Here is a 72,089-nt window from a genome sequence, read left to right on the forward strand (position 1 = left end):
ACTCCGTCAAAAAAAAAAAAAAAAAAAAAGAGGTTCATGTGACTGTAATTGGAGGCAATTTGCACAGTCCTGCTTTTCTTCAGAATGAATATGAAGTGGAACTAGCTGAAAACGCTCCCCTACATACCCTGGTGATGGAGGTTAAAACTACAGATGAGGGTTCTGGTATTTATGGTCATGTTACTTACCATATTGTAAATGACTTTGGCAAAGACAGATTTTACATAAATGAGAGAGGACAGATATTTACTTTGGAAAAACTTGATTGAGAAACCCCAGCAGAGAAAGTGATCTCAGTTGGTTTAATGGCTAAGGATGCTGGAGGAAAAGTTGCTTTCCGCACCGTTAGTGTCATCCTCACAGATGACAATGATAATGCACCACAATTTCGAGTGACCAAATATGAAGGGAATATCAGATCCAGTGATGCTACAGGGACTTTAGTCATTAAAGTTCTTGCAAGTGATGCTGATGAGGGCTCCAATGCCTATGTCACCTATGCCATTGAAGCACATTCTGAAAATGTAAAAGAAAATTTACACCAAAACAGAAAAGCAGACAGCCAAATCATGAGTGAACTCCTATTCTCAATTGCTAATAAGAGAATAAAATACCTAGGAATACAATTTACAGGGGATGTGAAGGACCTCTTCAAGGAGAGCTACAAACCACTGCTCAAGGAAATAAGAGAGGACACAAACAAATGGAAAAACATTCCATGCTTATGGATAAGAAGAATCAATATTGTGAAAATGGCCATACTGCCCAAAGTAATTTATATATCCAATGCTATCCCCATCAAGCTACCACTAACTTTCTTCACAGAATTGGAAAAAACTACTTTAAACTTCATATGGAACCAAAAAAGAGCCCACATAGTCAAGACAATCCTGGGCAAGAAGAACAAAGCTGGAGGCATCATGCTATCTGACTTCAAACTATACTACAAGTCTCCAGTAACCAAAACAGCATAGTACTGGTACCAAAACAGATATATAGACCAATGGAACAGAATGGAGGCCTCAGAAATAACACCACACATCTACCGCCATCTGATCTTTGACAAACCTGACACACACAAGCAATGGGGAAAAGATTCCCTATTTAATAAATGATGTTGGGAAAACTGGCTAGCCATATGCAGAAAACTGAAACTGAACCCCTTCTTGATACCTTATACAAAAATCAACTCAAGATGGATTAAAGACTTAAACATAATACCTAGGACCATAAAAATCCTAGAAGAAAACCTGGGCAATACCATTCAGGACATAGGCATGGGCAAAGACTTCATGCCTAAAACATCAAAAGCAATGGCAACAAAAGCCCAAAATTGAAAAATGGGATCTAATTAAACTAAAAAGCTTCTGCACAGCAAAATAAACTATCATCAGAATGAATAGGCAACCTACAGAACGGGAGAAAATTTTTGCAATCTATCCATCTGACAAAGAACTAATATCCAGAATCTACAAAGAACTTAAACAAATTTACAAGAAAAAAGCAAACAACCCCATCAAAAAATGGGCAAAGGATATAAACAGACATTTCTCAAAAGAAGACATTTATGCAGCCAAAAGACGTATGAAAAAATCCTTATCATCACTGGTCATTAGAGAAATACAAATTAAAACCACAATGAGATACCATCTCACACCAGTTAGAATGGCGATCATTACAAAGTCAGGAAACAACAAATGCTGGAGAGGTTGTGGAAAAAATAGGAACGCTTTTACACTGTTGGTGGGAGTGTAAATTAGCTCAACCATTTTGGAAGACAGTGTGGTGATTCCTCAAGGATCTAGAACTAGAAATACCATCTGACCCAGCGATCCCATTACTGGGCGTGTACCCAAAGGATTATAAATCATTCTACTAAAAAGACACATGCAAATGTATGTTTATTGCAGCACTGTTCACAACAGCAAAGACTTGGAACCAACCCAAATGCCCATCAATGATAGACTGGATAAAGAAAATGTGGTATATATATGCCATGGAATACTATGCAGTTATAAAAAAGAATGAGTTCATGTCCTTTGCAGGGACATGGATGCAGCTGGAAACCATCATTCTCAGCAAACCATCACAAGATCAGAAAACTAAACACCCCATGTTCTCACTCATAAGTGGGAACTGAACAACGAGAATGCATGGACACAGGGAGGGGAACATCACACACCAGGGCCTGTAAACGGTGCCGGTCAAGGGAAGGGATAACATTAGCAGAAATACCTAATATAGGTGATGGGTTGATGGGTGCAGCAAACCACCATGACACGTGTATACCTATGTAACAAAACTGCACGTTCTGCACATGTAACCCAGACCTTGAAGTGTAATAAAATAAAAACATAATGAAGACTGGTAACTGAATAGTGCTGAGCAACAGTGAAGTGCACTCACAAATGAAGCCTTATGCTGTTTACAAATCTGAAAGCTGCCTTAGCATTCTCTGACTTGCTCAGAGATGCTGTACAAAGTTGATTGACAATCATTTGGCTTTCAATACGCTTCATAAATTGAATCTGACTTTATACGTTGTGGAACTTCCCTGGTTGCTCCTCAGAAATGGAAAAACATGGCAGGTCCAAGAAGCCTTACACTATTCGGGTTCTTTTTGTGTCCCTTTTGCTATGTTTCTCCCACCTTTCAGGGGCTATTTATCTGCTACCTGCTGCACAGCTCACAACTAGGGTGGGACACACATACACAACTGCCTGAGTTTAAGACTGCCTCAAAGCACCATTTTCAATAGGCCAGAGTTTTTTCTGATTTTGAGGATCACTTTAAGCCTGAAAATATGAGTTTCTGTCTCAAAGGAAAATTTTTAAAGGCTTATAAAAATTATCATAAGACTCTTCAGATATCAGCTAGGTCTTCCCAAAGAACGTTGAGTAAATGAATCGGAAATACATGGATTTAAGTTCCCCCTAAATTAAACATGGGTTTCACAGAAGGGCGTGCGGGCAGGGGTCAATATGGGAAAGAATATGACAAAATGATTGTGAATCCTTGATAAATCAAAACTATTTGAAAAAATTCATTTTTAGAAAGAATAAAAATGCTGCTTATATTTCCAGTTCATCCTGGTTTGAGATGTTAAGTTTGCTTCGGTTTAGAGAGCTGTTCTCTGATCTTGATCTTCAATGATGACCTGATAGATCAGACCAAAAACACGGTTTTCCTGGGCCTCTTTTATACAGTTTCAATGGGTTTCATTTGCCAGCTTTGATGGAGGCTGATAGTCTGCAAGTATTATCCTCTTCAGGAATAAAGTCTGGGAAGCACTTTCCCTGATCTCGATCTAGTGCCATTTGCAATCATAGTACCTTCTCCAGTGCACTTGGAGAAGATTAAGGAAAACACATCATTACTTGAGAATGGAGAAACAGATAAGCATTTAAGACTTGTAGTCTCAGTACCCAAAGCAGAATGTTGAACAAAAAAGAGATGGTCTATACTTACTTCTTGACTCATTTTAATAGCAATTACAATACAAACAAAATCCCAATAAAATGACCTTGATAACTCTCCCTGTGTATAACCAAGGTCAAGTCCAACTTACGTTCTTTTCTAAAAATGCTGCTTTGTCACATTGCCAAGGACAAAGGAAGGTTGAGTCCAGCTATATATCTTTTAGAATCTTGGGAATGTTTTGACAAAGAGAAATTTTTCTCATAATTACCATACAAAATGTCTGAAATCAATGCCGGCTATGCTTCTGGAGTTTGAAAACAGTGAGATGTCCTTTAATCCTAAATTTTTCCTTGTTTATTTCATTAATCTGCTTAGCAAACCCTTGTTTTTAATAGACAGTGTTAAGGCAAACCTAAGTCAGGGTCTGACAAATTGCCATCTTCCCCATCTTAATGCAGATCCAAGAACTCATTTCTATAACTGGAATACGAGATGGCCCAACTTCTCACAATATTGGTCTCCTTTGTCCATTATGCCCACCTTTCCACCCTTTTCTTACAACTCTCTCAAGTGCACCACAGGCTTACTAGACCTCATTCTGTTCTTCAGATGCATTAAGCTTTGGCCCATCTTAGGGCTCTGACGATGGCCATTCCCTCTGCCAAAATGTTGCACACTCCCATCCTTGCACAGCTTACTCCTTATCTCTGCTCAAGTGCCCATCCCTGACCATTTAACCAGAAGTGCTTTCATTGGGCCTGCCCCTTGCCCCAGTCATTCCACAACCTATTGAACTGTTTATCTTTTCTCTAAGAAAATTATCAATCTCAAAAGTTACCTTACTGCTATAGTTACCTACTGGTTTATTTCTGTCTTCTCCTACTAACTGTAAGCTTCATGAAAATAAGGCCTTATTCAACTTATTCACCACTCTATCTGAGGAACTTGCACAGACTAGGGATTCAATAAGCATTTGTTAAGTGGGTGAATGAATGAATAAAGCCATGTAACAATTACATGCTCTTAGTGCCCTTTCCAGATCTGTTCACCAGTTCCGTGCATCCTCAGCTGCTGTGTGGTCCATGTGCTCTGAACTCATGCCTGCGACATTCTCTGGAGGATTACTATTGAGCAACTGGAGCCACCTCACCTGCAAGGAGTTTACAATCCCCCTGAGCCATCCCATAGGCAATGAATGACTGGTGCAGGGAGGACAGCCTCTCAGTTCTCAGGTAGAACAAACTGGTGGTGCCATTCACACACCAGCACTCCTTGCAGGATCAGGCTGAAGCTACCCTTTACCCAAAATCTCATCTTTTTTATGCTTCTTCTCATTTCCTGCCCTGTTCCTCTCCTTCCCTCCCTTTCTCCTGAGAGCACTCCCTCAATAAATAACTTTTTCCCAAATCCCTGTCTCAGGCTTCTAGGGAACCCAACCTAAGACAAGCCATAAATAACAGTTCATAAAGTCAGCATTCATCCCACTGATAATTTTAGGCAGTGCCCAGTTAACATTCAATCTGTGTTATAAACAATTGCTACTGTGTATTCTTAATACCACTGGGGACGAAAGGTGCAGCTTTTACAACAGTGATCCAGGAGTCCTTGGAGAGTCCTTGGATTAATTGACAAGGACTCATGGATTGATTTGCACACAAAGCTTTGTCTGTAAACATATATTAATAATATGTTTCAAACAAATATATGCCCATAACAACAAATGCATATGGGCATCATGCTACTAAAATACACTTTATTGTAAAACATTCAATTCAGAGTAAGGCTTGATCATTTGATATTTATTAATTTTAATATTCTTTGGTATGAAAGATTGTTTTACTGTTAAAGAGAGATTCTCATACTCTGAAAAGGGAAGGGGGTGTATTATTGATTTAGAAAATACATTTCCAAAGTAAAATAAAGAAAACACTGTGTTTAGAGAATCAACCCAAGGTTCCAGGGTCACATTCCAAGAAAAAGTTGCTTTATCTGCCTCACAATCTTTTTGTATACTCTTTCCTAAACATTTTCACTCATTTTCTTATCAACTATAATCCCATAAGTTGAAAATTCCGTCAAGCTTATGTGAAGATTAGGGGGCCAGTAACCATTCCCACTTTGATAAGAAATTGCCAAGCCATTGATTCAATAAACATGTTTTGAGAATCCACTCTGTGAAAGGTATTAAGAAAGGACAGGTTCTCCTCTTAATAAACAAGTTTTTTTCTTATCATCTGGCTAAAGTAAACTAAGATAGAACGGTAAAAGAATAAAAGATTGGAATTGAAGGAATTATATGAGGCTGGAAACAGGCAAGTTGGAGGCATGAAACACTTTGGGTTTGGGGAAGTGAGAACCCTGTACAAGTATGAGCCAGTGGTTGGGGGTTGGGGGGAAAAGGGTACCAGGAAATGAGGGTGATGACAAAACAAAATTTGCTCTGGTCAGAAATGTTACCTATGTCATACAACAAGGAACTTTCCTGACCTAAAATGGTGCTCCAACCACTCACAACAGTGAGCTTTCTGGATAGCAAAGCTGTTTTTCAGACCTACTTATTAATATATAATATATATATATATATATATATGGACATATCTTTCAACCTATAGAGTACTAGGTCTTTGTTCACAGGTTTGTGATGATACTATTCATTGAAAATGAGCTATGATTTGGGAAATAGGCCAGCATTTTTCCATATGAAGTAACCTCTGTATTGGCTAATAAAAACTCCCCTGTTCAACACAGCAAGCCTTTGTTACACTATACCTCATTGGTTTTAGATCCTATCTGGAGGTTTGAGGAGAAAGTTAGACATTCATTCAGGAAGGCATGTATTGATCACCTATCAGGCACCAAGAGCAATGCTGTATACTGGGAACCTGAAGACATATTAATGAAACATCTCACTCCGAGAAAAATCTCAATTTGGGATCCTACAGAAGCAACAGTTAATTCTGCCTAGTGGAGTAGGGAAGGCTTTGGAAGGAGCTGATTTTCTGACTGGTCCTTAAAAAATAAGGAGGTGGAAAAGGAGGTAAAGTCACCCCAGGTAGCTTCAAAAATCTGTGCAAAAATACTGAAATAGGAAAGTATGGCTTAATTGGGAGTAGTGAAGAGACTAGTAAAGCTGAAAAATATTGCCTGCACAACTTTTCATGCATTTAAGGACCATTGGCGTTCGGATGGGCTATTTTGTAAAGTACCTATTCAAGTCTCTGACTATTTCACTATTGAGCCATTTGCACTTTTCTTATTGATTAACAGAGCTCTCTCTATATTCAAGAAATGAGTCCTTTCTCCAGATAATATATACTGCAATTATCTTCTATGTGTTGGCTTTTCTCTCTCAACGATGTCTTTTGAAAGGGGAAGGATTTTATTTAACATAGCCAATTTATCAACATTTTCCTTTGTACTTTGCACTTTTGGGGCCTTGTTTAGGAAAATTTTTCATAACCACACTGTTTATCATTCCTAAAAGCTGGATGCAACCCAAATGTCCATCAAGAGTAGAATGGGGCCAGATGCAGTGGCTCATGGCTCATGCCTGTAATCCTAACTCTTTGGGAAGCCAAGGCAGGAGGATCATTTGAGCCCTGGAGTTTGAGACCAGCCTTGGAAACATAGTAAGACACCATATCTACAAAATATTTAAAAATTAGCTGGATAGGGTGTTGCATGCCTGTATTCCCAGCTACTCAGGGGGCTGAGGTGAGGGGAATGCTTAAACCTGGGAGGTTGAGGCTGCACTGAGCCCTGATCATGCCACTATACTCCAACCTGAGCAACAGAGCAAGGCCCTGTGTAAAAAGAAAAAAACAACAACAACAGTAAAATGGGTAAATAAATATCCCTTTAATGGAACATTATACAGCAATAAGCATGAATCAGCTCCAAGTACAGGTACGATGTGGATGAAACCAACATCATGCTGACTGACACAGTAGAATACCTACTGCATGGTTCCATCTATTTAAAGTTCCAAAAGGATAAAACTCATCCATGGGGTTAGAGGTCAAGAGAAGGATTACCCCTGGGGGGATACTGACTAGGAGGGACGTCAAGGGGCTTTTGGGGTGCTGGTTGTATTCTGTTTCATGATCTGGCTGCTGGTTTCATGCACATGCAAATTGTATAAGAATTCATCAACACACACATTTTTTTACACTTATGTTATACTTGTATAAAATATTTACATTTAAAAACGTAAGAAAAGACCACCTAAGGAAGAATGGTAGCCAAGTTTTGTTTCTTAACAAAAATTTCAGAATGTGAAGATCCCTATTAATAAGTCAGAGGTGTATTAGAAAGTTTTCACGTTCTGGGCTTTGGAAAGACTAACTTGCTGTGAGGAGGGGCTGTGTGGATATGATGGGAGGTAAGGAGACCCATTTGGAAATGCTACAACTGTCCAAACGAGAGATGAGGAGGCCTGGTTAGGAGCAGAGCCCATGGCAATGTATAGAGATGACCTTGAGCTTTTTTCACTGAATGTTTCTTTAAAATACATGCATTGGTGTCATAAGACCAGAAGCACCTGCACAAAGTGTGGGGGGCAAAGGCCTACAAGTCTTCAACAGATGTTGAGTTTTCAAACAATGCTAGACCTTGATAAACAAACCTCTCTCCTAGATTTATTAAGTCCAAGCATTTTTGTCTGGCTCTTGTCTTAGACTGTAAGACATGAATGCTGGTACAAATCCACATATGGATTAGTGGAAAGTTATAGAACTGACATAATATTGTTTTGATACATTTTTCCTTTCCTCCTTTTCACCACCCTCCCCTGCACACTATTCAAGTACTCTTGCTGGGTGGTTTTCACTTGTCTCCTTAATTCCCTCCTCTGTTTGCACACTGGTTAGGAGAGTGATTCCTTTTCTGGGAAATGAGGAGAACTGGAAGGCAGCAACTGCATAGGGAACTCAGGTAGGCAGAATGATGTAAGATGGATCATGGCCAGGCCTCCAGGCTCACACAGTGCCACGAAGTCTCCCATAGGCCCAGTGTCAGGACCACACTGGTACCACCTCCAAGAGACAGTAGGGATGGGACAAACTCCTTGCTGTCATCAGTGTTGCTCCATTATGTTCATTGGCAAGTATTTATTGGGTATTTCTGACTGAGCCACCCACTCAATTGCATGCTTCGTGGGAAAGGGCAGGAAGGAAACATGAAATCTATCCCCACTGCTTGAAGTGAAATCATGATCAAAAGAACCAATGTGCACCCCACTCCATTCTGCCTCAGGCCCTGCAAGAGTAGGCTCTGCCTGCCCAAGGTTTTATTTTAAAAAGGAAAAAAAAAAAAAAAAAAAAAAAAAAACAGTACATAAAAACTTTAACACAGTATCTCCAAGAGCAGAGCCATGAGCTGAGAAGACACAATGAATTGCATATCAAGTGATGGGGCCTGGTTTCCTAATCTTTCCAAGGTCTCTCCTTGGACCTGATATTCTCATACCATCTTCTAGATTTTACCATGAGATGGTCTCTCATTTCCAAACTCTCTTCTATGCATTGTATCTTGCCACCTTATGAAAAGGCTGCTCATAATATGGTTCAAAACCAACTCCAAACTACCTTCCTGAGTTTGCTACATGGCCCTCTCCTGGGAAGCTGAGATGTCAGAATAAAAGTCGCTCTGCCCAGAAAAAAGCAGGACTTCTCTACCTGCTTTTTCTGAAGGAGCACCATCTCTGCAACCCACTGTTCAGCCCCGACGACTGCCACTTCTGCTGGACAAAAGTGCCATGGTTTTCTGACATGAGAAGATACAGTCTCACTCACCGAGTTGTGATAATTCCTGAGTCCAAATCGTGTTTACACACTGACAGTTGTAGAGTGGCTGCAACATTAATAGTCATTTAGAATCATGAGAAGGAAGGTTTCTCCCAGGCCATCTTAAGCCTGAAAAGTCCCTGGGACTAAACAGCCTCCAATTTACTCATGAAACAATATAACTCTCTTATTTCCTGGACAACGAATCTTAAAGGCCACCATTTATTTCCTGGGCATCCACTCAATCACTTCTTAGAAGCAAGCTTTGAGTGGCCATGTGCCAGATCTGTCCCCCCATGAGATGTAGCAAATCTATGTCTCCCTGAGGTGACTTCTTCACTGTTTCAAAGAATATGGTGAGCTATATTTTAGCCGATTATGCAGTAGTCACCTAAACTTGAAATACTATTGGCATTTTCAGTCTCAGAATGAAAATGGCACTAGAAGTTTTCCCATCTTTTCTTCTCTCCTGTTGCACATTTATTTTGAAGCCTTGCTTATGTTATCTTCTGAACTGGTGGACATCATCCATAGAAGTGTTTCTCAGACACTTCCACCAAAATTCTCCTCTTAGCATGAGAGAACATTGTACTAAACCAGAGATTTGAGGGGTGAACTCATAACAGTCCATCATAATTGCAATTTTTTCCCTGAAATCTCGCGTTTATCTTTAAAGTTCATGTACTATTTATTTACTCCTCTACATTATTGTGCCCTTTTAAATATAAAACTAGTATTACAAATTACATAACATCATTTTTAGTTGATGCTCAAGAAAACTGCACCCAGTTCTATTCTATAGATAATCTTGCATGGTTTTGAGAAGCAAAGGACAAATTTCATAAGATCCATTAACAGATAGAAATAACTCATTTTAGTAAGTGTTAATTAGTATGTTAAATTGAGCATACAGGAAAATGCTTATAAGATGTCACATATAGATTGAAGTAAAAGAAAAGAGAGAGCGGGAGAGAATGAAAGAAGGATGAGAGCTGATCCCTTGCTCCCTGGCCCCCTTTTTAGTAGAAAGAACACTCTGGGAAGATTCTGTATTGCACTCCTCCATGGAAACATCAGGATGGAATGGGACTTTGAATTTAAGTGGGTGGCTGGTTCTTCTGTACTTACAAGCCCAAGCCTACACCTCCGGGTAATTTTTCTTTAATTTTTTAAATGTTTATAAATTAAGGGAGTGAAAGTGCAGTGGTGTTACTTGGATATATTGCACAGCGGTGAAAACTGGACTTTTCATGTACCCATCACCTGAACAGTGTGCATTGTACCCAATAGGTGGTATTTCATGCCTCACGCTCTCACCCTCCTGCCTTTTGGAGTCTCCAGTGTCTATTATTCCACTCTGCACAGCCATGTGTACCCATTTCTTAGCTTCCACTTATAAGTGAGAACATGTGGTTTTCCAATTTCTGTTTCTGAATCATTTCACTTCAGATAATGGCCTCCAGCTCCATCCACGTTACTGAGAAACATGACTTTATTATTTTTATGGCATCATCAGATAATTTTATCTTCATCTCTTCCTGGAACAAAATTACAGGAATCCTGCCATGGATGACCTGCTCCGTGCTCCAGCCTGGCCAGTGCTTCTTAAGCATACAATTTCATAGCTATCATCCTAATTCATCTCCAAAGTCCTGGGGACAGTCTTCTTTGAATATGGAAGGAAGGCAGTTGTGATAACACAAAGGTGGATTTCCACATAGTCAAAAGATTTGACTATGGAATGGGATTTAGTATGGAGAGTGTCAGGTGTCTTGGGTGCTGGAAGACTCTAAGTCTAGTGGGTACTAAATTTTGTAATGATCACATGGCTCATCAAAACCTACATGTGGGATTTGTATTTTATCACATGCTCAAACTAAGATAACACACGTCTATTTGACACACAGACCTCAGTAGCACAGAGCTCACTATGGCTGACTCATATACAACATTGTCTAAGGCCTTGTGGTCATCTCAACTCCTACTGAACCCCTCCAGCCTTTTCCCCAAACAAAAACTTGAATGGAATCAAAACTATACCTACCAGTGACATTTACCCTGACAGAAAGTCCAATTGCCATGTCTCAAAATCTCTGGAATTTTTCATTGTTCATTTCTCCTTCCTTTCTGTCTTAAGTCAGGGTCTAGAAGCAGAGCCCAAAGTGAGGATTCACTTGGAAGTAATTTACTGATAAAGGAGAAAGGAAAAAAAAAGAGAAGCAAACTAAGGGTGTGGTCTCAGCTGGAGCCTAATCTCAATCTGATCCCACAGGGAGCACTGGAGCATGGATTGCACCACAGAGTTGCCTCCCCTTCTTTGAGGCAAAGGGTCCTTTCGTGCCCCTGCGTCTGTCAGTCATTGGCTGCTGGCCACTCCCAGGGGCAGAGGAGTTGCATAACTTCCCAGGCAATTCCAGGCTAGGCAACTCCCATCTGGCCAAGAGCAATTCTCCAAAGAAAGGGGCAGCTGTAAACCATTAAGAGCCAATGCTAACAGCACGTGGATATGGAAACACCAGTCTGGCCAAGGGGATCTGAGTGGGTCAACAATCGCATTCCCATGCTTACTATCTTACTTCATCTCAAAAGATATTCCTTTGGGCAGTATTTGGGTGCCTAACACTTCCTTTAAACAATTCCAGTGGAGCAGAATATAATAATATACCAATCCATAGTGTTTTATTAAGAATCTACTGTGTACCAGTCACTTTTCTAAATGTATCGTGTTTACACAATAATCTATAAGGCAGCCTTGATTATTACCCATATATTACATATGAGAAAATGGAGGGACAGAGTAACTAAAAAATTAATCAAGTTAGTAAGTGGCAGAGCCATAGTTAGGACCCATTTTCTTAATACTGCATTAAACTTCCTCTTGCTTGTAGCCAAAGAGTAGCAGCAAAAGAGGGAGAAAAATAATCGCAGAGCTAAAGTGGTAAATTTCAACTCTATGAGATAACCACACCCAACTAGGTGAGGAAAAAAGCCCTTTAGAATTATGGATATAAGAGCTTGAGGACGGTTAATACTCTTTTGTGTGTATGTGAATTTCAAAAACATCTTGCAGTTTTATCCACTTGGTTGATGTTCACCATTTGAACTTTCAACATTTAAATCCCATGAAAGTGCTGTTGCATAAGACGTGACTCTATGCCAAAGGAAATAATAGCTAACACTTGTTAAGCAGTTTCTGTGTGCCAGGCACTGTTCTAAGCCATTTACATGGATTATATCATGTAATCCTCAGAACCTTGCCATGAGGGAGCCTCATTTTTAGATAAGGAAACTGAGGCACAGAGGGCATAACTAATTTGTCTAAGGGTATATAGATAGAAAGCATCAGGGCCACATTTCCAAGTGAGCCGTTGGACTTTGGAGCTATGTTTCTACTTTCACTACACTGCTGTCAGAAGAGTCATAAATGGTTGGAGCTAGGAATCATATTGGAGAGTCCAACTTTCCCAATTGAGAGATGGAAAACTGAGGCCCAGAAAGAGTTGGTGGTTTTCACAAGGTAACACAGACCCAAGATGCTTAATTTTCCTAACAGTACTATCTATATTTTGACAAGTTTTGTTAAAGAAAAAATATATAAACCAGAGACAGTGTCATTTAGTTGACTAGAATTCAGGAGTGAGTTTTTCAATGTCTGAAGTCTCTTTTTTTCTTCTCTCCCAGGAAGGAATAACACCAAGATTTGCTGTTTAGGAAGGCAAGGAAGAAACATCAGCATCCCGTCTAGCCTCAGAAAAAAACAACTTCCTGTTTTTACTAATGTTATGAATCCCTCACTCAAGTACACCTTTGTGATGTGACTTCCAAGTTGCTATTCTATTTTCTGGCTGGAATCTGCAAATTCCAATCTGGAAGTATAGCTCTTTAGGGAAAGGGAAGGAAGACCAGAACCAGTGTTTATTAAATACCTACTAAATGTCAAATTTACTATGCATAGCTCTATATATGCTATATGAATTACCCATGAAAAAAATCACTGGCATCACAATGTGTATCAGCTAGCATTTGCTGCATAACAAACCAACCCAAAATGTAGTGGCTTGAAACAACCATGTATTATTGCTGATGAGTGTCTGGATCAGCTAAGTGGTTCTGCTGAGCCATGCCAGGCTTAACTGATTCCAGCTGGATTCACTCATGTGCGTGAAGGTAACTACTGGATTAGCTAGGGACTGGCTGTTATAGGATGCCCTCAGCTGGGGTGGTTCATTTCTGTTCCATATTCTACAAAATGATATTCCATGCATGTTCACATGGCAGTGGTAGAAGAGAGTAAGCAGAAGCCATGAGGCCTCTGAGGCCTAGGCTCAGATTGAACACACCATCCCTTCCACTCCATTCTATTGGCCAAATAGAGTCACAAGGCCGGCCTACATTGAAGGGGCAGGGGGAGGGGAAAGCCAATTCCATCTCCTGATGGAATAAGCTACAAGGTCACATGGTCAATGGCATGAATACAGAGAGTGATAGAAAATTTGAGACTTTTCTGCAATGAACCAACCACAAATATCTTGGAATATTCCAGATCACCTAAGTTGTATGGTTTCCTCCAAAAACATGTTTCTCTTACATATCTAGACTACCTTTGAAGATTTTTGAGTTCCCTTTAGTTTCACTTACGGAAAAATTCAGGAAACACGCTGTAGGGTTTTAAGATGGCATATAGAATTTTCAATTTACCCAAGTGAGACAAATGACCATCTAAATCCAGTAAAAACCTATGTGCTTTTATTCCAAGTAACAACAGTACAGAGCTAATTCTACTTCTCCTCTTTTCATCTACTACGTCACTCACTTCTTGAAAGAAGAATCAACTAGACAGGAAGCTTTCCACTCCTGCCAGTTGGGTTTGGTAAGAGACCAGCCCAACAGCTGAGGCTCTGCCTTAAGAGAAGCCCTGTGGCCTCTACCAAAATGGAAGCACACATTGCCCTGGTGTTTTGTTTTGCAAATAAAAAATAAAAACATGTTATTAAAAGGAAACCCTCTAAATCAGAGATCACGGATAGTTTTTATCCTATATGCCAACTCCAATTGGTTAACAGAAGCTTCCAGGAGTGTTATGTTCGAAACATTAGACTTCAGGCAATTCTAACAAAATTAGTATAGCACAAGAATTTTCCAGCAGTAAAATATGGTCACACAGTGATTCCCACCATTAGATTAAATTTACAGGGTAAACTGATTCTCTTCTCCTGGGTCTCTTTCCCATTATTTCTTTCCCTCTACTTCTACCTGGGCTGTTTTTGAGAAAGGCAAGTAGAGCAGGGTTTTAATCTGCTGTTGGGTTTTATCATAGGCTCTGGAAGATAGACACAACGTGACTTTTTTGGCCTTTTCAAGTGTGTAGATGGTAAAGATCATGGAAGAACAAAGGCAGATCTACGATAAGGACAATCTATTCCAAAGGTCAATATATTGGTTCAGACTAAATCTAACCTCAGGAGGAATTATCTAAAACCCAGAAATAATTCAAGAGTATCACAACAGAGCGCACACCCTTTGTGCTCACTCTAAGCCTACCTTGACATGTGTCTCAAGATAATATCATCTATCTACTGAGTTGAGAGGAGCCTGAAGCTAGATCTGGATGGTCAGGCTCTGCTTTAACTTAAGGAGAAACATCTCAGACCCAGAACAAGGCTTATCAACGATGCCGCAATGCACAGGGTATAGTGAAAAGAACACAAAACACAAGGGTTCAGATTCTGCCTTTGCAAGTCTTAACATTTCTCCCAGAGTCTCAGAAGAGATGTGATACAACCATCTCAGAGTTTATGGTGAGAATAAAATGGGCAAATATGTAAAGCACCCAGACTAATAACTGGATCATATAGTTAGGGAGTCTAGGCTCCCTAACTATAGCTACTATTATTAATTGCAAGGCAATAATAATAATTTATATATAATAATTATATACATTATATATAATAAATACATGTAATATATAATAATATAAATAATAATATAGCCATAGCAATAGCAAAAGCAAAGCAAATCAATTAAGTTTCTATTATGTGCTAGGAACTGGGTTCCAAGCTCTATTAGAGAAAACCAAAATATAAAGACTGTTGTTTGTCTTTGGGAAATAGAGTCTGTTTGGAGACCAGGTGAGTATATATAAAATAAGTAAGAGCTGGAGAACAATATATGAAATACTCAACTAGACTCTGAGGACACTGAGACTCTAGGATCATTGCTTCTACCTCTTGTCAAAACAACAAATTAGTTTCTCAAACTCATTGACATTTCCGTTTTCTTAGGACAGTTATTTGAAGTGACTCAATGATCCAAACCTGTTTCATCTGATCTTTCAATATTTTTATTTGTACTTAGAGGGTCGCCAAATCATTGTGTCCTGACAGATAAAACGAATGGGCCATCCTCAGCTAAAGAGAATGAGGCCACCACTCATCACCCTGTACCCTGTCTTGTACTTTACACATCATCATCACCCTGCAGCTAGTGTATCATGGGCCCTCAATGAGGTAGAATGAAAATGACAACAGGCCAAGGCCTGATGCTTTCAGATTTTTCCGCTAGATGCCAATGCTTTTGAAATATCATCCTTTCTTTCCATTAGTCAGATGTCATTATGCAGGCAAAGCATGTTCTTAGTTGCCCATAGTAGGCTAGAGGCAGGATACATTGTTCAACAGTAATTCATGTCCTATTAAATGTGAAAATTGGACTCACGTGATTCAGTCACTGCCTCACCCAGTTGCAAGGTGGAAAATGTATCTAAGCTAGCTAGCACCTTTGTGAACCATGGCAGGGAGGTGATCCCTGAGCCCCCATCAAAAATCAGGAAACAATGACTGAAACATGAAGATGAAGGCCTTTGTCAGCTCATAAAGCAGAAGTGATTGCAATTAATTGCTGATAAAATATGAAAGAGTCTCTTGTTGCTAGAGATCAGGTGCCAAGACATAGTACAGCTCTTTCCTGAGAGCTTGGGAAAGACATGTCTCTGAACTGTGCTTGTGAGAAGGCCGATGAGTTGATCTGTGTTGTGGGTGTTTGAGGAGGAACAATACCGAGAGCCATAGAGGATGGAGAGAAATCCCAAAAGGTAGGCTCCCTCCCCAGGTTGACATGAACCACCCTGGCTAACATGGCTCTTCTAGCAGAAGGCTGCCTTTGAATGATTTCCCCAACCAAATCGCGACAGGAACGTTGACGGTGAAAGAGCAAATCCCACAGGTGAGGTTTTCACAAGGAGGGGAGAATAGGAGTAAACATTCACAACAAGCCTTTGGAATATAAGTTTTTGGAATATATTTTAGATGCTACTCATTCTAAGACAATATTTGATTAATCCAAATATACACAAAAAGGTAAAAAACAGGTAGTAGTAAATGCATTTCTAGAAAAGGTGTTCAAAGGGTCTTTGAAGTCTAACATATATGATCCCTAACAGTTCAGCCTCAGGTTCAGGATGTGTGTGTTTGTATATTCAGGGTGGGAGGGTCACTTACAGACATGATTTTTCTTCAGTACATCGAACTTCACAGTGGTTTAGAAAGTGATAAGAAATATACAAAGAATCAATATATACTAAGAAAATAACAATCTAAAATAAAGTTTAGAAATCAGATCATCTCACGCCTGTAATCCCAGCACTTTGAGAGGCCGAGGCGGGCAGATCACGAGGTCAGGAGATCGAGACCATCCTGGCGAACACGGTGAAACCCTGTCTCTACTAAAAATACAAAAAAATTAGCCGGGTGTAGTGGCAGGCGCCTGTAGTCCCAGCCACTGGGGAGGCTGAGGCAGGAGAATGGCGTGAACCTGGGAGGCGGAGCTTGCAGTGAACCGAGATTGCGCCACTGCACTCTAGCCTGAGCGACAGAGCAAGACTCCGTCTCAGAAAAAAAAAAAAAAGGGAAATCAGATCATATCAGATCTAATTTCATATTTCCTAAATGACTCAGGCAGTGGTTTCCTAAAATAGGTCATGGACTGAATACATTGAAATTATCAGAGTGTTATCAAAATACTAATTCCAAGGCCTCCATCTACATTAACTAAGTGGGAGCTCTAGGAAAGAGGTTCAGAAGCTTACAGTTAGTTGCAGGGGCAGTGGCTCACTCCTGTAATGCCAGCACTTTGGGAGGCCAAGGCAAGAGGATTGCTTGAAGCCAGGAGTTCAAGACCAGCCTAGGCAACATAGCAAGACCCAGTCTCTACAAAAATGAAATGAAATGAAATAAAATAAAATAAAATTAAATTAAATTAAATTAAAATAAAATAAAATAAAATAAATTAGCTGAGCATGGTGGTACATGCTTATAGCCCCTAGCTGCTAGGGAGGCTGAGGTGGGAGGATTGCTTGAGTTCAGGAGTTCGAGGCTACAGTGAGTTGTAATCATACCACTGCACCCTAGGCGACAAAGTGACACCCTGTCTCCTAAAAAAAAAAAAAAAAAAAAAAATCCCCAAAGTGATTCTGACACAAAGCTTCATGTGTAAGTGACAGTTTTCAGTCTTACAGCAATGAAATTCGTAATTATGCCTTCAGTAGGAAAGAGCACAGGATGTGAGTCAGGGGAACTGGGCCCAGTTCAGCCTCTGCCTCTGAGACGCACTTATCCTACACTCCTGGTCTTTTAAGTGCAGTCTATGGACCAGCAGCATCAGCATCTCCAGGGAGCTTGTTAGAAATGCAGATTCTCACCCCTGCCCCTCACCTACTAAATCAGGGTCTCCAACTTAACAAGCTCTCCCTGTGGTTCCTGGGCACACTGAAGTCTGAGAAGAATTGTATAGACCAAGTTTTTCAACCTCTCAGAGTTTCATTTACAAACAGATGGACTTGAAGCATATCTAAATCCTCCTCCCAGACCTACTGGTGCATGCTGACATCAGAGTGAGGACACAGAGGGAACACAATAGAAAGTTCTGGATAGGATGCCAGAAAAAAGAGTGTGAGATTAGGTACACACACACACAGTTTTATAGAAACCATTTGTCTAGGAAAAATCCAAGTCCCAAGACATACACACCCTCTTATGAGATCCTGAGATTCTGCTCAAGCAGGAGCAGTCCCTTGCTGGGGATGGGAAACTGAGGAAGTGAGAAAGGTTGTGGACAACCCGACGCCCCAGGGCAAGTCCAAGGGAGAGGACAAACTGCAATCCAGGTGTCTGCGCGCCCAGCCCTGGACCACCCTGTCTTGTTATCTCAGCTGCATCAGGAAAAATTAAGAAAATAAGAACAGGACATCATAACAAAGAAAGCAGGTGTTTATAGGGGGCGGTATATGGACATCGCTCCTCAGTCCCATCCTAGAGTCTTATCAGTCTTTGGATTATTATTTCAACCTTATTAAAATTAGCATCATTAAAATTGAGCATTAGGGCCCCCATAGTCTGACAACCATTCTAGCCCTCCCTCCATCTCTTGGCCGGTATAGTTTCACTTTGGAGGAACCAGTGTCAAATAAATACATCCTGCTAGTTTCCAAGAGTCAGATTTCATGAGTCCTGACTGTCACCTTTGCTTTCAAGATTCTAGAGCTCAGTTTCCCATTGTTTACCGTTCTGTGGGCTCTGTAGGTAAGTTAATGTGTGTCCTTATTATGAAATTCACATGTCAGGAACTCAGACATTTACACATGGGGTGATATACCAATGCGGATTCACTTACCCTTTCTAATTGCATAAGAAATTTATGAACATTAATAACATTCAACCCCATAGAAATATACAGCATAAGAGATGACATTCCCTTTCCACACAGGTCCCCATTATGCTGTTACCACTAACAGCACAGCACCAATGTGCCACTCTTTTTAAATTTTTTGTGCAAGACTTTTTAAAAAATGAGCATACCACACATAATATTGTGCAAATTCTTTTCGTTACTGTGTATCTCATGGCCATCTTTTTAAGTCAAGTTATAATGTTCTCTCTTCTTCCTCGTGTCTACATGGCATTTCAACATTTCCCCAAACATGAACCTATCCATGGACCCTTGGATTATTTCCAATTTTTCTCTATTACAAACTACGCTGCACATTTGAACATGTAACACCAGGAGTGCCCACAGGAAGTGGCAAGCTCTTTGATATATTATGTTTGCAGATTGCTGATTTGTCTCCTGGTGCACCTTTCGGTCTTCAGCTGGAATAATGGTGGTGATGGAAGGTCGGATTTATTGGAGATATGAAGGATTTGAAATTATGACCCTTATTGTCTGAAAACCTTGCATGCACTCTGCAGGAGTCCATCTTCGCTACAGAGATCCCTTGCCCATACCACACACCCCTATCCCACACAGCCTCACCACTCATCCCATGGAGCCAGTTCCTTTATCCAACAAGTCTTCAGGTACCAGCAAGACAGACCTAGTCACTGCTCTGAAGGAGTCTATAGTCTAGAAAGGATGTTAGAGAAATAAACAGAAGAATAAGAATTTCAGATGGAAATACATGGTACGGAGAAAATATTACCAGGTCCTGAGATGAATGATGACTAGAAAGGGTAAGGGAGGTAAATTTTCAAAATCTTTTTTCACAGATAAAAATCACTTGGTTAAAAATTCTAAAAGTGTTAACAATAAGTATAAAACCTTATGAAAGTCAATATCCTGCCCTTGGGCCCTAAGAATCTAGTTACCTTACCCTCTGAAAACCCTGACAACCAATGTTTCTTACGTAATCTTTGGAGATAATTTATATGCATGTGTGTGAGAGACAAAATGTGTGCGCAAATGTATAAATATATGTATACATATCTTTTCCTATATTTTTACACAAATGGTAGTTTCCATCTTACCTACTACTCTATCTTGCTTTTTCCACTTAATATATTTCAAATATTATTTCATTTCAATGTAATAAATGAATCATTTTCTATTCTTTTTTATAATTACATGGTATTTCACTGTGAAGATATCCTACAATTATATAGCCAGTCCTTTATTGAGAGACATTTACTGCATCATTCTTTTGCCAATCAATAGAACAATGAATATCTTGAATATATGTCAAATCATGTTTATGTAAGTGTATCTGTAGAAAAAGAAAACATGGATTCAGCAGGTCAAAAAGGATCTGTAATTTTGATAGATATTGCCAACTTGTATGGCAACAGGTAAGGACATTTTTTCTATAGAGGGCATGAAAGTAAATATTTTCAACTTTGCAGGATATAGAGTCTCTATCACAACTACTCAAACCTGCCATTGGAGCACAAAAGCAGCCATAGACACAAATAAAGGAACGAACATGATTTTGTTCCAATAAAACTTAAGTCATGAAATTTGAATTTTACATAATTTTCATGTGTCACAAAATGTTTTATTTTATTGATATATACTTACAGTATACAACATGATTGTTTTGATACACATATGTATAGTGAAATGATTAACATGTTCAAACAAATTAACCTATGCATCACCTTCCATACCTACCTTGTGTGTGTGTGTGTATGTGTGTGTAATCAGAGCATCTAAAATCTACTCTTACCAAATGTTCAATATACAATACAATACAATATTATCTTGATTTTTTTTCAACTACTTAAAAATGGTTCTTAGGTCTTGGGCAGTACAAAAGCAAGCAGCAGGCTGGATTGAGCTCACAAGTCATCGTTTGCTAACTTCTGCCATTTACCTCCGCACCATTTGTATTTGAAAGCCTGTTTGTGCCAATACTGTGGCCAACACCAGGCATTACCAAACTTGAATCTTTGCCAATTTGACAGGTGAAATTGTATCTCAGTTATGCTTTACTTTGCATTTCTCTTTGTAAAGCAATGTAAATGATCTTTCTTTGTGAACTTCCTTTTGTATAAACATGACTATTCTATTCTTTTTCTGCTATTTGTTTGATACTAGTCTTTTTCTTATCAGTTTTTGTGCCTCCTTAAAGAGTAGAGAAATTCGCACTTTGACAGAATTGCAAATATTTTTCCTGGCTTGTCATTTATCTTTGAACTTTGATGTTGGTGTTTTCGCCAGGTGCAAATACTTTATTTTTAATCAATCTTTCATTTTATGACTTATGGCCTTTCCCTCCTCTACAATTATAAAATAATTTTTGCATGTTTTTGTATTTTCAGTATTTCCTTTTTTACATTAAATATTTTCTTCATTTGGAACTTATACTGTAGGGTGTGATGTATTACTTAGTTGTCCTCATTCCCCGAATAATCTTTCTTTACTGATTTTAGATGTAAACTTTGCCTTATATTAAACTATTATATGTATTTAGGTCTATTTCTAAACTTTCAATTCTGTTCCAATGACATCTTTTTATTCTTATGCCTGTACCATGCTGTCTTAATGAATTTTTATAAGATTTAATAATAGACAGGATAGTTACTCCTTGCTACCCTTCTTTTTCAGAATGTTACTAATTATTCTTGATTATATACCTCTCTACATAAACTTAGAATCAGTCTGATTTTTTCAAGTTATCTTTTATGTCTTCATATCTACCCCCCAAATTGTTCATCCATGTCAAAATATTTTTACAAAACAACAGTTTATGACCTTACATGTAGTAAAAGTGTCAGATTACAAAGGGAAAGTGGAAATTACCCAAGGAAAAATGCTAGTCTGAAACACCTAGACATGAACCCTCATCAAGGAAAGATGATATAAATAATCTAATCCACACTAATTCTTAAAATACAAATTGTTCTTCTCCATTTACTGAAAAAGAGAAATTAGCACTTATAGCACTTAACATAAAAGAATTTCCTAATAGTAAGAGGATAGGTGGCTGGGTGAATGGCCAGATGAGTGGGTGAGTGAGTGGGTGGATAGATGAATGGATGGATGGATGGATGGATGGATGGATGGATGGATGGATGGATGGAAATGGATGGATGGATGGACGGATGGATGAATAAATACCAGATTACTTAGGGAGCTTGAATCTCTGCATGTCTTTTGTCCATTCCTCACATAGAATCAATCATTAATTCAATTCAACAACTTCAGGATTCCACTAAGGCATATGGAAAAAAAATATATCAGTTCGTTTTCCTTCTTAATTTATTTTCTTTATTAACAGAACAAAACCCAAAGCAAATCTTTAAAACTAAGATTTATTAAGAAACAATGAATGTTATTCTCCAGTGCTTTCTCTACTGTGGTTTCACCTTAATTGATCTTTCTCCCACTGGACCATAATCCAACTGGCATAAAGTGTTGCTGCGGATGGAGACAGAAAGTAAAAAACTTTATTTAAACCACTGATTAATTTTATATTTCCTAGCTGGCCTGTGCCATGTGTCATGGAGGGCAATGGAAGGGGTGTGTGTGGTGGGGTTGGAGGTGGGTGGATATTGTGTTTGCTGAATTTTAACAAGACCATTTTGGTTTCCCCATGAAAACTGAAACATGAGCCCAGTTCACTGACATATAGTCTCCACTGGAAACCCAGAGCCCAACACAGAATCATTTCTCCAGCTTCTTCAAATTCGAGCCATTATCATATTTGTTAATCTCCCTTGCAGCTGTGTTGGAAACTCCTCGGACTAAAAGTAAATCAGCTCAGGTGGAGTTCTATTATAACCAGAACTCTCCCTGATGCTTCCATTTGCGACCCAAACTCTATAGTCATCCTTCCAGAGTTTGCTCTGCCTCAGAGCAGACCATAGTAATGAATGGCAAGAAATAGGAAGAGGCGAACTTGGCTAAGAAAACCATTTTTCATTGCTCCAGATGACTTGTCCTTCATTAGAGGGTCTGAAGCACATACTCTAACTTCCACCCTAAAGATGTGGACATATTAAGACCAGGATTCTTTACTAAAAACACTTGCAACTTCTCCCTTAGGACATTTTTTCTGGAACAAAAGTGTTAGGAAGTTAATGCCGTCAAAAGCAGCCCCCACCCAATGAGTGATGGCAATTGGTGGATAAATACCCCAACTTCCTCACCTCCCAGATGAGTTCACTCTGAGGCACATTTTATACACTGATTTCTAGAGTTCACCACTGGGATTTTGCTCCATTTGTCCACGTTGATATCTGAATAGCACTTCCCTGACTGCCTTCCTTTACCTCCCTGTCTCACTTTCCTGCCCCTCTGCTAAAGTCTCCTAGAATGATCTCCCTAGCAAACTACTTGCTCTGGACTCTTTCCATCTGTGTCTGCTTCTGGGGAAAATTCAACTAAGACAGGCTCTGTAACCCAGTACAGGGCTCTGAATACAGATTACTCTTTTTAAATTACAAAAAATTGGGTGTGGGTTTGTAATGGAGTTGAGAAGTGAATGCATGATATAAGGGCAGATAACTCTTGTCTGCCCCTTCTGACCCTGTTCCCTCCCATTTTATTGCTCACTCATCATTTGCCCAAAGCCTCCAATCCAATCAGGCTGCTCTGTTTTTGAAGTCTCAGACACATATATGTATTCTCACCGCCGTGCTTTTGTGCATGCCGTTCTCCACATCTGAAAGCCCTGCTACTCCTCTTCAACCTGTCCAGATAGTACTAATCCTTGAAGATCTGTCTCAAGCTTTGCCTCCTCCAAGATGTCTCTTGTGTCATCACTAAGAGAATCACAGCATAGGTAGCCTGTTATTCACAACTCACCACTTAATCATAGGCTTTTGTATAGCTTCTAACTACTGCATATGTGATTGTTCTTGTCTCCCTAATTAAAATGGACTTTCGTTGGGAATAATGATGACATTTTGTACCTCTCTACTCCTCTCAGGGCCTAAAATAGTTTGATAAGCACAAATACTTGTCAATGTATGATTTATGCTTTTAAGTAATAAAACAACATGTATGTGTATGCCCAATAGTAATGAATCATTTTTAATGATCTTCAGAAAGGCCTCTTTCCTCTTATGCAAACTGCCTGGCAGACAGTTATCAGAGCATCCTTCTTGGTGATCCTTTCCAGAAGTTCACAAAAGACAACAGGCCACAGCAACACCTTGGTTTATACACACAACTTCCCTGCACTGCTTTAAAGGCATAATAAAAGATAATGCTTTTCGCTCATAAATAAAAAGTGCTTAAATGTAATTTTGACAAAATGTGTCCCAGGGGTGATTGAAGTCTTTTCCTCTCTGTTGTGATTGTAACTGTTATAAATAGACAACCATAAAAGATTCAAAAGGGGAAACCTTTTAAAGGCTTACTCCAGGGCTTGATACCCTCCCCACTTTATTTTTCTTAGCCCTAATGCTGAAGGAAAACAAACACTTATCAACGTAGTAATGGTGTTTATTTCCCATCTGCCTTGGAAGGGTGGCAATGTGCCAAGCCCTAAGACCGTTCACCACAGCGCCAAGTGAGCTGAAGGCAGCCCCTCCATTCACTGTACCCACGGCTTCCACTTTGGGGGCCATGGAAAGGTTCAGGATCTTGAATTTATTTTCCCACCTGTTTCACACTCTGTACCTTTGCCACACCTAAGCCGATTTTCCCAGGCCTGGTGTAGATCACATCACTTCCATTCTGCTTACAAAGTCACAGCCACCTTCATGCCCCTCTAGAAACAGCCCCATTGAAGTCAGTCGAGGAAACCCGGAAAGGCTCTTTGTTCTTGCTTTGCCCAGAGTCTGATTCTCAACTGCTCATGCCAGAGCTGCCCTAGCAGGGAACAGGAAAGCTGTCAGCCATGAGATGGAGTCACACCCACCTCCTCACCTGTACCACACCATCTCCCCCATGCTGCACCAGCAATGCCTTGGGAGCTGTGAAGAGCACCACTAGTGTTCCACCGCAAAGCTTTTCATCTTCCGGCAAGTCATCCCTCACCAAAGCAAAGTTCAATCGTCCTATTCAGGTGGGAGGTCCCTGAAAGATCCCAAGAGAAGAAGTGAGCATTTCCTGCTATTTTTCTGTCTCTTTTCCAAGCAGCAAAGCATACAGAGGAAGTAGCTCGACTTTCTCCTCTCCTTTCTCCAAGTCTTAGCATTTTTGGCACTGACATGGGAGCCTACGCCCAAAGCAATCATGTCTACAGCAAGATTATACTTCTGTAGTGATATAATTCTTAATGGCACCTCAGTGTATCAGCTGTTCCAGTGCGTCTTATAATCCACTGCATCTGAAACCTCCCAAGTTCTTGACAATGGTCTTCCTCATGATGACTCTAAAAGACAAGCAGTAATTAGGTAACAGAATCTAATATCCTTTTAGACAAAGTTCAACTCATTTGTAAGGGGCTTTCAGTGATTGGGCTGAACATGCAGCCCATCTTTGTTTTTGCTAAAAATCCTCTCAACACACGAGAGTCATAAAAGGATATGGCTGAGAAAGTTTTAGTTGCAATCTTTCATTTCATTTGTTTAGAGCTGCTTTTTTTTTTTTTTTCCAAATCCATTATTTTAGTTGATTTTCAGATGAATAGGCAAGATGGCTTAGTAGTTAGGAATGCTGGTTCCAGATGCCCGAGCTTGAATCCTGGCTCAAAGCCTTACTGGCTTTATGACATTGATCAAGTCACCTACCTCCCACTCCATGTCTCTACTTTCTTATCTATAAAATGTGAATAACTCATAGAGTTGAATTTTTTAAAGCATATATGTATGTATACATTATATATATATAAAGAGAGAGAGAGAACACATACATTTGGAACTATGCCTGGAACACAGCAAGTGCTAAATAATTATTCTAGTTAAGAGCCAAGAAAATAAAAGGTTAGCAGATTCCATGCCTGGCCTAAGCAATTCCTTCAGTGAGGAGGTCAGATATTGCCTTAGCTTGGGCTCCCTCAAAAGCAGACTCTGAGAGCAGCATTTGGGTACAAGTAACTTATATGGGAGCTGAAACCCCAGTAGAGGTAGGGAAGGAAAGGAGGCCATTAAGCTGTGTTTATGAGCAGTTTACTTCTGCAGGAAACTGGACACAATCTTACCTGGCACCCCTTGAAGTGACTGTGCAGAACATACCATGTACCACAGAACTTTCCCTATGAGGCTGAAGGGAGCTAGGGAATGTATCACCAACTCTATCCCCCGTTGTTGAGAGGTATCTCTGGGACTGGAACTTTGCTGCAGTGTCTTCCAGACTGCTCCATGCATAGGTGAAGCATCCTCAGGGCATCATATGCATTCAGGCTTAAGGACGCAGAAAGCCATCAGCACATACTTGGTCTATCTGCAAGTGACTTCCTGGTATGGCCAAAGGAATACAAGCAGGACAATGACAGCAGTGAATACAGGAGTGCAATGCAAGTCTTAAAGTTCCTTGACCATCTTGTGCATTCAGACAGAACCAAAGCCAAAGGAACCCACCCAGGGAGGACCTATCCTAAATTAATTTCTGGAAAAGGATACTGTACCATCTTTCCTGGTAACTCATTCCAAGCTTATCAGACTTTATGACATCTCTATATACCTCAAAATCCCTTGAGATCTTTTCTTCTACATTAATTTCCAACAGAGAGAAAGAGTAAATCTGACAATATATTTTCATTCATAAAATAAAAAGTTTAAAAAAGGACATGACATGGCTTTAGACCCTGCTAGGTATACAGAAAAGAATGTTCTCTGAGCTTAAATGTTAAACTCTAAAAATGTAAAAACCTATTTGAAAATGCCTACCTTCAAATATGTTGACCCCTCTGTACAGGAGTCACTCTAGACATATGCTTCCAGAGTTGTAGTTTTGGAAAAACTAAAGTTTGCACAACTATCTTCAAGTTGATAAGTTTACACTTCAAAGACAGAATGCGCACCTGAGCCCTTGAAGGCAAAAACCAAACAAAAGTCCTTAACTTTTATTAAATACCTTCTCTCTGCTCTTTCCCATTCCTCCAGAGACAGCTTTCATTTTACCTTATCATCTTTCTATCCAAAGGCAAAAAAAAAAATTCCAAAATCAATTCATAAAGGCAAGAACTTGTATCCACCATCCATTTCTAAATAAAGAAGGAAGGAATACCAAAGTAAAACAACCACACCTATTATAACTGCTTTCTTTGACTTCTAGCCAAATCTTCTTAATATGGACAAGATACAGTAAGTGACAAGGAGATCGTAGAGTCTGGCTTTTATTTAGAATGTTGGTTAAGCCCATTTGCAAGTAAGCATCTTTACATCTTTTCATGTGGAGGGCTTATTTTCTCTATATTTGGGCAGAGCCCACTGAAGTAACCAAAAACCACTACCTCTGATGAGGAGCTGTAATGTAGAACAGAGAAAGTCTTAGTTGAGGTAACTGAGGCCAGAGATCCACAATGAAACTGTACTGTATTATTTCATTTTTCAAACTTACACATTCTCCTACACCCCTTTCTTTGGGTATGATTTATGTTCAGTTGATTTTGTTACAGGTCTGGAATGTTTACACAAAGGCTTAATAGACATTTACTTTGGAAGTTACATTGTGAGATAGAATCAAGGAATTGGCCCATTGCCGGAGTCAGAATGAGAGGCCACCTGGAAGTTAATGATCACTTTGCAAAGACCAGAGGCCTGTAACAGAAGGTTCTAGAAAAGTAGAGACTTCATGTAATAACACATTATGCTCACACATCCATCTTCAGAATGACTGAAGAGAAACTCATGTTTCATAGAGACATCTACCGATAGAGACATCCAGGACACAATTATTCAATACCTTCATACTTTAATGTCATATTTTGTGCTCTACTTTATAGTTTATATATGCTTTTATATAACATTTAAAATAATGCTATCCAAAATGATTCCTGTAACCCCATTTATCAGATAATCTGCTTTACATGTTTCATTCATGCTGAATTTACCCTTGAGGCAAATATAAAAGAATTACAACTTTCACTTTACAGATGAGGAAACTGAGACTTAGAAAGGATCAGCAACCTACTTGCTCAAGATTACATCATGCATAAGTGGCAAAAACCACAGTCCCTTTAGTAATTTCGCCACTATTCTACAGTTGTTTTGTTTAAGCTATTCGCTTTTTCTATGATTCAACGGAACCCACAAATACTTATCAAGAAGCATTAACATCACTGGGCTGAGCATAGTCGAGGATAAAAATAAATGTAATCTCCTTCAGATTATAACCTAATTTGGGAGAAAGGCCTATTTCTTGAAGTGGCTTGTTTTTATATTCAGAGATTTCTTTCTAAGAAATTATCTGTAATACAAAGGGCATTGACAACTAAACAAGTCAATATATGTTACATCCTTCCATATGGCATAGTATGAAAAGGAATGCTTTAAACAAAGTGCTCAAAGGAATTCTTTTTTTAATTTTAGTTTTTTCTTTAAGTTCTATTGCAGGATATGCAGGTTTGTTATATAGGTAAACATGTGCCATGGTGGTTTGTTGCACTTATCAACCCATCACTTAGGTATTAAGCCCAGCATGCACTCGCTGTTTTTCCTAATGGTCTCCCTCCCCCACCCTACCTCTCAACAGGCCCCAGTGTATGTTGTTCCCCGCCCTATGTCCATGTGTTCTCATTGTTCAGCTCCCACTTATAAGTGAGAATATGCAGTGTTTGATTTTCTGTTCCTGCGTTAGTTTACTGAGACTAATGACTTCCAACTCCATCCATGTCCCTGCAAAGGACATGATCTTGTTTCAAAGGAATCCTTCATAATAAAATGATATTTGACAGACATCTGAAGAAGGTAAAAGGGCAGGCTATGCACGTATCTGGAGAAACACCAGTTCAGAAAGAGCAAACAGAAAGAACAAATTTCCCGAGGTAGAAATATGTTTGACTTCTTCGCAAACAGCAAGGAGACCAATTTGGCTACAGCAAGACTAGGAAGAGATGGCATAGAGGAGAAATGAAGGAGGCCTGGTCATGTTGGACCTTATGTGCCATAGGAAGGGATTTGACTTTGACTCTAAGTAAGATGAGATGCCCTTGGAGGATTCTGAGTAGATAAGTGACATGGTCTGGCTTTTGTTTTAAAAGGAATCATTCTGGCTTCTTTGTGAAAGAGTATAGAGGGACAAAGGCTGAAACAGAAATACCAGGCTTGAGAGATGGCGATGGACATGGTGAGACATGGTTGGATTCAAGATGCATTTTGAAGATAGTTTCCATGGGATTTTGTGGTGAATGGAATGTTAGGTGGGAGAGACAGAGAGGAGTCAATGATTGCTCCAGGTTTTTTCAGCTTGAGCACCTAGAAGGATGTAGTTGCCACAACTGAGATGGACAAGACATGGAACAGATTATAAAGTTTTAATCAGAAGGTCACTTTCTGTCTCATGAAGTTTGAGCTACCCATTACATGCCTAAGTAGGGGTATTGAAAAGACATTTAAATGTATAAATATGGAGTTTAAATGAGAGATCTGAGATGGAGATATAAATTTAGGCAACATAAGATATTTAAAGCCATGAGACTGAATGAGATCATCCAAAACATGAGTGAGAGTGAAGAGGGTCAAGATCTGAACTGAGGGTGGGACAGCTCAACTTTTAAAGGTTGAGGAGGTCAGGAGAAACCAACAGAGAACAACAAGAAAGGAAAGTCAGTGAAATAGGAAGAGAGTAAAGAGAAAAAAGAGGATATGTCCACAATAAAAGATTTATGCAAGAAAGCTCACAGTGGCTTAATTCATAATACCCCCAGGATGAGAGCAACACAAATATCCATCAGCAGGAAAATAAATAAACAAGTCATGGGATACAAGTCATACAAGGGAATAATACTCAGCAATGCAAAAGAATAAACAAATTGCTACCCACAGCAACACGGATGACTCTCCAGACATAATAAACAAGATACAAAAGAGGACTCACTCTATGATTCCATTGATGTGAAGTTCAAAGAAAGGCAAAACTACTCCATAGGAATAGAGGTGAGAACAGTGGTTTCCTCTGTAGTGGGAGGGGTAGGTATTGACTAGAACTGGTATTCTAGTGAACTTTCTAGAGGAATAGAAATGTTCAATATCTTGATCCAGGTGGTGGTTGGACAGGTAGATCATACACAGAAATGCATCAAGTCATAGCCTCAAAATGTATGCATTTTGCTGTAGCTAAATTATCCCTCAATAATAAACACAAGGGAGGAAAGAAGGAGGGCATGAAAATGGTGTCCTATGCTATAGAATAGCATAAGACTCCTTGTCCCCCAGCCCCCAACAGGCCCAGTGTGATTGTTCCCCTCCCTGTGCCCATATGTTCTCATTGCTCAACTTCCACTTATGAGTGGGAATATGCGGTGTTTGGTTTTCTGTTCCTGTGTTAGTTTGCTGAGAATGATGGTTTCCAGTTTCATCCATGTCCCTGTAAAGGACATGAACTCATTCTTTTTTATGGCTGCATAGTATTCCATGGCATATATATACCACATTTTCTTTATCCAGTCTATCATTGATGAGCATTTGGGTTGGTTCCAAGTTTTTGCTATTGTCAATAGTGCTGCAATAAACATATATGCGCATGTGTATTTATAGTAGAATGATTTATAATCCTTTGGGTATATACCCAGTAATGGGAATGCTAGGTCAAATGGTATTTCTAGTTTTGGATCCTTGAGGAATCGCCACACTGTCTTCCACAATGGTTGAACTAATTTACACTCCCACCAACAGTGTAAAAGCATCCCTTTGGGAGGCTGAGGCAGGCAGATCATGAGGTCAGGGGTTCAAGACCAGCCTGGCCAATATGGTGACACGCCATCTCTACTAAAAATACAAAAATTAGCCGGGTATGGTGGCGCACCTGTAGTCCCAGCTATTCGGGAGGCTTAGGCAGAAGAATCGCTTGAATCCGGGAGGTGGAGGTTGCAGTGAGCCGAGATTTGTGCCACTGCACTCCAGCCTGGTGACAGAGCAAGATTCTGTCTTTTGAGGGGGGAAAAAAAAGACTTCCTTATTTTTCCACAAAATACTGACAGGTTGATGGGTGCAGCAAACCACCATGGCACATGTATACCTACATAACAAACCTGCACATCCTGCACATGTATCCCAGAACTTAAAGTATAATAAAAATAAATAAATAAAAATAAAATATATATTCTACAGTAAAAAAAAAAAATAGCACAAGAATAGTGTAAATTGTCTTTGCCCATGAAGAGCTTACTTATCAGACTGAAAATTGGAAATGCATAGACTTCCTCTTCGGAACAAGAGGACTAAATTATTATCTTTTTACACTCTTTCTACAGAACATCCTCTTGCTCTTCCCCTTAACTATGACCATTTCAACCAATTGTCTCAGCAACCACAGCCCCAGGTCTGCTCTGCTAGGCCACTGGCCCCCAAGTACCTTAGAGGATATAGGAGATAATGTTAAACATGTTGTCTTGGTAACCAATGCTTTTGCCTGGTGGCCCTGGCTCCGTCCTCCTCTATGCCCTGCCCTCAAACTTTCCACTGCACTCCAGGGTTGATGACCTGACCCTTCCAGCCCCTCTCTGCTATGCCCTCCAGTGATTGTGCTGTGCCGCCCGCCAAACAAATTCTCCTCCCTCTCATACACTTCCACCCTACTTCTTATTCTGAACTTGCACAGTTGTTTCCACCTCATGTTTAGCAGGTCTCAAGGGTTCTAATTCATGGTCTTGCTTAAATCTTAAATCCCTGCCACCTCACTGTCACTCGGATGAGGCACCCTGATAGGTTTCCCAGGACAACTACAAAAACTCCTTCATGGATGGAGAATTCTCCCCCAACTCCAAGACCTTTTAAGTTAGTTGGGATTTATCAGGTTGTTAATCACTTAAGTCAAAACTTTATAGTCAGGGTTTAGGATACCCTCCATCAGAAAGCAGAGAACGGAGAGGGGTTTCCACTGAAAACAGGATCACAAATTGGACACATATTTGCTCCTAGTTGGAACATTGCGCCCAGTGGCAAAGTGAGCTCTTTTCTCCCGGTAAGATGTCCCTCACTTGAACAAACTGTTTTGGCTGATAGATTTTTATTTTCAAAGAACCAAGAAGATTAGGCCGGGTGCAGGCCTGTAATCCCAGCACTCTGGGAGGCCAAGAAGATTAGGCTGGACTCACACCTGTAATCCCAGCACGTTGGGAGGCCAAGGTAGGTAGATCACCTGAGGCTGGGAGTTTGAGACCAGCCTGGCCAATATGGTGAGAACCCATCTACTAAAAATACAAAAATTAGCTGGATGTGGTGGCAAGCACCTGTAGTCTCAGCTACTTGGGATGATGAGGCAGAAGAATTGCTTCAACCCAGGAGGCAAGCTGAGATCACGCCACTGAACTCCAGCCTGGGCTACAGAGCGAGATTGTGTCCAAAAACAAACAAACAAAACAAGGAGCCAAGAAGATTATACTTCAGAGGCAGTTCTGAAAGCAGTCACTTCTAGGCAAGAATTAAAAATGCTTCAGAAACTGACATGTGATCCCTTCCTGGAACGGGGCTCCCAGGTTGACCCCTGCCCAAGCTCTATCCGCCACATCACCCCACTCCCAACTCCCTGCCCAGGGTCCCAGGGCAGTCACAGGGCAACAGATCACAACAGTGTTATGTTGGGCTGACTCAGCTTTTCCACAAGGGAAGTTACAGAAGAACCTGGCTCAGGAATTAGACCAAGTAGTGAAAGGGAAGGAATGACGAAAGCTGGTGAGGCTTCTGCAACTTAGGTTACTGCCCTTGGATTGCTTCCAGGACTGACTTTGTGGGTACGAGACTCAAACTGCCACACAGAGCCCCATGCTCAAAGGGGTCCCATGCTTGGTTTAATGCTCTGCTGTCCCTGTCTTGAAATTGTAATAATTTTTTAACAAAGGCCCACATTTTTATTTTGCACTGGGTCCTGCAAATAAATTATGTAGCTGATACTAATTGTTTCAACTCAGTTTTTGGCAAACTAAACATCACTGGTTATTTTTATATACTCTACTTTGAGCCTTCTCTTCAGTAGATTGAAGATGATAAACTGAGAGTGATAGACCCACATTCAAACATCTATGGAAACCACTGTTTTCAATGTGTAATTGGAAGAAGATAGGTCAGTTGGATTTCTAGACTGGGACAGTCTTCCCCAAAACTGGAGAAATAAGGAAATATCTACAAGTTGAAGGTCAAGATGATGAGTAAGAATGTATTGAAAAGTAAGACTTCAAATAAAATTTTCATCCCTGGCTTGAAGATGACATTAAACATAAACTTACTGCTATGAAAATATCAATCAGTCATAATGCCAAATAGTTGAAAAACACACATAACTTAAAAAATCCCCAATCCATCATTTATCAGAGGTAAGTTCTGGTAACACAGCCAGGTTGGGTCACAAACCAAATAATGGCAGTGGCACAATGAAATAAAAAGAGGAATCTGGGTAATCCATTGAATAATAATTGCTTCTCTCAACTCCTCCAAATAACTAAGGTATGTGTTTCCAGAGAGATCTATCTTATCCCTGAGTAATACTCAAATTTTCTGTGTTCTCAGAACTCTAAACTCTCTCCCCCTCAGTAAAGTCTTCTCTGGCTATTTAAAAGTAATTCAGAGTTTTATCTTTCAACTATCTCCTCTTTTCAATAAATCTCTGTGCATTGAAAGGCTCTTCTGGCCTTGTCAGCATCAGAGTCAAAGGGGGCTGGGGCAGAGTAAACACACAAGGTGGACCTTGGTAGCCAGGCTCCGCGCCTGGCTGTAACCCTTTCTTTTTATCATCCACAGTATACTTACTCCTTGTCTTGGAATTCACCACAGCAGCCAGCCTTCTCCTCCAGCTCTGTTTCCTCCCCTGCCTCCTCACTCTCAAAGATGACCTCTCCACCTACTTCCTTGGGAAAATTGAGAACATCTGATGAGAACTCCCACAAGTTTCCTCCCAAACTCCTTAAGTTTTCTTTGGACCATCACCCAAACTTTCTTCCTTCCCGCCCATCTTGGAAGAAACATTCCCTGACACATGGGCAGGTTAACCCCTTCACCTGCCTCCTACCATGCAAGGGCTTCCCTTTGATGATAAGGGTCTCTGTTTTCTCCTTCCACTGGCTACTTGTCCAGTTCCTCAACACGGGCTCAAATCTTCTCATTCAAAAATAAACACACAAACACCAATGACATCCCCTCCTCAGTCACTCTTCACTCTCCTGCCTTCCTTTTTCTACCAGTCCATAGTGTCCACTTCCCTTTCTCTCTCTATGCCTTCAGTAAAACAAAATACTGTCTCATCCAGCACTAAATTTAGAAGGCATCAAATAAATGTGAGACCCATTTCTCGATAGCCTTGAAATACAGTTTGAAACCAAGTAGTGTGATGCCTCCAGGTTTTTTCTTTTTCCTCAAGATTGCCTCGGCTGTTTGGGGTTTTGTGTGGTCCCATATGAATTTTAGGATTTTTTTCCAGTTCTGTGAAAAATGACATCAGGTTTTGATAGGGATTGCAATGAAATCTGTAGATCACTTTAGGTAGTATGGACATTTTAACAATATCAATTCTTCCAATCCGTGGACACGGAATATGTTTCTACTTATTTGTGTCTTCTTCAATTTCTTTCATCAGTGTTTTATACTTTTTAGTGTAGAAATCTAAATCACATTGACCAGTGAAACAGAATAGAAAGCCCAGAAATGAACCTCCACTTTTATAGTCAATTGATTTTCAACAAAGGTGCCAAAAACACACGATAGGAAAAGGACAACCTCTTCACTAAAGAATGCTGGAAAAACTAGATATCCACATGGAGAAGAATGAAATTGAACTCTTGTATTATACCATACACAAAAATCAGCCCAAAATGAAATAGTCTTTTCTAGGGTTAGCCAAATCAAAGGCCCGGGTTTGACACCCATCCTATTTGTAATCCCAGAAGCATTCTTGCTTCTCATGATGAGACCTCTCTTCCTGGTTTCTGTGATGTTAGTTTCCCTCCAACTTTTCCCACTTGCTCATATAAAGTGTCTTTTCCCTATTCTTGTCCATCACTTAATGGAAGTTATTTCCAAAAATACCTCTCTTGGCTTGTTCTCTTGGCTCAGTATAGTGAGCAGAGAACATCTTTATTCCATGAAGGTTCTCATTGGCTCCCATCCTCACTGCATGATTCCCAAAGGTATATTCTTACTTCTGACCTCACTACCAAATCACAGACCACATCTCCAACACTTACTAAACACCCTCAGTCACCTGCCTTACCTCCCTCTAAGTGTGGCCTACCGGTTCCTTAACCTCTAGTTAACTAAAGCAGAATGAATGTGACAGAGGGATCCATCTTGGACAACTTTCAGGGAGTTTCTTATATAATTCTTGCTGTGGAAAGGCACTAGTGTCAGACTGAGGCTCAGCAGGCTTGCAGGTAGAAACAACAGGTGATTTTACCTGGCTGGAGAAACAGTGTGAGACAAGGAACAAAGCCAGATTCTGATCCAAAGCAGCCAAGCTGCACTTCTGTGCTCAGCACTGTATGTTTATCTCTTGATCTTCTTAAAAATTACACTGTTCAAGACATTGATAACAGATAGAGACATCACCCAAAATTAAACCAGCATTGCTTTCACACCTAGAGATAGAAAATTAACTACTTACTTTCCCTGCAAGTCAAGGCACAATGGCGTTGCATTAAGCGGGAAGTGATGGGACGTCTGACTTGGGCACAGTGGATCAAGAAAAGCTGTGACCTCTTTTCCACTTATTGTTCACACTGTAAATGCTTTACTTCCATCAATTAAAAGGCCTATGTGGGCTCTGTCGCTCCAATTATCCATGGTTCCGTTAAGCATCTCTCTCTGATTGAGACGCTTTTCTTAGTGGGAGTGCCTGCATCTGCTTTCCTAATCATGGCATTCCCAAATCCCAAGGAGCTCTGTGAATGATGCTCTCTTGGAAGACACTGGTGCTAACATTTCCCTCCCTGAGTTAGGAAAGTTAAGAAGAGTTAATAAATTTTTGGCTGTGCTCATGTCCCACCCTCCCACTAACAACAACAACAAAAAAGTCCTTATTTTGAACAAAGGAGAATGAAGGAAAGCTCCCTTCCTCCACCCACAGCCTGGGCTCCCCATCCAGGGCCTCCTGCTAATTTCAGACCTCACCCTGAAATCAGGGAGGCCTGTGCCCTTGGGACACTTACCACCCCTCTCGGCATGACCTGCAGCATTCACAGCTTCCGAGTATCCTAATCTATTCCATATTCTGGGAGATTCTCAGAAGGGGAGGGTAACCATTCTCCCACAGTCACTCCACACTTGCTTTCCCACTCACATCCGCTTGGGATTGAGAGCAGCAGGGTAACAGTTCTGCCTTCCCTGGTGCTACGTGACTCCTTGGCTTTTGCTTAATCAAGGCCATTACTGTGGAAGTAAGCCGTGCACAAGGGGGCCTGCCCAAAATAAAGCAGGGAGCTATGGCATTGCCTTCTCCCAGCTTAAATGGAGTATCTAATTGAAACCACACCACCACTGTTAAAGAAATGTAAGGAGCAAAAAGGAGCAAATACACAAAAGTATAAAAAATTATAGGGCAAGCTGAGTGGGGAGGAAGACAATAGAATGATGCCCATTACTTTCCCTTAACTGCCATTTTGTATCACGTTAATTGAAAACTGTATCCGTTTTCACGTTCATCCACCAATGACAAAGTTGGAATTAAGAGTACCCAACCCATGTGAAAAACTTCCAGGGCTTAAGATCAAGTAAGTAGTGACACACTTGTAATCCTGGCACTTTGGGGTGCTGAGGCAGAAGAAGTTCTTGAGCCCAGGAGTTTGAGGTCAGCCTGGGCAACATAGGGAGATCCCAACTCTACAAAAGATTTGTTGTAAGTTCTTAATAGGAAAAAAAAGGTGAAGTAAGTACTGCTCCCACCAAACCTAGCCATTTGCCTGACTTTTAAACCTAGACTCCTTAACTCTGTCATATCCAGTTTGTCAGGAAGCCTTGGCTCTACCTCCAGAATACCTCCCACGTTCTGCTCCTAGCTCACCTCCTTTGCCACTACCTTTTTAATTCAAGATGCTATCATTTCTTGCCTGGAATGTTACAGCTGATAGCCAACTGGGCTCTCTGCCTCACCTTACCCCCATCCCACTCTCCACACTGCAGTTGGTGAGAGTATTTTCACACCCAAATTACCTTCCAAAGATTTCCCACTATCTTTGAGTGGAATCCAAGCTTTTTACACAGCCCACGTAATTTTCCTTAAGCTGTCTCCTTCTCTCATCTTTACCGCGATTCCCTAATACTCTCTCCCTCACTTACTGTGCTTTACTTTGCTTTAGCCACGCTGTTCCCCTTGCTGTCCTTCCATTGCTCTTTCCCTTTGTCCCAGATGGAGTTTTCCAGTGCAGAGCCTGTGATGGGGATTCTTGTGTATGCAGGAGGACTCTCAGGACAAACCTACAAAACAGTCTGGGAGACAGAACAGAGAAAGGAAAGACACCAATCAAAGATACAGTCTCTGCCAGAGACCAGATTCAGCCTGATGATCCCATGGCCGTGCTTAAGGCAACAGACTGGCATCTTGTTCCACTCAGCCATTGGCTGTGATCCACCCTGAGAGGGGACATCATCTCAGGCATTCTCTTGCAGCAAAGCGCAATTGCAGTTGTAAGCAGATAGCAGCCAACACTCAGGGAAGCCAGGGGATGGGTACCTTGGCCCTTGGGATGTAGGCAAGGCATTAACAATTCTACTAGATCTACCTTAAGAACTTGTTTTAGCTATTCCTTCTGCCTGAAACATGCTCCTTCTAGATCTGCATGTGTCTAGCTCCTCATTATCATTTTCATCTTGATTTAAAAGTCTTTTCTGAGTGGCCATGCTTGACCATCTAGCTAAAGTAGCTACTCTGACACACTGCCCTTCCAGTTAGTCAATATTATTATCTGATAATATCCTTTTTCACTGTCTGAGATCATATTTTTTTTATTTAACGTTCACTTGCATGTTTATCGGTTGTCTCTCCTACTACAATGTAAAGTCCACGAGACCAAGACTTCAATCTTATTTGCCAATTTAGTGGTAAAGTCAAAATATTCTGAAGTGAGACTTCCAAGTTCAATTTCTGACTTCACTATTTAATAGCTATATAAGCTTGAGCAATTATAAGTCGTTGTGTTGCTGACTCCCATCCTTCAGATTAATTGGGTCATTTGGAGGATTAAATGAGTTCATGCAAGAAAAGTGCTTGGAATACTGTCTGATACATGTTAATTATTCAGTAAATGCTAGCCCATGAGATGTGCCTGGTATATAAGTGAATGAATGAATGGATGGGTAGATGAATGAATGAATGAATGAATGAATGAATGAATGACTCCCTTGGCAACTCAAGCTGCCACTCTGCTCCACCTGTATGGTGTATAGCAAAGGCCACTGGCATTTCTTTGACTTTTACCCTTTAAGGCTACAAATGTTCTTACTCTCTTTCTCAGCCATCAGTAGGCGTCTAAAGTACCCAAATTAATTTGTTTCTCAATTATGCTTGGAATCACCCAATACTCCCTTCTCAATCATACTCATTGAAAGTCTTTAGACTTGAAGGCTTAATTTCCTGGGCAGCAGCATGCTAAATTCTGGAGGCAAGACTCTAGTCCCACAGTCACAAGCACTCACTGTTCCACCAACAGCTCTTTCCCGTTGCTTTGCTCAGGCCACCCTTGCCATGTAATCCAAAAAGCTGGCTGCATCAAGAGGAAAGGAAGCTTTCAGTAAGCTTCAGCCACCAAATGAACTGTGGTTTTGTCTGTGGCCTGCATGAAATGGATAAAGGTGCAATTAGTTCAACTCTCCTCTGCAAGGCAGAGTTTATGGGAAGTAAGCAGGGGCAGTCATTAAGCAAATATAAACTAACCGCGTTCTGTTGAGCAGGCACTGTGGGGAACGTGAACCGTATCATAGAAGGAGATGAAGAATAAAAGACACAGTTCAGAAAGCAGTTGCCCTGAGAGGGGATAATTTTATTGACCTAAATTTTTCTTAAGGAGGCTTTTGTATTTTTTTGGGTGAAAAGGTCGGATAAGACATTTAGGATTAATGGAAAGGCACCAAGAACAAGCCTAACCTTCCATTATGGGAAGACCAGGCAATATATTTGTCACTGAAAGGGGAGAAAAAGAGCAATGCAAACAGAAGTAGAAGAGGGAGGTTAGAAGGCAGAGGGAAGATAGAGGCGTCTTGAAGAGCTATCGTTGTGTTGCTTACTCCCATTCTTCTATAAGGTGGCTAAATTCAACAATGCCTGGAGTGAGGGGAGGTTTCATAGAAAGCAGTGAAGTGTATGGGTTTCCAGACCAGCAGACTTTAAATGATCCAGAGACCACACGTACCCTGTAGGCCAGAGGAGATGTGGAGGTAAAGGAGCCTCAGGCAAGCTTAGCCTTTGTGGAGGCCATGAGATGGGATTTGCCCCAAATTAACCCAGATCTCCAACGGATCAAGAGGGTTCAGCAAACACCCAAGCAGTATCTAGATACTCTCACACTCAGGGAGATGTTTAAGGGCAGACATCCACATCCCAATGTCCATCCCAGTGTCCATCCCTGTGGCCCCATTTTCAAACCAGGTCTAGAATCTTCATCATCAATCATATACCCAAATCTAAGCTAATGATCAATTTTAAGCAGTGGCTGAAGGCTCAGAAATAACATGTAGAAGGGCAGGCCCATGGAGATCATCCAGCATTTCTTCTTCTGCATAATCTTCCAGGGTGATTTCATTCACTCTCTTGGTATCAGATCTTGTTTGTAGTCTGGAGAATCTTTAGCCCAGATCCCCTCTTAAGAGCTGTTGTGTGTAGCAGCCACTAGCCACATGCGGCTATTGAGCACTAGAAATGCAGCTAGCATGACTGAGCAACTGCATTTTTTAAATCGTGCTTCATTTTCATTTATTTTGATTTTTTAAAAATTATACTCAATTTAGTTATTGGAACACCTTTAATAATGTTTGGAACAATTTAGGTATGTAAATCTACTTTTAAAAAGTTTTTCGTTTTGAGTTTTGTGGGTATGCAGTAGGTATACAAATGTATGGGGTACATGAGATGTTTTGATAAGGCATGCAATGTGAAATAATCACATCATGTAAAATGGGGTATCTATTCCTTCAAGCATTTATCCTTTGTGTTACAAACAATCCAAATCTGCTTTTACAACTATCAATTTTTCGTGTGAATGAAAACTTAGCATCCAAATTGAGAGGCTCTGTAAATGTAAAATATAAAGTTGATTTAGATGATTTAGTATCAAAATGTCAAGTTTTCATTAATAATTTTATATTGATTAAATGCTGAGATAATAATATTTTGGATATATTGGGTTAAATTAAAATAGTATTAACATTAGTTTCACCTGTTTCTTTTTATTTGTCTCAATGTGGCTACTAGAACACTTAGAACTCCATACATGGCTCATGTCATATTCCACTGGACCGCACTGCTCTGGAACCATATGGCCACATCCACCCTTAGGGTGTTCACAGGTACCTCAGACTAACATATGCAAAATTATCACATGCAAAATTACATTATCTGTTGTCTCCCATCTCACCCCCAACCTCTTCCTCCTCTAGAATTCCTTAAATGCCTTCATTCATCAGATTACGTTGGAAAATAATCTGAGAGTTATTCTTGATGCTTCAAAGTCAGTACCACCTTCAGTAGCATGTAGCTTATGCACTCCATAAGGGCAAGGGCAGTATCTGCCTAGCTTATGATTCCATCTGTCTACACTTCGCCAAATGCAGCATGTGGTAAGACCTCAATAAAGACTTTCTAAACAAATGAGCAAACAAGTGAAGCGGTGACTCACCTCTGGCATGGCTGAGACGACAAAGCATGTATAGCACAGTTAAGCAGAAAAGAGACATTTCAGTGTGCTCCCTAGAACAGCTGACCTTGAGGAAGAAAGTCAAAGTCCCACCTACAAAGCCACGGAGCAGTGACATGAAAACTGAGGCTCCAGAAGCGCTTCTATACAGGGGGGTCTGGAGATAACCAAAGCAGTCAGGGCCTTTCCTATGAATTAAGGAGATTTGGGGGGTTTTTAGCTTCCTGGAACCACACCCTACTCAGCTTTGCAACGTGGCCTCTTTGCTGTAAAAGCTGGAAGAGGAATTACAGAGACAACAAATCTAGGTCAGCAAGAACCATGGACAGACTAAGCAGGGAGTGGACAGCCTCCCTGAGTGCCAATTAAACCAGAGCAATGACCAGTTAACAAGTACAACTGAAGAATAGGCTGAAAAATGTCAAGCTCATTCCAGAAAGTCTGGCGGCCTAAACACCATCCCAGAACAATAATAGCAGTGGGAATAGCCATTGACATCAATTTATACAGCACATACTATGTACCAGGAGCTACTTTAAATATTTCTTTCTTCTCACACTCTCTCTCTGTATGTATACATGTATATGATGTGTGCGTGTGTGTGTGTGTGCGCGCGCGCACACACACTAGCTTCAGTCTTCACAGCAACCCTATAAAGTAGTAATCATTATCACTTCCATTTCACAGATGACGTAAATGAGACATGGCTCTAGGATTCAAACCCAGGTCACCAGTTACAAAGTCTTCATTTTTAACTATCATGCCATTCTATGAATCATAGATCAGTGAAAGGAGGCATCGAATCCTAATTTCTGGAACACCAGGTAAGATTATGATCCATCTGCTCAGTGTTCTGACGACTATCTAAGGAGCATTATTTGGGACTAAGTGAAGAAATAGGCATTATTCTCTTCTCTGACACTAACCACATTCATTCACTTCTGCATTAAACGTGTATATTTTTTAAGCTCTTTCTTACCCGTGTTTCTATTTATCCTAGTCTCTTCTTGAGACAAGGACTTCTCTTCTACTCTTTGCTACTACCGCAAGATTGGAAGATCTTAAGGGAAATTGGTATATTTGGAGGGCAGAGATTCTGAATTAATGGAGAGTTAGATTGGCTCTTCTATTTCTGCCTCCTTGTGCCTTAAACTGAGGAATGGATCCAGCTAAGCACAACTTGGTAAAAGAGTATGGAACAGGGTCCTCAAGCAACGAAGGTGGGGTGCAAGAGGAGAATGGGGACATGGGGAGCTAACATTGTGTGATGATATTTGCAGTGGTTTTAGACAAACTAAACAAACACCAACAAAAGAGGAAACGATAAAACTTCTGGCAATGTCACTACCCTGACATTAACATTTTTGGAAAGAGAGACATAGAAGGGAATGATACAGAAGAGAATGAAAGACTTACTCTGTTTTGCTTATTACATAAACACAAGAATAAGGGTGGGAGATTGTTTAAGGAAGGAAGATACAAATCAAAAAGGGGGAAATTTTTCTAGCCATAAAAACTTGTCAAAATTGAATCATCTCTCTTGTATGGTTTTGAACTCCAGTTTAGGGAACAGACCTCAGCCAAAGATTATTGACCACTGGAATTTGAGTTTGAAATTGATGACCATTTAATCCCAACTCTAAGATTTTATGCCCTGAATATTACCAATATATTTTCTATTAAGATATAATTTATACCCATGAAAGTTACCATTTTAAAGCGTACAATTCAATTATTTATAGTATATATTTGTAGAGTCATACAACCATCACCATTTTCCAGTCCCAGGATATTTTTATCAATCCCAAAAGAAGCTTTATATATTAACAGTCACTCCTAATTCCTCCTCCCTCAATCCCTGGCAACCATTAATCTACTCCTTGTCTCTATGGATTTGCCTATTCTAGAGATTTAAATCACATAATATGAGGTCTTTTGTTTCTGGCTTCTTTCATGTAGCATAAGACTTTCAGGATTCATTCATGTTGTAACATGAATCAGTATTTCATTCATTTTTATGGCTGAATAATTTTCTATCATATGGATATACCAAATTTGGTATATCCATTCATTTGGTAGTGGATATTTGGGTTGTTTCATTTTTTTAGCTATTATGAATAATCCCACTATAAACATTTATGTACAAGTTTTTGTGTGAACGTGTGTTTTCCTTTCTCTCTGGTATACACCTGGGAGTGGACTTGCTGACTCACATGGTAACTCAATTTTTTAACTTTCTGAGGAGCTGCCATTCTGTTTTCCAAAGCAGCTGTACCGTTTTGCATTCCCACCAGCAATGCATGAGGGTTTTTACTTCTCCATATCTTAGCTAACAGTTAGTATTTTCTGTCTGTTTTATTATAGGCATCCTAATAGATGTGAAGTGGTATTTCCATGTGGTTTTGATTTGCATTTTCCTAATGACTAATGATGTTGAGCATCTTTCCATATACTTATGGACCATTTGTATGCCTTCTTTGGAGAAACGTCTATTTAGATTTTTGTCCATTTTTAATTGGGTTGTCCTTTTATTATTGAGTTTTAACAGTCCTTTATATATTCTGGATGATCAATATACCTGACTTTCACTATAAGTGAATAAATTTGAAACCTGGGTAAATTATCTTTCTAGGAGAAAAAAAATAGGAAACTTGAAATTATTTAAGAGTACCTAATATGAATAACCAAAGAAGAGATTATGAACACTTATAAAGAGCTATTTCCCTATTCTCCCTAAGCCCCTCTCATCCTACCCTACCTAAAATTCCAAAAAGCACCAAAGTCAATTGGTTTCAAGGGTGAATTTTTCAAACCTTCAAGGAAGAGATTTTTCCTTTGTTATATAACATGTTCCAGAGTCTAAAGAAAGGATACTTCTTAATTTTTTATGAAGACAACATAAAACTGCACCAAAACCTGAGAAAAAATAGCTGAAGAAAAAAATTATAGAACAATCTTACTTATATATGTTAACATGAAAAGCTCATAAATTAAATATTAATAAATGCAATTTGTCAGTACAGTAAATGAATACTACATGGGAATAACCTTTGGAAATCATAAGATGATTTAATAATGAGGATTCAATATAATTAACAATGCATGTGAATAAAAAACTCAATATTCAGAAAAGACATTGAATAGAAACATTTATTACCAGTTCAAAAACACTCCTTAGGACCTGTACATTGAACAACAGTTCAGTACCATCTCACACCTTATATAGAATAACATTAAAACATCTGAAACTATTTTTAAAAACAGCAAGAACATATGGAAACAGAACTTTCATAAACTCCTGGTGGGAGTTTAAAATGATCAAATCACTTTGAATAAATACTTGGTAGCATCTAGGAACACTGATAACCTACATCCTATATGGCCAAGGGATTCTACTCCAGTGTGTATGTCCTAGAGAAATTCTTGTACAGTTTATAAACAGACATATACTACAATTTCCATGGCGAAACTCTTTAAAAATAGAAAAAAATAAATTATATTAATAGGAGAATGAATAAACATTTGTATTTTCATTTCACACAACTGTTAAAATTATGTAGCTCTCTCTATTCAGTCATGTAATTAGAACTCCACACAAAATGTTGAGTGAAAAAAAAGCAAAAAAGCACATTTCACACAGCACACACCTTAAACATTGTTGTTGCTGTTGCTGTTGCTGTTGTTGTTGAGGCAGAGTCTCACTTTGTTTCCCAGGCTGGAGAACAGTGGCACAATCTCGGCTCACTGCAAACTCCGCCTCCCAGGTTCAAGTGATTCTCTTACCTCAGCTTCCCAAATAGCTGGGACCATAGGCCTGTGCCACCATGCCCAGCTAATTTTTTTTATATTTTAGTAGAGACAGAGTTTCTACATGTTGGCCAGACTGGTCTTGAACTCCTGACCTCAGGTGAACCGCCCACCTTGGCCTCCCAAAGTCCTGGGATTACAAGCATGAGCCACTGTACCCAACCTTAACACTTATGTCTATTTTCAAAACACAAAAACAAATATTATATATTATTCATCAACACATACATATGTATGTAAATACATTTAAATGGAGTGAAAAAGATACACATTCCATTCACATTTACCTCTGGGTTTGTAGCAAGAACAATACTGCCAGTGGAGGACTTTATCATTCGCCGTAATCCTTTGCTTCTTTTATTTAAATTGGGGTAAAGCAAAATCTTATCAATCCTCAATTCTGATTGGTGAGTGTATGAACGTGCATCATTATTAATTATACTTTTGAGATTTTTCAGATTTCTGAGAACAAAAAAAAATATTTTAGTAAAAACAGACACCAAGTTCCTTAATACGGTAAAAATATATATTTCCAAACAAAAATTAGTTCCATTCTTACGGGCAAAACACTAGAAGCATCACATCAAAATAATTTTAAACAATAAGGATCCACACTATTAATTTATATGACCCTAAAGGGCTCTAGCTATTTAATTAATTGATCAGAATTTTAAGATGTATATGTATCTTTAAGTATATGTCTATAGGATTGTGTATTTGTGTGTGAGTATGTATATGTTCATGGAGTATGTGCATGTGCATATATAATTTTTTGTATATTTATGTATATGTATATGAATGCATATGTATGTGTGTGAAGTGGGTATATGTGTATGAGAGTATGTATATGAGTGTGTCTGTGAGTACAAATACCCACTAACAGACATACTCACATATATACTCTCATACACATATACCCCCTCACCTATATACACATTCATATACATATACATAGCCACAGGTATATGCTTTTACATACATAGGTATATGTATGTAAGAGTATCTGTGAGTGGGTATATATGTATGTATGTAGGAAGATGTGTATGTGTATATGTATATGTGGGTATGTACACATGTGCCTACATGTGTGTGCATGTGTGCATGTGTGCATATATGCCTAGGTATGCATATGTATGCATGTGCATGTGTACATGTATGTATGTATATGCATGTTTATATGCATGCAAACACATCAAATAGGAAGAAATACACATCAAGTGTTCCACGTGTGTTTGTTCTGTATTTTAGGGTAGAGTTTATGCTCATTAAAATCTGAACCTGTGACTTGTGTTTCTTGTAGAATTTGGAAGTAAGTTCTCAATAATTCTTGTAGAATTAAATTTGGCACCAGTACCCCACAATTTCTACAGACCAGCAAAAATTCACAGACCAAATTTCAGGACTGTTTTTAGCTCAGTACAAGATAGTTGATGGTGAGAATTTTAAAATAAAAATGAAACCCTAGGGATAAGTTTCTTTTAAAATTTTTACAGATACAAACATAGTTATACCCTTTTCTGGAATTCATAGCAAGCATCAGGAACTAAGAGATTATAATTACCTCTAAATATTTGACAATTTCTCAAAAATTGCTAAAGTACGTTAAGGAAAGATAGAGAAGATACAATGCTGTAGATGACCTGCTTTGTTAACCAGAAGGACAGAAGAGAACCCACCAGGTGGACTTTGCTTCCACTTCCGGCCAGTGGGTAACTCACTCATTTGGAGAAGGTGGCATCAAGAAGCCAGCAAAGGTGGGGGATGCCCTTCATGGATCCCATATAGCAGAAGAGAGAAACAGTGGTGTTGGTGGCAGTGATGAATGTGGCCTTCTGGTCCTGTGTAGGAAAGTTGTGAACTCACAAGTTCAATTCCCAGGATAGGAAGGTGGGGTCTGGAGAAGAGGAGCATAGCCTGAGCCTGAGCAGACAGGCTTAGTGATTGCATCCCACTGACAAGGAAACACAGCCATGGCTTTTGTTCTGCACGCCTGGAAAGGCAGCCAGAGCAGGAGAGCCATCCAAAAGCAAGAAAAACCATTTCCTCACAAAAGGAGAGGTTATTCTCTTATTTTCTTTTCCCCTGGAGTCTGAGTCAGGCAGGAAAGCAACACCCTAAGGTCAGATCTAAGTCAAAGAGGTGAGCGCTCCATTCGGGTTCAATTCGACAGGCTGAAAGACACTCACAGACCAGATGGGCAATAAACCGGAAAAGCCACAGCAGCAGAAGCAATGCCTTATTCACAAATATTGCTTGGAGCCCAAGAACAGTCTCTTGCATTTCAGGTCATACTCTCCACACAGCAAACCAAGCTGTGCTCTTTCTGGGTGGCTGGCTCAAAGAATCATACATTACAGTGGAAACTCCCATTTACTTCATTTACTGCCATTTATAATATTTTCCACTATTTGTAGATAATGAATTCATCCTTTTCTTCTTTCCTTTTTGTCAAAAATTAAAATGTTCCAAAATCCTTCTCAAATGTGTTCGCCTTCATTTTCTCTGATAGCTTTAATGGTTTCTTTGGAATTGCCCCAATATCAATGAAATTAACAATGCTGAGCAATAAAAATTGTTACCTTCATTCACATTGAGTGGCAAGGGGCCTTTGAATGAGCAGGCTTAAAGAAAAGAGGTTAATTAAAGTCACTCCCAGAAAAATAACCACTCATCACAAAAAGTTTCTCCCCAGCACAGTCTAGCTCTGTGTCATAGTTATAGACAATCTCTAGTTTATTTGAAACTCATTTAACATGCAGGACTGAAACCACGAATTTTGCCAATGGAATTACATCTCTACAATTGCCTCACCTAAGCCTTTCAGAAGGATGTTAAGCAGGAGTCTTAGCAGGAGATCAAAAGGAGAAAAGGAATATTCCATGCTTACTTTATTTCACAGAAGCCTGGTGGTTTTCTCAGCCTGTGAAGAGTCAGGCACACGTTACATACGTCTGCATGTGGAGAAATTAACGTTCCACTTGGAAACCTTACTTTTTTACCAAATAACAGCCTCAAAGCAAAGCATGATGAACAAAGCCACAATAACATCTCTTTCATTTTTACACCCTTCAGTCTACTGGCAAAATTGGAGCCATAAACATGTCAGCAGCTCATTCCTCTTTCTTATATTCTGTCATTGTTTGCTTTGGCAACAGCCACTATCCTAGGGCCAGGAGGAAAAGTGGACATACTGGACCAGGATAAAAGGTGTCAGCCAGCTAAGTTCATTGACAAACCCCAACTGGTAAAGGAAATTGGTATCCAATTCATGTGATTGCTACTGCTCATAGCTAAGACGCTGAGTCAGGCTGAAGAGCTACCCTGGAGGAGGTGGCAGAAAATTACTTTTGTTCCATTAAAAGTGAATCCTAATTGGCAATTCTCTATAAAGCAGTAAAGGGAAGACATTATTTTGATTGTTTGCTAAGCTTTCTGCATCTCGAGAGAGATGGTTTCAGCATCTTCAGTGCTTGGCACATCCTTGTTCCAAGGAATCATTCTTTGTATGTTGCCTTCTCCTGTTAAGATATCTACATAGGTACCCTATACTTCCTACATTAAGTAAGGCAGGGGTTCTCAATTTATGTAGTTCAGTCCCTTCCACATGCATCTTTTTTTCTATTCATATTACTTTTAACTTGTATCTTTATATTGAAAATGTATTTTTTATAAACAAAACACAGGTGGACTTTACTCTTTCACTTAGTCTGACAATCTCTGCCTTTTAATCTGAGTGTTTAATCCATTAATGCTTAGTGTAATTTTTTCTATAATTCACTTTAGCTCCACATGCTTCCTATTTGTTTTCTATTTGTTTCACTTTCCTTTGTTCCTTTCTTTCTGCTTTCCTGACTTTGTTTGGATTGATGAAGTATCTGTTAGTATTTTTTAATCTACTCTACTGTTTTTTAACTATATCTCTAGTTGTTTCCATTAATAGTTACTCCAAATATTATAAAATGCATTCTTAACTTGTCACAATTTATCACGAGTTAATACTATACCACTTCATATCTAATGTATTACTATAGTATAAGTATACTAATACTATACCACTTAATCTAATGTATTAATCTTACAAAAGTATTCTTCCTTTTACCTCCTTTCTATCTTTATGTAATTGTTATTATATATATAATGAGTAAATCCCAGAATATGTTGCTTATTTTCCTTGAAATAGTCAATGATCTTTGAAACAGAATAAAGGGGGAAGACATTGTATATTTACCCAAAACTCATTGTTTCTGGAGCTCGCCATTTCTTCCTGTAAAATATTGAATTTCCCCATTCAGTCCTTGTAAATAACTAGGCATGATAGAAAGTTAATGCAAATTAGCGCCTGGCTTGAAGAGCTAACCCTAACAATGAACAGTAGGGATGAACAGCAGCTTTCTTGTGATTGTGAATACACATATCACACAAGTGATTTGCAGCAGGGACTTAGGGCCTGTTTATTCTGGAGGAGAGAAAACCCAGAGATGATGGAGTAAGCCTCAGAAGGCTATCAAGCAAAAGGTAAAAATAATCTTCTCTGAAAGTTGGATCTGAGATCAAAGAGTTTAAGAAACTTAGAAGTTGATTTACATTCAAGATAAAGAACTAGGACTATTCAACATGGAAGAAAATGTCTGGAAAACCATCAGTTCTCCATGACAGGGCTGCTCAGTCTGGGGAGGCAGCATGACAAAGAGGTTGAATGTGGGCTCTTGTGTCTGACTTTCTGTGTCTGACTCCTACCTCACCATTTACTAGAGATGTAATCTTGGGTAAGTTCACCAACTTCTTTGGACTCATTTTCTTATCTTTAAAATGGGCATGATGATAACAGGATCTTCCTCAAAAGGTTGTTGTGGAGGAATCACCTGGAACATGCTGGAGCACTGCCTGGCATGTTCTGTTCTGAGTACTCAGTAAACATCAGCTATTACTATTACTGTTGCTAGAGGACTCCTCATGTTGTTTTCAATGCTAAGATTCTATTTTGCTCTGAGTCTTCTGTCTTTTATTATGCTTGAAGTCCAAATCAGAAATAGAATATTTGTTTTCATATCACCACTTTCTTCTTTCACTAAACCTCAATAAACATATGAGAAATACTCTGTAACTTTTGTTTAATTCCTAATCAGTAACAATGACAGGAATAACTTATTTTATTGAAATAATCTACCAAGACAGGAACTATGGCACCAATACATTATGCCACATTCCTAGGACAATGAAAAAACACAAACCATAGATAAAAACAGGCTTACTCCTTGATGCATGCTCTTGAAAACTGGTCAGCAATGAAGGAAATAAGACTTGGTCTCAAAGTTATCAGACCATAGAAAAACAACAGAACCAACTTATGATGATGACAGGTGCTATCCAGTGAATACTTGTAGGTATTTTAAAGTTTTAAACCATCCTCATGACAGGACCCACTAACTTCATTTTACAAATGTCAATGACCGGAGTTTGGAGAAGTTTATGTTACTTTTTCAAATCCATACCTGCAGCCATACTCTTTATTCTTTGCACCATAACAATGCTACATCATGTCCATGGGCAGCAGGAGGGCAGGGGCACCTAGACTATGTCAAGATTTAGAAAACTAGATATCAATGTAACTAGACTCAGTTAATGGAAGGTAGTACACTTGGGTATCAGCAGGCCTCTCTTCAGGCAACCAAAAAGGGGGCTGAGGAGAGAAATTAAGAATAGGACAGTCTAAGTTTAAGTCACCCAAAAAGTAGACAACAGTCAAGGACAAGTTTAAGTACGTGATCTGGGGAGTAAAGAAACAACGGCAAGAAAGTGAAGTCAAACAAAAGGAAAGACAGCCAGTAAAGTTTGTTTACCAAACAAGTTACTATGTGGGCAACTGGAGCTTAACCTCACTGGAGAGCCCTGGGAGCCAATATAGAGCCACACACCTCTGAGTTATTGGAACCAGAGAGTGAAGGAATTGGGGTGCTTATACACCAATCCAATTTATTTCTTCTGTCAGTCAGTAATTAAGAGCTGTCTCTGGAGGGTATAATCCCATGGCACTGCTATCTACCACATACATGAGCAGAGTGGCCTTTGATGGCAGAAGAAGAGTCTCAAACTAAAAGGGGCAGGTGTGGGCAGTTGAGAGCTAGGCCAGCACACATTTACATTGGTATAGGCCAACATCAGGAATTCGGTTTAATGAGTATCAGAAATCACAGTAGGTTGATGGTTTAATATATCAGCAAGAAGCTAAGGCTAAGAAATCGGCTCTGTGGAAACTATATATATTGCCTAGATCAACTCTTTTATGTTGGTATTGAGGTAACTGATGGCCAAAAGAACAAATGCCCTTGGATGCTCAGTGCACTAAAGGCAAATTAATATTGCAATTGCCTGCACTTGAACTCCAGTACTCATACCTATTGTATCATACAGAAAACTATAATATGATGGATATGTAATACAATAAATTCCAGAGTAGATTTAATCCAGACAACAGCCTCCTTTAAAGTACCAGGGAAGGAAAAAAAAAATCAGTGTATGGGGCCTGGATCACAAATTCATATTGGAAAGTAAGTTGCAGAGGAAAATAGAGAAACAAAAAGCCACACTTCACACATATACCTTGGAAAACAATTTGGCTGTTTCTTAAAAAGATAAACATATATTACCATACAACCCAGCAATCTTCCTAGGTATTTATTCTAACTATTGATCTAAGAGAGATGAAAATGACATTCACACAAAAATCTATATGCCAACATTTATAGTGGCCCTTTTAATAACTATCAAAAACAGTAAACAAACAAATGCCTCTCAGCCTCAGAATGGATAAACAAAGTGTGGTATATCCATATAATGGAATACAACTCAGAAAAAGAAGGAATGAACTACTGACATATGTAGTAGTTGTTGTCATCCAACAACATGTATGAATCCAGCATGGATGACTTTCAAGTGCATTATGCTAACTGGAAGAAGCCAGATTCAAAAGGCGATATTGTAAGATGCATTTATATGACATTCTAGAAAAGGCTGGGGTTGGGGAAAGAGTTCACTCTAAATGGACAGCAAAGGGATTTTATGGGTGATGGCTATGTGCTATATCTTGATTGTCTTGGTAGTTATATGACTGCATACACTTATCAAAATTCATAGAATTGCATACCCAAAAGAGAATTTTATTGTAAATAATTTTGTCAATGAACCAATCAAATAAACAAAGAAAGCAATGGTAGGTTCCCATAGCAGCAAGGAACCTCAGTCAAAGTTAAAAACCCAACCCAGGGCACGAGGTTGAAAGTTCCGCCCTTTTGTGCTTCAGCCATTGGCAGCAGAATCCCAGGCCTTTGGTAACTGAGATGGTCCATGATTAAGGCAAAAATATGTGCAGACTAACAGATTATTTGAACCTCCACACCACTACACCTCCAGCCCTGCGGTAGAGCCAAATCATGTGGATTGATCGCAGTCCAGTACCACAAAAATGACGATCATTCAATGAGATAAATAACAAAATGTTTAAAAGAAGAATATCAGATTTTTTAAAGGTTGGAAACATAACTTGAGTCTGGAGACTAGGAATCACATGAATGGCAAAACTGTCTTTGATAATACATGAAGTGTTTGGGACAGAGGAACTCAACAAAATCGAATGTGAACTCTAGGTGTGACCCTGGCTCCATACTCCAGGTAGGACTGTGGCAGATTGAATTTGGGTCCCAATTCCTCTCCCCTCCCTGGACCCTGCTTTTTGCCGTGTGACTTCATAGTTCTGCCCCTGGCACTGTGGGCATTGTGTACTTCCCCAACCCTTTACTTTGGGCTCAGTGGAGGGATCTACTTTGGCCAATGGAATGTGGACAGAAGTGACGACATGTTTCTGAGGACCCACTATATCACGTAAGTTTCTGTTTGCCTCTTGAGCTTTTGCCATCTGCTTGAACAGAGCTTCTCTTGTGTAGCTGCTGTTCCTTCAGCCTGAACCTCAAAATGATCTTACACAACATGGACCACGCCAGCTAATCTCCTGACCTAAGAGCAAGAATCAATTATTCTTCCTTAAAGTCACGGAGTTTTGGAGTGTTTTTTATTCAGCATTACTGCAGCAGTAGCTACTGGATACAACAATCTAGATGAGCATTTTTTTTTTTTTTTTTGAGACGGAGTCTCACTCTGTCTCCCAGGCTGGAGTGCAGTAGCCGGATCTCAGCTCACTGCAAGTTCCGCCTCCCGGGTTCACGCCATTCTCCGGCCTCAGCCTCCCGAGTAGCTGGGACTACAGGCGCCCGCCACCTCGCCCGGCTAGTTTTTTGTATTTCTTAATAGAGACGGGGTTTCACCGTGTTAGCCAGGATGGTCTCGATCTCCTGACCTCGTGATCCGCCCGTCTCGGCCTCCCAAAGTGCTGGGATTACAGGCTTGAGCCACCGCGCCCGGCCTAGATGAGCATTTTTATCTCCCATTTATCCATTCATTCATCCAAAAGAAATTTTTATTGAACACATACAGTATGCTAAGGACTAGAGTAGATGCTAAACCCTCTGGCAAGTGATGACCCTAGTTATCTCTTAGGAAGGTAACCCAAAGCTCACCACCATGTGGGTACAAATGAGGTCACCAATGCACATATTTTGCCAGCTCCAAACCTCCCTCTGCTTACACAAGAAGTCCAGTCCATAAGGTAATTCTTGTGAAGCTCTGAACTGATCTGGGCTGTAGTCTGACATCTCTCCCTCCACACTCTGTTTCACATTACCTCCCTTACCTTCCATATCTCTGAAGTCTGCTTTACTGAGCTGTGCTTGACTGTGAGGATCCCACAGCACTGTGGGTACTGAAGCTTTTGGCTTGATAGGCACTAGCCCCATGGGGCTATTTCATTAAATTTCAATAAATTTAAATTTAAACAAAATTAAAATTCAGTTCCTCAATCCTATTAGCCTCATTTCAAGTGCTCAATAGCTCTATGTGTCCTATGAATACTCTATTGGACGGCACAGATAAAGAACATTTTCCTCATCACAGAAAGTTTTACTGGACAGTGTCAATTCGAATGTGTGAATCCCCTCTTCTAGCTTGCTAATATTGTCCTTTTTCTCCCACGGGTTTATATATGCTCTCAGGGTATCTTGTGCCAGCCTCAGTGCTAAACCCAGAACCAACAACAATGCAGACCCTATTGCAGAATCGGCCTCGTCACACTGTTTCCTTCTTTTGGAATTAACACTCTGGGGTTTCCAGAGCCCTTTCCTGAAACTTGGCTTGTGTTGTAAACCTTCCCCCTGCCAGATCCATTCCATTCAAGTTATTTTCCTTCTGCACAGGTTTCTAGAATTCCATAAAAATTTGTCAATACATATGGTAACATAAAGGAAGAGATGTCACCCAACTCTTTCTGCCTGATGTAGTCACACCTCAGATTCCTCTAGGCAGAGCTGCATTTGCATAGAATTAAAATAGGAATACTCAGGAATTGAGGTGTGGAATAAATGCAGTAATATGTTTGGCCAGGTGCGGTGGCTCACGCCTGTAATCTCAACACTTTGGGAGGCCAAGGTGGCTGAACCACTTGAAGTCAGGAGTTCAAGACCTGCGTGGCCAAACATATTATTTAGTAGAGCCAGGGTTTCACTAAAAATACAAAAATCAGTTGGGCGTGGTAGCAGGTGCTTGTAATTCCAGCTACTCTGGAGGCTGAGGCAGGAGAATCTCTTGAACCCAGGAGATGGAGGTTGCAGTGAGCTGAGATCATACCACTGCATTCCAGCCTGGGTGACAGAGCAAGACTCTGTTTCAATATAATAATAATAATAACAATGATGGTAATATGTTTCACATGTTCAGTGTAGGACTTGGAGCATAGTGGATATCAAGAAATGAGACTTTTCTCTTCAGTCATCCCAAGTATATTGAAATTGGACAAAATTTTCTGGTGCTAGATACTGGCTGATTCCATTACAGTAATGCCCAGCCAGACAAGTCCATGGGTAACCAGAAGTAACTCTCAGCTAGGACCCATGATTATCTCCCTTCAACTGCACCAAGGTCTTATCCTTTTGCCACTGGAGGAATAAAAGAAAGAGAGATTCCTGATTAGAGGATCCCAACTCCAACTAGATGTCCCTTAAATGATTCTAAATAGTCCTAAAGTAATCTCCAGTTCTTCCTTTGGCTCCTTGGCAGCTGCTTTCAGAAATATAGCATGACCATTTAAAAAATCTCTACATCTTGGCCACTTCTATGTTCATCCCCCTACCTACCTTAACCTTTGGAGTAACATTCATGTGCTTAAAAAACTAACATAGAGGGAAGCCTCATTGGGAAGAATAGGTATGTCTTGAAGGAAGAATTGTTAACCAAGAACAAAGCTACAGGAGAGTTTCTGTTGTGTTTTCTTCCAAGTTCTTTGGAATTTTTGGTCTTGGACAGACAGATCAACACGGCACATCGCTCCCAAGTTTCCAACCCCAAAATATTTTTCTTAATTTTAAATCTTTGAAGAAGAAATGCTACATTTGCTTCATGATTTTTTACTATTGAACATGATGGAAAGAGAATGCTAGCTTCTGTCTCTTGTCCCCCAGTGGAAGTGGGGCCAATGGAAAAAGCTGAGATGTTGCATTTTTCTGCCCATCTATTGAGATTTTCAAAGTACACCACTAAGAAAATATTCCTATTTAAAAAGAAGTTTATCCCTGTTACTTATGGCTTTGATGACTAAATTTGAAAAGGACTTATAATTCTAAAATAAATGAACCCTCAGTCCTTCCAAGATTCCAGATCCTAAATACCCCCAGACACTTCCTCTTAGAGGAACTGGCAGGATAAATTTGCATTTGCCATTCTCTGAAAACGCTGATCACCAAACCGAACTGCTTTGAACAGGCCTTTCAAACTCCAATGTATCTCATAATATTTTGCATGAAACTTTCCACTAATAGTATTAAAACTCTGTTTATTCTTCTTTTCTTCTCTTCCATTTTCTTCCAATTTTGCATGTTCTGCATTTTATTCCATACCTTGTGACTTGTTCCTCTTCCTTCTTTTCCCTCCCTATTCCTTTCCCCTCATGTGTTTCCTTCTGTCTGTGATACACAGGATCCTCGATTCTCCCTTGGTCTTTCCCAACTCAGTCAACAGCTAAACCTTCTGCCAGACCCCAGAGCCACAAACCTAGGACTCCTCCTTGATTTTTCATGGCCAACATCCAATCCGTTAATATGCTCTACTGAATGCGCCACCAAAACATTTCCCGGATCCATGTCCATCTATTTCCTCTGTTCCACCCCTCGCTCCGAGCCAACATTACTTTCACCATGATCTCCTAATTGGCATCTCTGTTTCCATTTCTGTTCTTCTACAATTGATTCTTCATAAAGCAGTTGGAGTGATCTTTTAAAAAACACATGTAAGTTTATTTCATTCCTGTACATAAACTCACCAACGGCTTCCTTTGAGACTTATAATGAAATCGGAATGTCTTAGAACTCTTTCTAAGGAATGGCTCTGAAGGATGTAGTCTGTTCCTACCTTCCAACCTTATCCTCTGGACTCATTTCCTATCATTTTCTCTTTGGTCTCTATAATCTAGCACACTGGCCTTTCCTCTGCACTTTGAATTTTCAAACTTTCTTCTGCCTTAGGACATTTGCATTAGCTGTTCCCTCTGCCTGAAACAGTCTTTCCCTGTGACTCCAAATGACCAACTCATTCTTGATCAGTGTTATTTCAGAGACAACTTTCCTGACCACCAATCTCAATGTAGCTCTCCAGTCGTTCTGGATTCCATCCTCCCAGCATGTATTTTTATAGTATTTATTACTACCTAAGACATGCCAGTTTTACTTCTTTGATGATTGTCTATTCGGCTATATTGGAATGTTAGTCCTATAAAGGCAGGGATTTTTGTCTATCTTGTTCACAGCAGTATCCCAACACCTAGAGCTGTGACCAACACACAATAAATGCCAAATAAGTATTTTGTAATGAATAAGTGACTAACTCTCCCAAAATTATTCTCTTCCTCTAATCTAAGAGGCTGATTTCTTTGAGGAGCTATTCTTCATCTCAACCAGAGAGATGATGTTACTCTCTTTAGACAAGACAGGAAGAGAAAGAAGTTAACATCTGTGACTGGCACTGTGTTTAATCCTCAAAACATGTTATATCAAATAATCCTTACAATACTCCTTTGAGTCACCAGTATCTTAATCTTATAAATAAAAAAGCTAAGAACTAACTCTAGTAAAAGCTGTGTGTAGCCTCACCTACATTGTGTTTAAACCTCAACACTGTGAATAATGGCTGCTAATGCTCAGAGTCACCGTCTTCTCCTGAAAATTGCTCTCTTATGACAGAAACACCTCATAAGAAGATTGCATGTCCTGTGTTGTCCCCTAGACAAAAATTGACTGACACAGGGGTCCAAAAGTTGACCAACCCCTTGAGACCAATTCCATGGTACAATTTACCCTGCAGGGTTCCCAACAGGATCAGGCTGTAGCTTGATTCCAGCCAAGCTTTTCTACACTTGCTCAGCATACTCTCCTGCCCCTCCTGCTTCCCTCATTCTGGTGCACATTTCTTCTGAGAGCATCCCCTTAATAAATCATTTACACAAATAATCCCTATCTCAGGCTCTGCTTCTAAGGAACTCAACCCTAAGACACTTAGAAAGAATGAATCACATACTTAAGTCAAAGAATTAATATGTGGCAGAGCTAGAACTCAATCACAGGTCTGTGTGACCCTTGGGCTCTCACCACTGCATCACACTCACTCTTGAAATTTTATTTTTTAGCCTTCAGGGAAGACTGCCATGGACTATTCTGGTGTAAGAGCTTCTGAAATATGCCTAATGCCAAAAAAAAAAAAAAATTCTGCCACAGGAGTTAGTGGTCCTTGTACTCCCAAGAACTACAGCATAAAGGTGAAAAGGATACATTAGGGAAAAGAGAACAAATGGTAGCTAAGGGACTGGCTCTGTGCCCTTCTATATCCAGAAAGCCACTGTCTACTCTGAGCTTCAACACATTACTTGAGTTCTGCATCTGTTTCTTTATCTGCAAAATGGTGATAACATCTATGGTGAAAAGTCATGCTGCAATGTCTGCTAGGTAGTAGGTGCTCTGAAAATGGAGCTAATAGTCTCCTAAACCAAAAGTGTTGCTACCCCACTCCAAAGCTCTCTTGAGATTCGAGTCCTATGTCTCCAAATATGTTCCTCTCGTCTCCCACTCCTCACCATCACTTTTTCATGGAGGCTTGTTTTCAGTGCATGTAAAACAAGTTGGTTCGACTAGTTAGGCCAAGGCTGGGGCTTGCCAGGGAGCTGGGTGTTGAGGGGAGAATACCTCATTGGCCTTTATCTGAGGCATCTAGCTCTTCCTGAGTCTGCTACTGGGAGATAGGCTGGTATTCACCTCCCCCAGGTGATGCTACAAGAATGAAGACAATTACACATGGTCCAACTATGCAGAAAGCTATGATGTGTCTTACAGACATATAGCTTACCTCCCTTGACATGAGAAAAGGAATTGAGCATACTTCAACCTTATTTAGTGCCTCTTAAATGGCTGGCTGAGCCATAAAAAAAATCACCTTCAATGTCATAGTTAATATTCCCTGTGCCAAGAACATACAATCATTATTCTGTTCATTCCTTACTACAGGTGTTTTTAAATACTCCTTCCCACTTCCAGAGGAAACTGACACTTAGAGTAGTGGTCCTCAAGTTTTAACATCCATCAGAATCATCTGGATGGCTTTCTAAAATCCAGATCACTGAAACTTATCTCCAGAGTTTCTGATTTCGCAGGTTTGGGTTCCACTCCAAGAGTTTGCATGGACCACACTTTGAGTGCTGGCTTAGAAAACTTACATAAAATTTATAAGACTCCAACTCTTCTCTGTTTACATGGCAAAATTTCTGCTCTTTGCTGTGGAAGGGAAATCCTTGCCTAGTTATCCCCAGTGATGTGCTGGACCTGTCTCCTCCTGTCACAAGAGCCAACGGTTATAATCTCTTGCCAACTTCACATTCAATTATGTCACTCACACTTCACACAGTAGCCCAAAATCAGCTATGGTGGGAGTATTAACAACATGCAAATTGGTGAACGCTACAAATCAGAGTTACTATTTTCTAGAAGCCAATTATTAAACTTCTACCAGTAGACTACAGATCATGGTCATGCCTTCAGTTTTCTCTGCTCATTCTCCATCTCCTCAGAAGGAATTCCTCAGTGACCAAAGGCCATGATGTGGCTAGGGAAATGGCTCCATCCACACAGTCATAGGGTTTTAACACCACATTCTTAAGTCCATTTCTTTTCTTCGGTTTTTTGTTTAAGAAGGAAAGTGACCAATTTCAACATGAACATCTTCTCCTGAAAATCATGGTGAGCACAAAACAGCCTTACTGTGGATACTTGAGATTTGCAAGGCTCATTGTGAAGTCATCTCATGCATCCCATCCCTTCATTTATATTTGTAACATATATTTTTTGGTGACAAATATTCTCTTCCAGGCACTAAATTAGACAAAGAGGGTAGAGAAGAAAAGACAGTGGTAGGCCTTATGAAGCAAATAGTCTATCACATGGGCTTAAGGAAAAACAAATTTTCAGATAGAAAAAAATCAAAAAGAAACATTCACCTTGGAATTCTTATTTAGGTTTCAATTTTTTAATGGGTAATGCATCCAAATTCACAGTACAAAATGCTACATATACAAAAGGATACACAGTAAAATATAAGTCTCCCTCCCGCCTTTGTCTTCCAACCACTCAGTTGCCATCTTCTGGGAGGAAAAAAAATACTATTTCATTTTCTTTGTTTATCTAAAGATACTTTATGCACACACAAACAAAAACATTTTTTTCCTTTTTTACACTAATGAGAGCTCATAACACAAATTGTTCATCCTTCATTTTTTCATAACAACATACATTGGATATTATTCTATAACAATACATAAAGATCTGCTTCATTCTTTTTAACATTAACCATAATATATTTATCCAGGCCCCTATTAAAGTTGTTTATAACATTTTTCAGCTATAAACAGCACCACAGTGAATAACTTTGTGCATTCATTCCTTCATCCATGTATGGGTATTTCTACAGGATAAATTCCTAGAAGTGTAATTCTAGGTCAAGGGACATTTGCAATTTTAGTAGTTATTACCAAATTGTCCTCCAAATCATTTGTAGTAATTTACAGGGCCACCAATAATGTATGACAGTTTTAGTTTCTCATCTTCTCAACCAAGTATATCATTAAACATTCAGGTGTTTGCCAATCTGGGAAATGAAAACTATTACATTATAGTTTTAATACACATATTTATTATAATGGATGAGGTTGAGTGGCTTTTTACAAATACAAGATTCATTTGTATCTACTTTTTAGTAAACTATCTGATCATACACTTTGTCTATTTTTTTCCACTAGTTTTCAGTCTATTCTTATTGATATATAGGTACTTTTTATACATTATAGAAATTTTTCTTTATCTGATATGAAATGTATTTTTTTCATATGGTTATTATAAACTGAGAAGAAATCCATAACCACAGGATCTTTCTCTTTTTTTATAAATAAAATTTATTTATGCTAAATTTTCGTCTTAGTTGGTTCCCTTAAGAATATCTTGTTTTAGATTATCTTATGATAATTAAGAGTTTATGAATTATATGCTAATGGGAAAATCTAACTTCCCATATCTTCTTTATTCTGATTTCATCTATATGAGTTTCTTTTTTAGTCCACAAACTACCTCCTATACTTAAATACATGTGAAAGTAGTAAAGAACTTTGGGTTCAGGAGCCACAGACAATATTAAAAGTATTTATTTCCATCCAAAACTATAGCTTTCTAAAATTGTGGTTAAAGGCATAAGCTCCAACTAGGTCACTTGACAGTAACATGTAGAAGCTCACTGCTGAACTAACAAGGAAAAGAATCCCAGAGTGAAGACCATGAGAAGGAATGGAGAAGGATCAGCTTCAGTCTGTTGTCTCAGTGTCAGAGTGGAATGCTAGGATGTCTTGGGAAGCTTGCTCACTTGTTTATTTTCAAATGCCTTTTGAGAACCCATAAGGAAAGCCTAGATAAGAGCAGACAGGACTAGAGATGGCTACTACCTATGGGGATTCATGTGGGCCTTTAAAAGGGATACTCCACGCCCACCCTCTACTCTGCCCTCCAAAAGAAATTTGCAAACTGGAAAAGGGGACAGCATGAATTATCTCCACACAAGTCCCTAGATGCCTCGGTTTACTTATAATAGCAGCTTTCTTTTGTGATTCAACAAATATATCTCTTACAAATAGGCAACTTTCTGCTTCAATGCAGGATTGCCAGCTCTGAGCTAATGCCAGAGTCGTCTGGGCTGTCCCTCGCTCCAAATTAAGGTTTTCTTAAACACTGTTTTCAAGAAGTGGGGGGCGGCTCTGGTTTATTTCCGATAATCAAGTTTTGCAAAGACTTCTGGCTAAGAAAACACCACATAAGCCTCTAAATCCCAAGGAGGCCCAATAGAAAACTTGAGGAGAAAAGATAAAACTCTCAACAGGCGCCAATGTCCTGGGGCTCAGATCTTCAGAGCAGCGTGAAATCCTCACTTCAGGGGGCTCCGAAATGGAACTCCCTAGTCTCTTTGAAAAGTGGTCATGAGACAGTATCTTCTGGAAAAACTGGCAACCAAGCCGTTAACTGCTAGCAAGAACACCTAAAAGTGTACTTGTTGATCTACAATTTTATGGCTCTCCCTACATCCTGCCACAAAGCAATATCTCCAACAATGTAGATGGAAATGAATGATAGGCTGAAGTCATGTTGTGCAAATGCCAAGATGTAACTTAAGAGGAGCTTGCCACCCCAAAGGCAAGTATAACACTCATTTTTGCAATGCTGAGGTCGTGTTTCCTGCTTCTTTTTCATCTCCCATGGTTCCTCACACTGGGTTGAGCGCGCAGTAGGCACACAATGGGCAAGGATGACCAAGTAGGCACTCCCACAAAGTGCCCCAGGTAGTCCCAGGAACATTCTACTCTTCCCTGCACTCCCGGCCAAGTCTTACCCATTCCTTAAGTCCTAGCGCAGTTTGCTTATCTTCCAAGAAACTTCCAGGCTGCTTATTTCAGTTCATATTGGTTTCTCTCTCTACTGTCTTCCCACCTCCTGCACTAGGGTCTGAACAAATTCAGCACTTAATATAGTTCACCTTGTGTAATCATAGACTTCTCTATTTGTGTGTGGATCTTGACATCACAGCTACACAAGAAGCTCCTGAAGCAAAGAAACACTTATATTCACACGCTTCTGCAGAGAAAACAATGAACTTTGCTCTTCATGTTCTAAGTCTTTCATGCTGTTCTCTCTGTCTGAAACATCTCCTTCCTTCATCCTCATCTTTCAGACCTCAGATTAGCAATGTCTTCCTTTAGGAAGGCTCTTCAGATGCCCTGTATTTATCTCTATGATAGTGGCCATTACGCCATGTGGTGATTGATGGCTGCCACATGGATGGACCGTGTCTGTATCAGTGAATGAGTGCTGCATACAAATTCATCACATCCCAAAACTTAGCGGCTTCAAACATGAGTCCATGAGCTGTGTCCAGCTGTGTTTGCTCGTGCATCTGTGGTCATCTGGGTGGCACTAGCTGGTCTAGCATGGCCTTAACTGGGACACATGCCTGTGGCCTCTCATTCTCCAGTAGGCTAGCTTGAGCTTGTTCACACAGCATCTGGGAAAGATTCCGAGAGAAAGAAAAGGGGCAAGGAAGAGATTCATACAAGGTATTTTGAAGCATAGGTAAAGAACTGGCACAAAGTCACTTTTGCTGCATTCTATTGTCAAATCAAGGCACAAGCCTAGCCCAGATTCAAGAGTGAGGAAATGAACTCCTCTTGAGAGGAGTTAAGATAAGTCACATTACAAAGAGGCATGCTACAGAGAGGGGTGAAGAAGTGCAGCCATTTTTGCATTCAGTCTCCCATACTCTCCCTCACCCGATCATAACCTCCTCACAGACAGATGTGATGTTCTGTTTACTGTTACATCTCTAGCCTCTAGGACAAGACTGGCAGAGAGCAGTCTTGCTTGTTAAACAAATATATGAGTTAATTAACAAATAGTGCTGAAAATAGAGGAAACGGCGGGGGAAACCCTCAGGTTTGACTATCTATGTGCCGTGGATGAATGTTTTATTTAATCCTTCCAATTTATTTCATTGGTTCCAGGAGCACAGTCTCAGGACTCCTATGCCATTTCATTGCATTGTCTACTTTTAAATCTGGCTTTCTGTATGTCAGGTACTATTCTAAGCATTTTTTTTTTTTTTTCCGACGGAGTTTCACTCTTGTTGCCCAGGCTGGAGTGCAAATGGTGTGATCTCGGCTCACTGCAACAGCCGCCTTCCAGGTTCAAGCAGTTCTCCTGCCTCAGTCTCCCGAGTAGCTGCGATTACAGGCATGTGCCCCCACGCACAGATCATTTTGTATTTTTAGTAGAGATGGGGTTTCTCCACATTGGTCAGGTTGGTCTCGAACTCCCAACCTCAGGTGATCTGCCTACCTCAGCCTCCCAAAGTGCTGGGATTACAGGCGTGAGACACTGTACCTTGCCTATTCTAAGGGTTTTATGTGAATTAGTCAATAAATTATTACACAAACTCTTTGAGACAGATATTATTATCTCTCAATTTACCAATGAGGAAACTAAGGCACAGAGAGATTAATAGCCTCTGCAACTTCACAGTTCAAAAGTAGCAGAGGTGGAATTTGAACTCATCTAGTCTGGGTCCCAGGTCAGCTCTCTCAACCACTACAGTACATTGTGCCTCAAAACATGTGGCTTATACAGGCTTTCCCCATCCCAGCTCCTAGACAAGTTCCTTACTTCAATAGAGTTGTCCAATACAGTGGCCACTAGCCACATAAGAATATTTAAATTTAAATTCATTAAAATGTAACATAATTAAAGGTTCAGTTTCTCATCACACTGGCCACATTTTAAGTGCTGGATAGCTAATGGATACCAAATAGGACAGGGCAGAGAACATTTCCATCATTGCAGAAATTTCCATTGGACAGCATAGATCTAGAATATTCCACTCTCAGAGAATTTCCCTTAGATCACAAAGAGAATGAAACCTGAAGCTTTTAGGGTCAAGATATGATGTTCTGTCATATGACCATTTACCAGCGATGTAGGAAATTGGCAACTTGAATTTTGGGGTCCTTCAACATGAACATGTATGGGCCACTGAGGCATCACAAGTTGTTTTTCTAATGAATATCTTCTGAATGTAGAATTCATGCAAGCACGGAAAGCAACCATTTTTTTTTTAAACCTATGCAATTTGAGTTCTCAAAAGCTCTATGCCCTGGCCCCACATTCTCCATCTCAAATGCAAACCCCTATACTCTCAAGGTGGAAAGGTCCGTCTTTTCTGAATGGGAAAAACTCCACATGATATGTGGTGGAGGAAGGCATAATACAGAGAAAAGCAGTGAGGAATCTTTTCTTCGTGAAGAGAGGAACAGGTGGTGAGCAGGATTGAATAAGGCTTTTAGAACATCTGACTCCCAGAACTAGAGACCTGGCCAAGGATTCTTGCTTCTCTGAATTTCACTTTAAATTTGACGTCTAAGCAATTCCAAACAGCTGAGGAAATTTCAGCTATGCTATATAGATATTGCTGTCATTTCTCCACTCACAGCTTTTCACGCCATGATTTAAATGTGATGATCTCCTCTGCAAATTTGGCTAGGGTTCTCCTGAAAGCTGCTTGCTTGGTACTGAAGGTGGGTGACAACAGATGAAACGTGGGGTGATGCCTTGCTTTATGCCTCTGTTTGCAACTTCCCACCAATGTTCTGAGAGCAAACACCAACTAGCCTACAGATAACTTGTCTCTTTTTCTATCTAGATATTTCCAGATCTCTGAAACTAGTGAGAAAATAATAGTGAAAAGTCAGCCTTGAAGAGAGTCTTGTTGGTGTCTCAAAAATCAGTCTTGATTTGGAAAACAAGAAAGAGAAATTAGTACAAATGGTATGCCATACCACGTGGATTGTCTTTGACGTCACCCTCTTTCATTATAAAGTCTGCTCAAAGGTGTGCTAGTTTTTATGGTTTTCAAAACATGATGAGTTTCCAAAAACTAAACCTCAACCCACTAATGGTGGCTAGTTTAATAATCGAACATAGTCTTATACTGCAAGTCATTCCCTTAACTGCTCAAATCCAGGTTTTGTCTTTCCTCTTCCTTTTATTATAAAAGAATATAATTAGACCTGAACTCAGATGTTAAGAATGTAAAGCCTCTTTAGAAAAAAGAATGGAGTCTGTGGAGGAAGATGCACTACTAATTTTAGGATACTGCTCAAATGCAGTTGAACAGGTTTAGAAAATCTTTGTGGTTAAATTCCCCACCTTTCCCACCAGGATGGTCATTTAATGCCTGTCATATTTTCACCTAATACTATAAGCCCCGTACACCCAGACTCATCTACAATATCAGCTTTATCAGAAAAGCTAGAGTGGAATATGATCAGTGGGAAAGATTAAGGGGGCTTTGCAAACAGAGGAAGGCATGTTCCATGTTAATTACTAATCAGTTTCAGCCAATATGGCACCGTGACAAAGGCAGCAGGCTTCATATAACAAGAAGGAGATGGTCCTGCTTTTCTGGGGTACAATATGTCTAAAGAGAAGAATCACCCAACAACCCCAGGTGACTAATTTCTCTATAAATTTATTATTGACATAATAGAAGCCTTTTTAATGGGATTATAACTACCCAGACAGCTGCTCTGCTAGTTGAGGGGAACATGGTTGACAAAAAAGATTTAAAGGAAAGAATAGAGGAAAATAGCAAACCTCCAGCCAGGCACACTTAAATGACCCCATTTGCTTGAAAATAATAGGATCATGTTGCAGATATGAAAGGAAAAGCCAATGCGCTTAAAGCAATCGCTTTCTGCACGCTCCTCACCATTTCTCTCCCACTGCTCAGCTAAGGGCACCGTTCAACAACAAATGGAGACGCCCCCAGTTCCCCTGTACCAGAAGCAGGCCTTTCAAAGCAAAGGCCACATTGTCTAGTACAGCGTTCTTTAAAGGAATTAGGTTTGGATTTAAAAGGTCTGTAACGTGGACATGTTCTTTGCTTCCACTGCCAGGCTAACTTTTATTATATACATGAAACTCTTTGCAAATTTTACTCAAAAAAAGCAATTCTCTTAGATGTTGCTCTTCAGAAATAAATAAATAAATAAATAAGCATAAGAAGAACTGATCAAGGAAAAGAAAAATTGCCTTCAGAATCAATTCCACAATTAAATTTCACTTGGATTTCAAAGGACATTAAATAAAATGGTAGTATCTCTTCATTGTCCTCTATTAAGAAAAAAAGTGCAAAATAATATATGAGATTGTCTACATTCTTTTAAGGTTTATGGAAAATAGTGCTTTCAGATAAGATGAGAGAACATAGAGCCACGTCTATGACATATTTCCTTGTATTTATCCGTTGTGTCTAGTGACTCACACTTTCATTCATTTGATAACTAGAAATTCAGTGGAGAATGAAACAAAGTACAATCCTGCCCTCAAGAGCTTATATTCTAGGGGGGAATGCTTTAAGTTAGATTCTCATGGAGTGGAGCCTGAGATGGGGATTCTTTTACATATGATTTATAAGGGAGGAGTCTCAGGTAATACCAACAAGGCAATGAGGAAGCACAGAGCAGAAGAAGCTGAAAAAGGATATAGTTTCAGCTGATCCCACAGATAGCCCTGGAGTGTGAGTGGCACCACAGAGGCAGAGTGGCATACCCTTGCAAGCATGCCCCCACCCCACCATACCCCATATCCTCTCCATTCCTCCAAAGTTAGTCAATGCAATAAAACAAGCACATGTGACACTGTCAAAGGCCTAACACAATAGGAGGTGTTTGAGGTTTTTTCGTTTTTGTTTCTTGTTCATGTATCATTCCGTACAGATTTTCTTGATTGTGTAGTTTTTCTTCAAGTTCTGAATCAAGAACCTAGGTTCCTTCTATCATCTTCCTTCACCATTTTCACATACATGACTTCCATTATCGAAAAAGCAGATGTAGAAACCCCTAGAGGGTGCTCCTGGGAGCTTTTGAGGGCCTGGAAGCAGCACACATCACTTCCACCCACATTCTATTGACCAGAGTGCAACCAGTGATCAAACGTAACTGCAAGGGAGGCTGGGAAAGTTTGCTTAGCTGTGTGCCAGGAAGAAGTAAATACACATTTAAAGAACATCTAGACAGTCTCTACCATCCTTCCTCTCTGACTCTGTGCTCAAAGAAGCCCAGAAGAACAGACATGAAAGTGCCTGTAGAATAGAGAAGACCTTCTCCCAGCTTTCACGACTGTACCAGTGAAAGGTAATCCATTGACCATAGGCATCTCCGCTGCCTAGGAGTGGTGGAGAAGGCAAAAGCATGGGAGTGGGGAAGAGGAGAGACCTGTTGTATCTGCACAAAGCTGAACTTCTAATTCTCATTTGTTTCACCTCAGTTTCCTCATCTGCCAAGCAGGACAAAGACCCAGTTATAGCTACTCTGTACATCACACTGGAATTTTTTAGAGGGAACGTAAAGAAACAAAGAATTTATTTTTATTTAAATTCAGCAAATTTAAGAGCTTTGACCAAACTTACAATAATTGATTAGTGATGTAGGTAAACTCTAACTCAAAGTTCTTTCAAGTCCTATTGTAATAGCTCTCATAGCAAACACAAAAGCTCATGGAAGAGTATACATCACTGCCAAGTGTACAGTGGAATTGTCTTTTGTTGCAAACATGTGGGTTATCATCACTTTTCAGAAGGACAATTAGGGGGCCACAAAGGAAAATTCTCCAATCAGCCTACAACAAGACTAACAATATCATGAGGCACAGCTAGCTCCCACAACATCATGATAAAGCCATTAGCTTATTCACCAGAGAATGCTGGTTACCTATTCGGAAAACAACCCTCTTTCAAAAGGAATGTTTGCAGGCTGGAGCAATCAAATGACAAGAAGTAGGATCATAATAAAGAGTAGAATGAAATCTTGCACAAACATCAGCGATAACTTGGCTCGGTGATTCTCACCCTCGTGACATGTGAGCATCACATGAAGAACTTTTTAAAATGTGGATGCCCAAGCCCCACTTCAGATAAAGTAAATCAGAATTTTTAAGGTAGAGCCCAGGCATCAGGATTTTTTAAAGTTTCCCAAGCAATTGTATTGTGCAGCTATATTTGAGAGCTACTGGTTCTCCCAGTGCGTCTTCATAACATTTTTTTTCCTCAAACACTGATAACATTTTTATTTATATTTTTACAGACTTATCTTATGGGTGCATGTACTATTCTTTCAAGGTTGAGATCATATCAACTACATGTATTCAGGATACCAAACTTTGCCAATTTTTAAATTATTTTTTAATTTTACTTTAAGTTCTGGAGTACATGTGCAGAACGTGCAGGTCTGTTACATAGGTATACACGTGCCATGGTGGTTTGCTGTACCCATCAACCTGTCATCTACATTAGGTATTTCTTCTAGTGCTATCCCTCCCCTAGCCCCCCACCCCCTTACAAGCCCCAGTGTGTAGTGTTCCCGTTGTTGTGTCCATGCTTTCTCATTGTTTGACTCCCACTTATGAGTGAGAACATGTGGTGTTTGGTTTTCTGTTCTTCTGTTAGTTTGCTGAGAGTGATGGTTTCCAGCATCATCCATGTCCCTGCAAAGGACATGAATTCATCCTTCTTTATAGCTGCATAGCATTCCATGGTGTATATGTGCCACATTTTCTTTATCCAGTCTATCATTGATGAGCATTTGGGTTGGTTCCAAATCTTTGCTATTGTGAACAGTGCCACAATAAACATACATGTGCATGTGTCTTTTTAGTAGAATGATTTATAATCCTTTGGGTACATGCCCAGTAATGGGATCACTGGGTCAAATGGTATTTCTAGTTCTAGATCCTTGAGGAATCGCCACACTGTCTTCCACAATGGTTGAACTAATTTACACTCCCACCAACAGTGTAAAAGCGTTCCTATTTCTCTGCATCCTCTCCAGCATCTGTTGTTTCCTGACTTTTTAATGATCACCATTCTAACTGGTGTGAGATGGTATCTCATTGTGATTTTGATTTGCATTTCTCTAATGACCAGTGATGATGAGTTTTTTTTCATATGTTTGTTGGCTGCATAAATGTCTTCTTTTGAGAAGTGTGTGTTCATATACTTCACCCACTTTTTATGGGGTTGTTTTTTTCTTGTAAATTTGTTTAAGTTTTTTGTAGATTCTGAATATTAGTCCTTTGTCAGATGGATAGATTGCAAAAATTTTCTCCCATTCTGTAGGCTGCCTGTTCACTCCGATGATAGCTTCATTTGCTGTGTAGAAGCTCTTTAGTTTAATCAGATCCCATTTTTCTATTTTGGCTTTTGTTGCCATTGCTTTTGGTGTTTTAGTCATGAAGTCTTTGTCCATGCCTATGTCCTGAATGGTATTGCCTAGGTTTTCTTCTAGGGTTTTTACGACTTTAGGTCTTAGATTTAAGTCTTTAATCCATCTTGAGTTAATTTTTATATAAGATGTAAGGAAGGGATCCAGTTTCAGCTTTCTACATATGGCTAGCCAGCCCAACACCATTTTTTAAATAGGAAATCATTTCCTCATTGCTTATTTTTGTCAGGTTTGTCAAAGATCAGATGGTTGTAGATGGGTGGTGTTATTTCTGAGGCCTCTTTTATGTTCCATTGGTCTATGTGTCTGTTTTGGTACCAGTACCATCATGTTTTGCTTACTGTAGCCTTGTAGTATAGTTTGAAGTCAGATAGCGTGATGTTTCCACCTTTGTTCTTTTTGCTTAGGATTGTCTTGGCTATGTGGGCTCCTTTTTGGTTACATATGAAATTTAAGGTAGTTTTTCCAATTCTATGAAGAAAGTCAATGGTAGCTTGATCGAGATAGTATTGAATCTATAAATTACTTCAGGCAGTATGGCCATTTTGATGATATTGATTCTTCCTATCCAGGAGCATTCAATGTTTTTCCATTTGTTTGTGTCCTCTCTTATTTCCATGAGCAGTGGTTTGTAGTTCTCCTTGAAGAGTTCCTTCACATCCCTTGTAAGTTGGATTCCTAGGCATTTAATTCTCTTTGTAGCAATTGTGAATAGGAGTTCACTCATGATTTGGCTCTCTGTTATTGGCATATAGGAATGCTTATGATTTTTGCACGTTGATTTCATATTCTGAGACTTTGCTGAAGTTTCTTATCAGCTTAAGGAGATTTGGGGTGAAGACAATGGGGTTTTCTTTTTTGAGACGGAGTCTCACTCTGTCACCCAGGCTAGAGTGCAGTGGCATGATCTCTGCTCACTGCAAGCTCTGCCTCCCGGGTTCACACCATTCTCCTGCCTCAGTCTCCTGAGTAGCTGGGACTACAGGTGCCTGACACCACACCTGGCTAATTTTTTGTATTTTTAGTAGAGACGGGGTTTCACCATGTTAGGCAGGATGGTCTTGATCTCCTGACCTCGTGATCCGCCTGCCTCGGCCTCCCAAAGTGCTGGGATTACAGGCATGAGCCACCACGCCTGGCCAACAATGAGGTTTTCTAAATATACAATCATGTCATCTGCAAATAGAGACAATTTGACTTCCTCTTTTCCTAATTGAATACCCTTTCTTTCTCTTGCCTGATTGCCCTAGTCAGGACTTCGAACACTATGTTGAATAGGAGTGATGAGAGAGGGCATCCTTGTCCTGTGCTGGTTTTCAAAGGGAATGCTTGCGGTTTTTGCCCATTCAGTATGATATTGGCTGTGGGTTTGTCATAAATAGCTCTTATTATTTTGAGATACATTCCATAATGCCTAGTTTATTGAGAGTTTTTAGCATGAAGGGCTGTTGAATTTTGTCGAAGGCCTTTTCTGATCTATTGAGATAATCATGTGGTTTTTGTTGTTGGATCTGTTTATGTAATGGATTACATTTATTAATTTGTGTATGTTGAACCAGCCTTGCATTCCAGGGATGAAGCCTACTTCATCCTGGTGGATAAGCTTTTTGATGTGCTGCTGGATTCAGTTTGCCAGTATTTTACTGAGGATTTTTGCATCAATGTTCATCAAGGATACTGACCTGAAATTTTCTTTTTTTTGAGACAGAGTCTCGCTTTGTCACCCAAGCTGGAGTGCAGTGGTGCGATCTTGGCTCACTGCAAGCTCCGCCTCCCAGGTTCACACCATTCTCCTGCCTCAGCTTCCGAGTAGCTGGGACTACAGGTGCACACCACCACACCTGGTTAATTTTTTATATTTTTAGTAGAGACAGGGTTTCACTGTGTTAGCCATTTTCATTTTTGTTGTGTCTCTGCCAGGTTTTGGTATTAGGATGATGCTAGCCTCATAAAACGAATCAGGGAGGATTCCCTCTTTTTCTATTGTTTGGAATAGTTTCGGAAGGAATGATACCAGCTCTTCTTTGTACCTCTGGTAGAATTCAGCTGTGAATCCATCTGGTTCTGGACTTTTTTTTGGTTGGTAGGCTATTAATTATTGCCTCAATTTCAGAACTTGTTATCGGTCTATTCAGGGATTTGACTTCTTCATGGTTTAGTCTTGGGAGGGTGCATGTGTCCAGGAATTTATCCATTTCTTCTAGATTTTCTAGTTTATTTGCATAGAAGTGTTCATAGTATTCACTGATGGTAGTTTGTATTTCTGTGGGATTGGTGGTGATATCCCCTTTATCATTTTTATTGCATCTATTTGATTCTTCTCTCTTTTCTTCTTTATCAATCTGGCTAGTGGTCTATCTATTTTGTTGATCTTTTCAAAGAAACAACTTCTGGTTTCACTGATTTTTTTGAAGGGTTTTTCCTATCTCTGTCTCCTTCACTTCTCCTCTGATCTTAGTTATTTCCTGTCTACTGATCCCACAGAAATACAAACTACCATCAGAGAATACTATAAACACCTCTAAAACCACAGTGCAATCAAATTAGAACTCAGGATTAAGAAACTCACTAGAAACCACACAACTACATGGAAACTGAACAACCTCCTCCTGAATGACTACTGGGTAAATAACAAAATGAAGGCAGAAATAAAGACGTTCTTTGAAACCGATGAGAACAAAGACACAATATATCAAAATCTCTGGGATACATTTAAAGCTGTCTGTACAGGGAAATTTACAGCACTAAATGCCCACAAGAGAAAGCAAGAAAGATCTAAAATCGACACCCTAACATCACAATTAAAATAACTAGAAAAGCAAGAGCAAACAAATCCATAACATCTTGTTGAGAGCGAGGGACACTTGACTGGAAATGGGGGCCTGAATTATGCAAATAAGAGGTTTGGGTTATGAGCAGAGCATCTGGATAA

The 72,089-nt window shown here is 39.7% G+C and overlaps 1 long non-coding RNA gene across 6 annotated transcripts; it reads right to left on the minus strand.

The window, feature by feature from the left end:
• Positions 1–17,670: 17,670 nt before the first annotated feature.
• On the minus strand, positions 17,671–43,270 carry LOC103888109. 6 transcript variants are annotated; one of them, XR_002515206.2, is made up of 6 exons: positions 38,639–43,270; positions 35,406–37,432; positions 33,767–33,860; positions 25,205–26,317; positions 23,603–24,995; positions 17,671–22,388 (listed from the first exon to the last, which is right to left on the minus strand). It is a non-coding gene; the product is annotated as an uncharacterized LOC103888109 (long non-coding RNA). The 6 variants fall into 6 exon arrangements; XR_002515205.2 differs by having other exon boundaries at positions 33,767–33,864; XR_002515208.2 differs by having other exon boundaries at positions 25,205–25,293; positions 26,062–26,317; positions 33,767–37,432.
• Positions 43,271–72,089: the final 28,819 nt, after the last annotated feature.

The sequence above is a fragment of the Papio anubis genome, chromosome 16 (genome assembly GCF_008728515.1).
Source record: "Papio anubis isolate 15944 chromosome 16, Panubis1.0, whole genome shotgun sequence".
Lineage (NCBI taxonomy): Eukaryota > Metazoa > Chordata > Mammalia > Primates > Cercopithecidae > Papio > Papio anubis.